General features: G+C 32.7%; 6 protein-coding genes and 1 long non-coding RNA gene across 11 annotated transcripts in view; 1 reads left to right on the forward strand and 6 right to left on the reverse strand.

Annotated features, from left to right (window-relative positions):
* Positions 1 to 1,934: 1,934 nt before the first annotated feature.
* LOC126694672 (uncharacterized) lies at positions 1,935 to 2,542 on the reverse strand. The gene is made up of 2 exons (XM_050391055.1): positions 2,525 to 2,542; positions 1,935 to 2,342 (listed from the first exon to the last, which is right to left on the reverse strand). Exons 1-2 carry the CDS (start codon positions 2,540 to 2,542, stop codon positions 1,935 to 1,937), a joined length of 426 nt encoding a protein of 141 aa, XP_050247012.1.
* A 2,979-nt stretch (positions 2,543 to 5,521) lies between these two features.
* On the reverse strand, positions 5,522 to 18,929 carry LOC126712294 (cyclin-T1-3-like). Of its 5 annotated transcripts, none has more exons than XR_007651095.1 (12): positions 18,759 to 18,929; positions 17,321 to 17,718; positions 16,420 to 16,501; positions 15,484 to 15,621; positions 15,231 to 15,400; positions 14,964 to 15,118; positions 13,903 to 14,575; positions 13,433 to 13,544; positions 11,813 to 11,972; positions 9,465 to 9,856; positions 8,677 to 8,849; positions 5,522 to 5,886 (listed from the first exon to the last, which is right to left on the reverse strand). XR_007651095.1 is itself a non-coding variant. In XM_050411574.1 (7 exons), exons 2-7 carry the CDS (start codon positions 17,482 to 17,484, stop codon positions 14,004 to 14,006), a joined length of 1,281 nt encoding a protein of 426 aa, XP_050267531.1. In that variant the 5' UTR covers positions 17,485 to 17,718; positions 18,759 to 18,929; the 3' UTR covers positions 13,831 to 14,003. The 5 variants fall into 5 exon arrangements, 1 of the variants encoding a protein (XP_050267531.1); XR_007651093.1 differs by lacking the exon at positions 5,522 to 5,886 and adding an exon at positions 8,221 to 8,495; XR_007651096.1 differs by lacking the exons at positions 5,522 to 5,886; positions 13,433 to 13,544 and having other exon boundaries at positions 8,557 to 8,849.
* A 1,414-nt stretch (positions 18,930 to 20,343) lies between these two features.
* LOC126712296 (anamorsin homolog) lies at positions 20,344 to 26,202 on the reverse strand. Its single transcript, XM_050411575.1, has 8 exons — positions 26,018 to 26,202; positions 24,514 to 24,661; positions 23,265 to 23,431; positions 23,096 to 23,191; positions 21,491 to 21,650; positions 21,223 to 21,356; positions 20,759 to 20,833; positions 20,344 to 20,659 (listed from the first exon to the last, which is right to left on the reverse strand). Exons 1-8 carry the CDS (start codon positions 26,018 to 26,020, stop codon positions 20,621 to 20,623), a joined length of 822 nt encoding a protein of 273 aa, XP_050267532.1. The 5' UTR covers positions 26,021 to 26,202; the 3' UTR covers positions 20,344 to 20,620.
* A 4,920-nt stretch (positions 26,203 to 31,122) lies between these two features.
* LOC126700606 (uncharacterized) lies at positions 31,123 to 32,041 on the reverse strand. The gene is made up of 2 exons (XR_007647255.1): positions 31,911 to 32,041; positions 31,123 to 31,576 (listed from the first exon to the last, which is right to left on the reverse strand). It is a non-coding gene; the product is annotated as an uncharacterized LOC126700606 (long non-coding RNA).
* A 7,169-nt stretch (positions 32,042 to 39,210) lies between these two features.
* Positions 39,211 to 42,740, reverse strand: LOC126712297 (alcohol acyltransferase 9). Its single transcript, XM_050411576.1, has 2 exons — positions 42,140 to 42,740; positions 39,211 to 40,291 (listed from the first exon to the last, which is right to left on the reverse strand). Exons 1-2 carry the CDS (start codon positions 42,569 to 42,571, stop codon positions 39,368 to 39,370), a joined length of 1,356 nt encoding a protein of 451 aa, XP_050267533.1. The 5' UTR covers positions 42,572 to 42,740; the 3' UTR covers positions 39,211 to 39,367.
* Positions 42,741 to 53,277: 10,537 nt separating this feature from the next.
* LOC126712298 (AP-4 complex subunit mu-like) lies at positions 53,278 to 61,902 on the reverse strand. Its single transcript, XM_050411578.1, has 13 exons — positions 61,718 to 61,902; positions 60,984 to 61,078; positions 58,325 to 58,528; positions 57,774 to 57,890; positions 57,553 to 57,684; positions 56,685 to 56,811; positions 55,784 to 55,887; positions 55,591 to 55,695; positions 55,424 to 55,518; positions 54,774 to 54,861; positions 54,518 to 54,578; positions 54,282 to 54,355; positions 53,278 to 53,541 (listed from the first exon to the last, which is right to left on the reverse strand). The coding sequence occupies exons 1-13, from the start codon at positions 61,773 to 61,775 to the stop codon at positions 53,443 to 53,445; spliced, it is 1,359 nt and encodes a 452-aa protein (XP_050267535.1). The 5' UTR covers positions 61,776 to 61,902; the 3' UTR covers positions 53,278 to 53,442.
* A 5,791-nt stretch (positions 61,903 to 67,693) lies between these two features.
* The window catches only part of LOC126712299 (mitogen-activated protein kinase homolog NTF3), a 3,482-nt gene continuing 3,250 nt past the window's right edge, over positions 67,694 to 67,925 (forward strand). The window contains exon 1 of the mRNA XM_050411579.1: positions 67,694 to 67,925. This exon is cut by the window's right edge and continues 104 nt beyond it. The gene's annotated coding sequence lies outside the window, so the exon portion shown is untranslated.

Consider the following 67,925-nt stretch of genomic DNA (forward strand, 5'->3'; position numbering starts at 1 on the left):
CTAGGAGTGAAGTGTGACCTTGTCCATTGTGCAGGTGCAATGTTTGCAAGATACTAATATGTCTTTTTATCCAAATCCTTTATGTACTGCATGCCTCTCTCAAACTCCCTTACTGTTGTGGCAGCAGCATACCTCCACAGTGCATCCTTAAGCTCCAATCCCTTGTGATCAACTTTGAAATTGTTGTAAATGTGTTTCACACAGTATCTATGCTCCACAGTAGGGAACAATATCTCTATTACAGGTATAAGCCCCTGCAAATAACCAAACAAACAAACAAAACATGTTAGTTCAACAAACAAAGTAAACCATTCAAGTATAACGAAACAAAACTTTTATACCTTCTGCTTATCAGAAATGAAGACCAACCAAAGCTCATCTAGCCTCCCTATATCATCAACAAATATTTCCAAAAACCATATCCAAGACTCCTTGTTTTCTTGTTCCACAGCAGGGAATAGTATCTCTATTGCAAGTATAAGCCCCTGTAAATAACCAAACAAACAAACAAAATATGTTAGTTCAGCAAACAAAGTAAACCATTCAAGTATAACTAAACAAAACTTTCATACCTTCTGCCTATCAGAAATGAAGACCAACCGAAGCTCCTCTGGCTTCCCTATATCATCAACAAATATTTCCAAAAACCATATCCAAGACTCCTTGTTTTCTTGTTCCACAACAGCTATAGTTACTGGAAAAATGTTGTCATTTGCATCCTTGGTAGTGACAGATAAGATTTACCTACCAAATCTGTTCTTTATGTGACAACCATCTAAACCTATAAATGACTTGTATCCACTTAAAAATCCTACCTTCTGGACATTGAACCTAACATACACCCTCTTAAATTTTGGCTGGGAAGTCTCATCAGTCATTTCTGTTTGCAGTATAACCCTACTCCCCTTATCTACAGTGTTTATCATTTGTGCATAGTCCCTAAGGACATCATATTACAATTGCTCATCTCCATTGATCAAATCCTTCGTCTTTCTCTTTGACCTATACACTTAGGGCATGTTTGGTACACTGTAGTGATTATTACATGGGAATAGGAATAAGTATTACAATGAATATATTAAGTTGGAATGTAATAAGTATTACTATTTATTAGTTTGGTGACCATTTAGGAATAGAATTCTAAATATGCTACAATTTAGTAGAATATAAAAAGAATGTGTAATTAAATCATTTTTAAGTCAAATTTTCTAAAATACACTTATTTTAGGATGTTCAAAATAGAGTTAGTAATTAACAATAAGGAAAATTTCTTTTCTTTCCTTTTGAAGATGTGACAACTAATGGCTTTTTAGGAAATTTTTTTAAAAAGTTATTACATAAGGTGGAGAAATATATATTCAGTACTTTTAATAAGAAATAGTTATTCCTCATTTTGAAGAATAGCTATTCGTAAGGAATAATTATTCATTATAATAAAAACATAACCAAACAACATAATAGTTATGCTATAAGAATAACTATTACATTATAGTATCTATTACAGTCTACCAAACGTGCCCTTAGTTTACACTTAGGTCAACAGATAAATTTTGCATCACATGGTTGTGTATACCACTCACCTCCGAATTTGGATTTTTGTTAAAATCCTCAATGAATCTCTTAGCAACATAAGCTAATTTTGCTTGGCTATTTTTAAAAGACTTGGGGCAAGTACACTTATCAGCCAAGGTCTTAATCTGAAATGTTAGCTCTCCACTTATCTGAGATGCATAACATCTCTACACACACTCATTCTTATAGTAAACTGATATCTTGATCCTCTCATTTGGCTTGAATTTGATGTCAATGGGTTTTTTAATTGCATACTCCCTCAAAACAGCTTTGAACACCTTTGCATTAGGAAACTTTATCTCCTTCTTCAGTACAACATTTCTCATGTCACTCTTAACATTAAACTCTGGCTGCTCAGGTACCTACTCATCATCAGACTCATCCATGCTTACTAGGTCATCCTCAAAAGCTGGCTCAGCCCACTCAGGGGCTGCATGAGGTGCATTGCTTGATTCAAGGGCTGCGTGGGGTGCATTGCTTAATTCTGAGGCTATATCGAGAGCATCACTTGATTCTAGAGCAAAACCTTGTGGAACTGAGTTTGGAGCAGCAAATATGTTATCACCAAAGTCCTCCCCCTCTAGGCCTTCATATAGCCAATCATCATTATCATCTCCTTCAACATTCTGTTCTTCAACCCTTGCACCAACCTCAACATCTTGTTCTTCAACTCTTGCACCAACCTCAACATCCTCAACATTCTCAACATCTTCTTCTTCATCATTCTCAACATCTTCTTCTTCCTCCAATACAACTTCATCATAATCGCTCTCCAAATTTCATCCACCCCTCCATCACCACCTACACCACCTATATCACTACCTATTTCTGCCACTCCCCCTCCATCGCCACCTACACCATCATCTGCCACTCCTCATCTATCAGGATGCTCAATTGCTATTGGCTCCACATCTATGTTAGTATAGATTATGATTTTGTTCGCTGGCCATACCCTATGAAAGGTAGTCATGTTCACTACATCTGGATCTGTTTCTATGACCCTTAAATCATGCTCTAGATCACCTTAAAGAGGTAAATACCTATATCTACTATGTTCTTTAGGTACACCAACTAGATGGCATAAATCTCGAATTTCAAAGAAACTTAACTTATCAGGGTCAATCTCTGTCAATGTATGTACAAACCCACCCACATATCGTAGGGTTAGGTCCTCCACAAAACATCCCCCAACATGAATTTCAATGTTAAATGTGAAGTCAACCATCTGCAATTAAAATAAGTAGTTTGTTTACATACTGACATGCAGAAAACGACAACAAGCCAAAAGAGACAACAAGCCAAACATAGTGATGTTTTGTTTTCATATAAAATTTGTTTTGTTGTTGAGAGAAAACACATGGACAAAGGACTACATATAGCACATGCAAAACTAGATTCCCAACAAATTCATAGGGACCACACTACCCACAGTTCACAAACAAATGTAATTATTGACAAATAAACTTGATTCTTTCAGGTATACACATTATATAAACAACCATAGCAATACATTAGCTACAGCCTAAGCGATTCTACATATAAATAGCAAAATGCACATTTAACATACACCAATTTTGAGAAAATTTTACAAACCTTAACTACATGGGTGGGTCGCAATAAAAAAAATGCCATCAAGAACCCAAATGTAGATCAACAGCAGTCACACATACCTTCCCTAGCTTCGGTGCTGCAAAACTTGTGTTTTCTCCCCCTCCAGACACTCCAAACCACGAAGAACACGTTGATCTCACCACAGGTCTCTCTCTCGAAAAATTTTTGAGTTTTGAGTGTTTTAATTTGCGTTATGTTGTATTTTGGGGTTAAGAGGTGTTTTTGTAACGGTTGGGCTTGAGGTGGGTTACGGAGATTGACAGAAACATACCATAGGTGGATTAAGTGACACTTTTCAAACCACTGGCAGGTAAAGTGATTTTTGCCCAAACCACAAGTGGGTTATATGTAATTACCTCTATAATCTTTTGGTTCTTTGGTAGTAAAATAGTTTCTTTTTGCTAAAATACAATCACTATTGTGAATGTTTTTATTATTTTTGTTAAGTTTTTGAGTTGAATAGTTGCTAGTTGGGTGAGACTAGTTAGACTTTTTGAGGAGAAAGAGCGTCTAAGGTTTTGAAAGGGGGCCCAATTACATAAATGAAATATATTATAACTATATATATATATATATATATATAAATTAAAAAAAAAAAAAAACTTGGACCCGGGGGGCTTGGGCCCCCTTAGGCCCCCACCTGGGTCCGTCCCTGATATAGACAATATAGTTATATTTAGAAAGAAAGAAGAATGCTACCATTATAAACTTATATAATAATTTAAACTTAATGTAACATGTTACTTTTGTTCCAAGGAATGAGGTGTACATTTTTTTAATTATTTAATTTAAATATTTTTATTTAATTACATTTCTCTCTCTCACACACACATATATATACATATATCACTATGTATTGGTATTAAATGTAAAATACATTATATGTTTGATTACATAAAACTTATAAAAATATAAAATACTTTTAAATAACACATGCACTACTAAATTAAACTTACAAATTTTACATTATATTCTTATAAAATAATTATATTACATTTTCTTATACATCATGTGGGTTTGCGGCTATCCAGTTATCAACTCAAGCAACAGGGATTGCCCAGTCCATTTCAACCAGTCCATTGCAACCAGTCTGGATTATGCGCACGCTAAGCATGAGGCCTAAATTAATGGTATGTACATAATATCCAGTTATCTCTCTTTAGCTCATCCAAGAAATTTAAATGGACTGTCAAAGCTAAACTGGAGACTGGTTACAGTTGAAAGCTCTATGTGGGCTTGTGTGATCAAATCTAACCATTTGAGTAACCAGAATAAGAATATCAAGTGTGCTAGAGTAAACCAATTTTCAAAGACTTGGACAGTCAATAAAACTGGGGGTGCAATTTTCTATTAAAGGGTTAAGATGGATTGTCAATAGTGTGAATTCAGTGGACTTCTGGGGAGATAAATAGTCAATGCTTGGGGCTCTCAAATTCCTTATGCATAGTCCTTTGAATAGAAATGAAAACAAGCTTATGGTTAGACTAATTAGCCAAGTTCTCACTTCCGAAAGGAGTTGAAATTTTCGACTGTCTTTCAATGTTCCTGACTTCTCATGTCTATCAAACTCTAAAAGCTATCCATCTAATAAATCTATTCTCTTTGAATGAGGATATAATAGCTTGGGCCTAGATATATAATGGAGAGTTCTCTCTAAAAAAAACTTATATTTCTGCTAAAGGATTAAACCTTTGAACATGGAAACTAACCTATTCAAGTGGATTTGGAAGGCTCATGCCTTCCCTAATTAGTGCAAATTTTTCTGTGACCGCATCTTAATGGAAGCAAATCCATGAAGTAAGTTATAGGTTCAAGTGGTTTCATCACTCCCTCTCTAAGTTGTTCTATTTGCGGAAGCTCCATAGAATCCATCTCTCAAATTGTTCGCAACGTAACTGTAGTTTTGTCAAAAAATTTGCGTCTTAATTGAGCATTCCCAAAGCATTGATTTCTTCTCAATTGTCTGGCAAGATCGGTTAAAGAGAAATGGCACTTCAAATTGTGGTGTTTTTATTAGATATCTGGAAATTGTGGCTTCATAGCGATCAATTCCTATACTAAACACAAGTAACATTGAATAATATTCATGATACTTGTTTCTAAAGAGCAATGGAGTACAGCACCGTAACACTCCCAAATCCAATGAGAGGCAATACCACATATATCCAGATGAAGTGGTATAAATCAAGTGAAGATTGAAATAAGTTAAACACAAATAGTTCATCGCTAAGGTTTACTCTTGCTAGACACGATTGTAGACGGTATTAAATGTTAAACCAAGAGCTCCCAGCAGAGATGGTTTTTTTTTTTTTTTGGTTATCTTTATATGTTTCTAAAGTAATGTTTAATCAGATTATAAGGATTTCCTTCTCAAAAAAAAAAAATAAAAGATTATAAGGATTCTTTTACACGTGCGTAACTTTTTTTATTATACATTGGTACAATATAAAAATTAGTAAAGAGATATTGATAACAATGGCGGCCTTGTAAATGACAAATGTTTACCCTTGACGGCCTTGTAAAAGTTTATAGCCTCAACTCCTCTTATTAAACCCGGTGATAAGACTGGAATTTTGTTTTAGGTGAAAGAATGGGCACTAAAGTGCTGCTCACTATAGTGGGGATCAAGAGGACTCGAACCCAAAATCAAAGTCTTGTTGGCTTAAGACCTAACCACTGAAACATTTGCCGCGTTGGTAATACCTGAAATTTCGAATTATTTCAAATGAACCAAAAACAAGAATAAAAAGTCATTTCCTTTTGTCAAATCATCAATCACTATAGTGAACGGGACTATGATTTCAAGTTAGGGGGCCAAAACATGAAAATTCCAACTAACATCCGCAAAAGAAAATATACAAAATAATTGCTTTTTCTTGCACACTATTATACAATTATATGCCAAAATGGAATACAACATTCTTTTGAATCCCAAAGATCATTTTTTTTTTTCAATGCCTTTTAAGCTATGTTTATTTCTCCTCGCTATGAAGGGCTAATTCTTTTATGAATGATTTTGAGTAAAACTACACATATTGCACTACACATCTTTATCAATCTAGAAACCAATATATAATGGGAACTCCAATGAGTATTTCCATGTCTTTGTAAAGGCCAATATGATTAAATCCCCCTATCAGTCTTGAGATCATCAATGTCAATAATATGTGCAATTTCAGCAGCTTTGAAAACTTTCAATTGATCATTAGGCTTGCATAAAGCATCAAGAATATGACAATTAAAGTCAGTCTAGTAAAAAAAATTGATAATTGGGATAATAATATTATGCTATTTTTCAAAATTAAAGTTTTTAATCCATTCCATTTATGTTGCATATTGCTTGTACCGTTGTATCCTTATACTTTTGAACATATAAACTATGAGACATAATATTAGCAACATGAAAAATCCCAAAAAGCATTGTCACACAAAGCCTTTGTCTACAAATCTTAAAACCATAGTCGCCATTGATCAAGTCATCACAAGTTTCATCAAAAACTATGCAAAACTTTGCATCACTAATTTCTTAATGATGAATCTTGTAATAAGTAAATGAAAGAGAAAATGGCTATAATTTTAAGATTTATTAATAAAAATGGTTGCGTGAAAACGTTTTTTTTTTTTTTTTTGGGGGGGGGGGGGGGGCCTTATTCATTTCATTGGCACAGTGGCACAACCCTAAAAAATGGTGTGTGTATATATATTCTTTAGTATATCTAAACTCTATCATCATAGTTTAGATATTCAAAATATTTGAGAATAAGGATATGATAGTGCAACTAATATGCAAGGTAAAAGAATTAGATTTCAAGCTTTTATTTCAAATGATTTTTCATATGCTTACTACATACATTATTTTGCACATCATTAGTAATTAAAATTAGTAGCAACATCAAAATAAGTTATCTTCATTCATTATTTTGCTTTACTAAATTAATTTCAATTTCATGTAAGCATGACTAGCAATTGAAAGCTTTCAAAACAATAGAAGTTGTACATATAATTTACTTTGATGAGCTCAAGACTAGAATTGAGACTTAATTAAGTTGGCCCTTTACAACAAGCTAGAGATACTCATGAGTTCACATTTTAGATCGGTTTTTACTTTTTAGCCTAATAAAGATGTTTAGTGCAAAATGTGTAATTTTATGCAAAATCATTGATGAAGAAACTACTCCTTGATAACAGCGAGAAGTATACTCAACTTATGAGTCATTGACTTTGTTTGAATTTGTTTCGTTTTGCATTTCTTGAAAGACAATATAGAGATCATTGATTTACTTTATCAATTTGTACAATTTTCAGTCTCAAGAAATTTTTAATGTCATGCATCTTGTTTCATCTACTAAAACGCTTAAACAAAAATTCTAAGATGATGGACAAGATGACTTACAAACATTTTGTGGGGTCACGTAACATAAATATTTCAAATATGAATGCTCATTATGTGAGAGACAAACTCAAGATCATCATTAACAATATGACTTTACAATTGAGCATCATTATCGAGTAAATATTTTTTTTTATGCTACAATAGTCTAGATTCATAATTAAAGGAATTAAATCATCAACTTAGGGAGCATGCAATAGAGTTATCTATTTAGCCCAACTCTAGATTTTTGAGAGGCACAAAAATCTTTTAGAATCAAATTCAATTAGGACTATATGCATAGTTCGAAGCAGGCAAATTAAGGGAAAAAATTTCAATCAAACCACCATTGGCAGTTGGAAAAGTTTCAAATCGTTGTTGACTCACCAACCTCCAAAACCAACAAGTTGGTCGAAAATTTGGTCTTTCTTGACTCGATGGATTGATGGGTTAGGTGAGTTAGTTTTTAGTTATATGTACGTAGTATACTAAACTTTAAATATTTACCATTTACAGATAAATTTTAGAAGTTGTATTTCCTCTCAATCCTATAAACTATTGTAGGAAACATAGGTGACCCATTTTCCCATAAATCAAAGTACACGTCTTAAGTTATAAGTATTATATTCATGTTCCTATGTATGTTTATGAATATGTTGGTATGAATATGTTGGAAAAGAGTAAATAATTCATTATTCATATTAACAGGAGTAAATTATAGAGTTAAAAAAGAAAAAATAATTAGATTTGATACAAAATAAATACTAAAGAGAGATGAATATATAAAAGTGGGTTGCCCATACAAGGTTAGCTCGATTGGTAGGCCTTGGGTGTGCTCCCTCAAAGTCCCGAAATTGAGTCTTGAGATACCTTAGGAACAGTTTTTGCAGGTGGCATTGTGCATTCGAGGTTTACTCGACTAGGGTGAGTCCAAAGGGTTTGCCTTGAAGAGGTTCCCGTCATCAAAACATATATAAATATATATATATATATATATATATATATATATATATATTTATATATATTAACATAAAGAGATAAAGAGATGCAATCTAAGAGAGAGGAGTCAAAGAAAATCAAGTCAGGTCTAAGAAAAGGAGAGATGCTGAGAGTCTAAGACATACCAGAACGATGTTGAAGCATGCTGTCATGGAGTGGAGTGGATTGGACGGTGAGGCAATGTCAACATGGAATGAACCTTAGACCGTCGGGCATCACTAGTGCCTGACATTGGAAAACCATGGCGGCTCATGGTTGAGTTGAGAGCTTGGACCGTTGGAACTCCAATGGTAGACAACTGGATGAAAAAGCGAAGCCGAGGAGATCATCAAGTAATATGCTAGTGGATCAAATCCTCCAACCCTCATCTATTCAACTAGTATAGTCTTTTTTTTTTTAATAAATCAATAGATATTTGATATAGGACACAGTTTTCTTAATTGATTTAAAAAAAATCATCAATGTGTATTATTTAAACAAGTCGCATGACCCAATAAATATGTAATGTGTATTTACACATGAATGGTTTTATCCAAGTGAATTGAAGGTAAACTTTTTCCTTTGATATAAGGGGATTTTGTTTGTTTGTTTCCTTTTTCTTTTTTTTCTTTTTTCTTTTTCCTTTTTTTTTTTTTTTTTTTTTTTCGGGTTAATTTTATTTTATTAAGGTGCCAAGAATTACGTGGAGAGCGGACAAGAAGGGTTTTGTTGGGTCCAATTCTAAAATGCCTCTCTCTCTCACACACACAAACAATTGACGGGGTGTCATAAATTATTCAACAATGGCACAAAAATAAACCTAAGAATGTAAGATGTTAATAATGGTAATATAGAAATTTTGGACTATATATAACGCAGCAATAGGATCATATAAAAAATAACTCGAATAATATTAAGTCTATTTAGTACTCACAAAGTTTGTAGAATTGCTGAGCAACATGCCTGTAGTGCAGTAGTGGTGTAACTCCCGTTCAAGTTATAAAGCTAACAACACATTGGGTTTTGGAGGAGAATATTGAAGCTCAGATCTATTCCATTTCCGTCTCTATCTCTACCTTGGCTTCACTATCTAAGTCAGCATTTATGGCTTCCACAAACTCCTTATTGCAGCCTTATCACATCTCATTGCAATACCTCTCGAATCTGGTTAGTTTCAATCTTGCTAAAGTTGGTATGAATAGAAAAAATCTTATAGCTTGAGTTCCTATCAAATTCCCCTGTTTTTGGTTTGATGTCATCATCACCAATCTCAACAACATGGAAAAGCTTCTTTTCAATAACAGCCTAATATCTGCTGGATGACCTCTGAAAGATTTCATAAAGGAAGCTAGAATAGTTAGTAAGGAATCCAAACAACCCAACTACCAACAAGACAACGAAATGGTAGGTTCCAATTAACTAAACTGATAAAGTTAGTAAGGAATTGAAACAACCCAACTACCAACAAGACAACAAAATTGTAAGTTCCAATTAACTAAACTAATAAAGTCTTGTCATCAAATAAAGAATTTCGGGATATAACTCCACCTAAAAGAGATCCATTGGTATCTTAATCTGATTGTAATGAGAAATCATTATGTGACATATGGGAACAAGGAAGGGTGAACACAAACATTCACTAACACAAGGATCCAACTCAATCAAAGCAACATGTATACAAGATTAAAAAACAAAAACATACAAACCAATCTAAACTAAACCATATCAACCTTCCTTTTGATTTACAACAACAATAAAGTCTTAATCTCAAAACTTATGGGATCGAGTATAAATCCTCAACAAACCAATCGAGATCAACCACATGAATTCTTTTGTATCATTCTACCCTATCCAAAATCATACTCTCTACTAAGGGAAAAACTTCCAAATAGCTTTTGAAGTGATACTCTTTAATACAAACAACATTAGGTACAGTTTCTTAGGAGGTTTTACCTGTTTGCCACCTCCATAATCAACATATCATTTTTTACTAACATGCAGCTAACTTAAATCCACAATTCATAATCACCACCACCAAAAAAAAAAAAAAAAAAAAAAAAAAAAAAGTATGCATATATATATTTTTAGTAAACTTTTAACTATTTCAGTGTAATATCAAACTCCAAACACCAATCCTTTCCTTTCTCAACCAGGCACAACATATTGGGGTCTCAACTGCAAGCACAAGGTTGTACAAATCCCACAAGATCCATCAACAAGGAAAATTAATTATTCAAAAGAAGTTTAAAATGTCCAAAATTACATTAATAATATGCCATTTACCAGAAAATTGAGAACAACTAGTCTCACCAATCCCTAACAAAATCAATGCTACTTCAGCAGACATTGAAATCAAGATGCTTGTGGAGAAGTTGAATATCAAGATCAAAAGCACTTTTTAACAATAAAAGTGTCTCCCCAACCAAGATTTATAGTTAAACTCCTACAAGCATTGAGTGACAGAAGCAATCATGACAAAGCCTGCATACTCTTTCTTATTATTCTCTGTGGATACTGGATCTAAAGGATTCCCATATGCACATCTTCTCACAAGCCACAACAACATCATCCTTCAGCAAGCATGGTGTTAACTCTATTTTGCAAGCAACAAACATGCTCACAATTGCAAATGTATGTGAAATAGCACCATTGCATTGAAATGCACATGCAAATATATATCATGAAGACTTATAGTGAATAAATATTATATATGCTATAAATCATCGACAAGTAATTAACGTGAGATGCAGTAAAGTAAGAGGGAAAGAGAGATATTTTGTACCCAATTGCAACGATCACAGTAAATAGCACCAGATGCAACAATACTAAGATAGTAAGGCCATTCTAGAGGTATATGGAGAAGAATGCTAAATAAATCGCTCATTTTAAAGACCGATAACTGATTCCCCGGAGCAAAAGACTATGATGAAGATGACTTCAGAAGTAGTAGCCTAATAAGAGATACTATCTAATCAATTCAAAGGCTAAGGGACTCGATTGTGATGATGGAACCAAAGAAGATTTTGAACAAGTCAAAAAGGATAACAAAGGTGTAATTATAAGTCACATAATCATGCATAAACAAGCAGCAATAGCCAAACATTGTGAGTTTGTGACATATATACACAAGTAACACTACGTACGTGATCTAGAAAGATACAACATAGGCAGTAACATTCATTAATGTTTTATATCAAACATAGCGTATATACATGGTTACCACCATTACCAAGATTCACAGGAAATAAAAAGTATTATTATATATATATGATAACGTGGTACCTGGAGGCTAATGGAATCCATGAATGTAAAAGGTGGTGATTCATGTGAAACCCTAAGGCCGTACTAGGGTTTGACGATGAGAACATCTTCAATTTGCGTTGACTCTCTTTTCTTGGTCAGCACACTTGTTTTGGTGGATCCAGATTTAACATGACGTAAACTGTGGAACAATGTGATTATAAACTAAATTAGATTGTTGATTTGTAATTGTGTATTAATTAATTAAATACTTTTTAGGGAATTAAATACTATTTTATGATTAAAAAATTAAGAAAAAAAAAAATACAAGAGTTGTAATTTTTTTTTTTTTTTGGTTTAATTAAAAATATTACTAGCTCAATCGAGAAAATCAAATGAGGATCAATTCAGTGTCCAAACGGTTAAACAGACTAATTGGGTTTTTTTTTTTTTGGGGGGGGGGGGGGGGGGGGGGGGGGGGGCTTCAGTTTGATACAATATCTAAAGGTTTTAATCCAAAGGATTGGTGGGCCGAACCCAGAAGTGGGCTTTAGATGAGCTTCGCCTGGGCCTAATCGTAGCACACTAGATTAATTTGATATATCACCAAGAAAATGGGTTATATTCATTAATTTTATGTCTAGAGAATTTTTCTAAAACCCGGAAGGACTATTTATGCATTCGTTGGGACGTTACATTTCAACCATTAATATCAAAGTTGTTTAAGTGGGCTTAAAAATTGGGCTTATGTCCATTTGCTTCCTTCTTTTTCACATGCCCGGTTCTTTCTTTGCTAAAAATACTTGCTTGAAAAAATTAAAAATAAAAAATAAAAAATTTAAGACCCTCATCCTACTTGCTACTCCTTTATGCGCTTGTGGAGTAAACAAATGGTGCTTAATCTGAATTCAGTTCATGAAATCAAAACCTAATTGATGAAAAATCGACATTATTGCAATTGCCATTAGAATTCAAATGAAACTAGGGATCCATAAAATGTTAAAGATGTATATTTTATTTATATATATATATATATATATATATATATATATCAAGTAGCAAGAAGGCCTGATTGGTCCATCGCAAGTGGTTTTAAGTTGTGTACATGTTTAGTCCTTTTTTGGGGCTTGAAGCACATATTTATTTATTGGACAAAACTTAGATACAGTACCTTAGATGCCGTTTCTTAGATTCCTCTCTTAAAATTCAACCATGGGACTACTTAATCAAAAAATATACTTCCATCCCATGAAAAAAAATCCACATAGCAGAATTTTAAGAGAAGACAAGAAACAATTTTTGAACCAAGGCTTGATTTGGCCCTAACTTAAAGAACAACACCTAAAAACTATACATAAACCTTACCCTTATTTATTTATCCAGGGGCCTAATGAAAAATTAATAATAATTTGTGCTAATAGAGTCCAGGACAAGAAAAAATTTTCGAACCAAGGCTTGATTTGGCCCTAACCTAAGCCCCGAAATTGCAACATCTCATCGGCACAGTTTAGGGCCCAAGAGTATACCAACGTATAAGAACTCAAGTATTCAAAATCCTAAACCTTAAACTAGAAGTATCCTGCACTGAATTTTGATAGATGGTGTGATTTTCTAGTATTTAAAAGATTTAGCAATATCATAAACTACTGCGGCACACATTACCTCATGTATATAGAAGTTTGTAAAGAGATATCAGATTTGTCATTTTCCCCAACATCCTTGTATTATACTAGAAATCTAGCCTTGACTCTCCTACTAAAAGAAGCAGCAATACCTGTGACATTCCAAGTTACATTGAGAATGAACCCCCAAAAAAAAAAAAAAAAAAAAAACAGATGATAAAATCATTTCCCCATGACAAAATAAATCAATCGCTACAAATGTCTAACAGCCTTTAATTAAATCTTAACTTTTTTTAGTAAGGAAAAAAGCACTAGTGTACCAAAAAAGTATAGCTGCTACCCTTTATAAATGCCGATTTGTTAGTTATTTAGCAATTACGCAAAAATATATACATATAACCTATGTTAGTAATACTAATAAATATGCAAGTATTGGTGTGTTTAACTAAGAAGCACTATGATCATTTAAAAAATGAACTAAAATGATATAGTCAATTGAATATAACTTACAAATGTGTTGGAAACCCCTTTCTCTGTCAAAGGACACACACACGCAACACACAGAGCAAGATGTCTGTAGTGGCATGAAACTCCAATTTAAGTTCAAAAGCTCACATCTTCCTTTGTTTTTTTATTGAAGAAGAATACTCTAGCTCTATTCCATGTTCCAGCTCTCTCTCTATCCAGGCTTCACTATCTATCTCAGCATTTACCTCTTCTACAAACTTCTTGTTTGCTGCTGTGTCACGTCTCCTTTTAATTGCCTCTCTGATCCTGTTAGTGTCGATCTTCGTATGGTTATTATGAACAGAAACAATCTTATAGCTCGAGTTGCAATCAGACTCCACTCTTTGTGGCTCGATTTGACCATCACCATCCTCAACAACACTACTAGCACTACCACCATCACTCATCTGACATGGTAAAGCTTCTTTCACACTAAGACAGTTGTCAACTTTTTCCTGATTCAGGCTACTATTAGACTTTACACCTCTAGCCTCCACCAGGGTTCCATGGCTAGAATGGCAATCAGAAGTTGATCCACTTGAAATGCATGTTTGTTTGCTACTAACCACTGACTTTTGAGCTAAAGCTTCAGATTGAGTGTTCCTCCCACATGCAGTTCGTGGTGCTTTTTTTCCGTCTTGCTTTAACAACTTGAGCATCATCTGCTGGATGACCTCTGATGAAAGGATTCATAAAGTTAAAAAGACTATCTGAAGAATGTAACAATCCAACCGCCAATAAAACCAGAGAGGAGAAAGTTGAAAACAATGACACAGCAATTCAACCAACCAGTACACTAGAAGAGACTACAATTAAACCACATCATCCATGCTTTAGAGGGAGGGAAAAACAAACAAACAAGGAAATAAAACAGGACAGGAAACTCAAATACATTGTCAGGCATCAACCATAACTCTTACAAACGGTCTTCTGGTTTTCATTAAATATATCTCCTAGGTCCAGATTACATAGTAGAAAAGCTAACATGCAGCTGATTTCAATCCACGCAAGTCATAATTCATGATATTTAAGTACAAAATATTTTGAGATATATCATGACAAACCTTTTAACTGTTTCGGTGCTACTTCAAACTCCAGCCACCAAACCTTTCTCTTCTTTGTAAGCAGCTCCATATTTTGTAAAACAGTGGCAGCAAGGAAGATGGAACCAGCAGCAATATAATGAGGTTTATACTGCAAGCACAATGTCGTCCGAAGCCTACACATTACATTCACAGGAGACTTTAATTATCCAAAAGATCTATAAATACCCTGATTCACATCTATGCTATGCCGTACACCAAGAATATGATGAGAGAACTAATTCTTACGAATCATTCACAAAATTCCATGCTACTTTAGAAAGGTCAGACAGCTCCAATGTCTTTAGTGCTGCAACAAGAGGCTTGTATGGAAGTTGACTATCAAGATCAAATGCAATTGTTGACAACAGAAGTCTCTCCCCAAGTAAGATTAATTCCTTCTGCTTATCAAAAACCTCCTACAAGCACAAAGTGGGAAATAAGAAATCATAATCATGGCAAATATAGAAGGTCAAAATGAAGAATGGGTATTTTTACTTACACTTTGTTTCTTTATTCTTTGCTGGGCTAAATTGTCCCATTCATACATCAACTCATAACCCGCAATAACGACATCCTTCAGGAATCGTGGTGTCTCCTCCATTTTGGAAGCAAGAAACATGCTTGCAGTTGCAATTGTCTGTAACATGGCACTACCAAGTTTGAGCGATAAATATAACTAATAGATAAGCAAATCTTTTCAAACTTCCACATTTTGGCATGCCAAGAAAAGCTAGATTCACTAAGAAGAAAATTATCATAGAATTTTGGAACCATATCAATTTTCAAGAATATTTAAAATTATTCACTCTTTAAGAGTAAATGTATATGACACAATTTAAAATATAACAAACAGCACAGATACGCGTATCCAGGTTTAAGAACTAATCAGATTTTGCTGACATGCCTCATAAACTATGAAACCCATCTCACCATGCAAAACTTTACCATAGGGATAAAACAAGCAAGAATAAACTACAGCACAAGCACACTAACTGTAGTAAGCGAAGGAAATAAAAAAAGATCCATAATCCTCCTTGTGTTTGTCTTCTAACTAATTTCTCCATCTATCCTTCCCTGTGTTGTTTACTGATCCAATTGCAGATAACTGAGCGTCTATAAGTTAAGGGAGTGTGGGTGATTTGGGCAGGAATGAAACAGGGGGAGTTATCTACAAAGCATTTGAATTGCCCCTTTCAGTTGAAAATCTTCTTATTGGATTCTTTTTCTTTTTTCTTTTTTTCATTTATATATGTACATATATATATATATATATATATATATACATACATATATATATATTCTAAGAATGTTCATCGCAAGAACAAAAATTACAACTTCCTGGTCTGACACATTTTAATCATAAAGATAGTAAAGCAATATAAAATGGCTTACCAAAAAAGGAAAAGAAAAAGTAAAGCAATATAAAAATGTCTACCTGCCAATCATTCTTAGCATGAGATTGACGTACATAAAACCGATGGCACAACAGCATTCCACCTGCTATTGTCACCTGAGGCCTGAAAGGCAGACAGCATCAATCACTATCGTGGGTGAATATCATGCCATAAATTGTTGGCACACAATCATCTGAGACACTACTACATATGAAGGGAATAATCAACTATATTGTATCCAGTGTAATCAATACATTATGAGGACAAGAAGTTCACAGTAAATAGCACCGCAAAACATATAAGATAACAAGGCAATTCAGAAGGGTATATAATTGGAGACACTTTAAGGGGCCTTTTGGAGAAGTCACAGTAACAAGTCATTCATTTCAAAACCTTACTGCTCCTATCTTGGAGAACAAAGCATATTGAAGCAAAAAATGACTAAATCTAGTAAAAGAGGTGTTCACTCTTTTCCAAAACCATTATCTTGGAGAACACTAATGGATTTTTGAACGAGTAAAAGGAGCAAAAAGGTGTTATTCAGATAACCATTCATAAACAAGTAGACAGCTGTATCATGGGTCCAATCAACAACCAGATGCATGCTCCAAACATTACAAGTCTAAGAGTATGCAACATTGGCTGTATATATAGCGAGCCTTAAACCAGGTATGTGGAACACCACAAATATAAATCAACATCTAATTCACACAGACATTTTTAAACAAAGGCATAATTTGTATTAAAACTAGAGGGGGACGTAGATGACACGGCCATCACTTATAAGAACAAAACACAATCACTAAGAACGGCATATAAAAATTCAATTGGAAGCCTCATGACTCAGCAAAAGAACATGTTTAAAAATAACAGAAACCTAAATTTTTTGGCAATACTAGTTCTAGGATGCCATTAATAATATAAATCATAACATAAGCTTACACATTAATCTTCTTGCCAAGCTTCTGAAGAAATTGGCAATATGACTCCCGCAAGTGTGACTCATACTTGAAATCAATTCCATCCTTCCTGGAAGGGGATTGATCTTCAATTTCTTTTCTACTGAAATACCACTTTCGTGTATAGCTTGGAGCCTCTTCTGTCATATTGCAAATTCTTGAAATCCCCTGCTGATAAAAAACTTCTCAATGGAAGAATATCCAAAAAATTCCAAAGTGACACCAAGAGCCTTGTAGCTCAATGGTGTTGCCTGGTGTTTCCAATGGAGATGTCCAAGGTCAACTCACCCTCTCCCACTTAAAAATGTATAAAAAAAAAAAAAAATGTGACAACTGAACTACTGGTGCTTGTTTAGAAACTTTCCCTCAGAAATTAATCACCTGCAGAGAAAAAAAAAACAAAGGCAAAAATGATATATCAATTAAATAAAGAAAAATCAACTAGGAAATAAGTTTTTGAGGAGCTCGAAAAAATGTGTAGTTGTACTAATAGAAAAGATCAAACATATTAACATACTCTGCCATCTACATGCACAACATCCAAAAGATAACCAACATATATTCCATAACTATTTACCCGACAAAGTTAAGTGATATCCCAAAAATTTTAACATTTACCATTGAATATTCAAAAGCCCAGATTGTTAATTTCAAATGCCAAATCACATGATTTTAAACAAGAAAAAATGTTCATACTAATAAATATGATCACGGCATACAAATTATGAATTCAATCTTGTAGGAATAATACAAACCCATAAATCACAAATATAATAAAACCCCACCAAAAAAAAAAAAATTTGTTGAAAAAAAACACTGTCAAGTAGCTATAAAACCCTAGAATTTATTGGCATTGGCCTATACCAGATTCAAACATTTGAAAATTCACCCAAAAAAAATGAAAGCAAAATCGAACATGAATTCTTTTCTAGTAACCAAATAAAGTAATCAATTTTGATTCATAAATGTCCACACACAAATAGGGTTAATGGAATTCAAGAATTCTGACCCAGGAAAAATATGAAAAAAGAAAAAAAAAAAAAATCAAAATCACAACGTATGAACCAAGCAGCTCCTCATATTAAATTAAGAATAAGAAAAACAAAACCTATAATACCGACGATTCCAAGGAATTTAAATTCAACAAGTGCGAAAAAGAGAAAATAATATATATATATATATATATATAGTCAAAAGCGCGTAATTCAGAAATTATACGAACGCCGAAATATATAATTGGAATAGAAAATTGTATCAATTTTAATTCAGCTTCAGTCGGATTTAGTGTTCAGAACCAATAAATCACAGGAAATCATTTTAATAAAAAAAAAAATTGCAATTACCCAAATTTCCTTCTATTAATTATTGAAAATTTTCTGAGAAACCAAACGCAAAGAAAGATTGAGAGAAGAAAATAGTACCTGTGAGGCGCTGAGGCTGAGGGAACCGAAATACGAAATATCGGATTTGGAGCACAAAACCCTAATTTTAAAAAAAAAAAATTTAATTTTCTTTTTTGGGCTTTTGGGTGAAGTCCTTGGTTCCTAAGTTACCGTTTGTGAGAGAGAGAGAGTCAACTAATAAGTCAAGTAACTGTAGGTCTTCTATGGTCCTAAGTTCTAACCCTTTTTATCGAAGGAGGGTAGGTCGGTTAGTGACTTAAAAGTGTAATTTTTTCTTGATTAAAGGATTACAACTTAAAGTTTAATTTAAGTAAACTAAGGATTTGTGATGATTTATGCAATTAAAAATTTTTAACTTTATATTTAAGCATTATCTCTTTTTTTTTTGGTTAAAAAATATATATTTTTTATATGAAAAATCCCTTTTCAAGTGGGTCCTTATATGCTATTCAAAAAAAAAAAAAAAAAAGTTAGGTACCTTATAATTTTTTATAAACAAAAAAAAGGGTATATTTTTTTTATGTTTATTCATTGAATAACGGTGAGTTTCAGTTAATTCAACTAGTAAAATTTATTGTCTTGAATTTCAAGTAATAAACTAGTCCAAGTAATAAATAAATAAAAACCTTATAGCCACAAAGAAAGAAGTTTTCTAAATGTTTTATAATCTATGCGAACAACCTTTTTTTTTTTTTTTTTTTTTTTTGAATCTAAGTGAGCAACTTAACACATACTTATTGGGATTAATATGCAGGTTAGTATGACAATACATATAGATTTGATCTATACTTAAATAGCAGTGAATCAGCGCGCACTCTTGACGCAATGGTCACTATATAAGTATAAAATGCTTGTGAAATGTGGAGAGCAAGACTCATACACATATATACTTAGATTAGACTGTAGTAGAATTTCTATCTTATATAAAAATAAATAAAAAATAAAAACAAAAAAGCCGTGAAGACCACTCTTCTAATTTTTTTTTTTCTTTTTCTTTTAATTTCCTTTACTTCATCGTGTAATGCAATGGAAAACAATTGAACTATTATTGTTGATGTCCGATTTCCAAAGGATATGGAATAGTTCCGTAGACCGATTATTAAAAGTTTGCCATATATTTTGAGGAAATAAATAAAAGATTTTAACTACATTGTTGCGTTGTGTAGCATCGTTAGGTAAATGAATCTATAGTCTCAAAAACCAACAAAAAAAAATAGTAGATCTATATTCTCTGTTGAGAAATATCCAAAACAAAACTGAGAGTTGGAACTTTACTTACCAGTTCATGGTGTGGCATTGCTTCCTAACATTACTTCATGAACTTTGCTACATGTTGTCAAGTTCAAAACTGGGCAAGTTACTTCGATTCACTAAAATGGTTTGATTTCTTAAGGCGTGTTTCATTTCCATTCATCTAAAGGCTATCGCATCTAGCTTTTCTAGCCAGGAAAAAAAATAACAGGAGCTAACATCATACACAAAGATCTAATTAGGAAGCAGATTTTTTCTCTACCCTCTTCTTTTTCATTAGTAATTCAGAGGCATATCTCAATACTATAATTGCTAGAGGAACAATTCTTGGAACAAGGGAAAAAAAGAAGAATAGTCATCAGAACAAAAGTCATTATTTTCTCATTAAGACATTGTCGACAATCATAAACCACAACAGGGCATGTCTTTGTCTGCAATAAACTTAAGCTAGCCAGTAATTCAAAACCTAACATCTCAAAACTTCTAATGTTTTGGGGGGCACCAGATAAAGATTGAATTATAGCCAGCAACATGAATACAGACAGAACCTTTTTTTTTTTAATTTTTTTTTTTAATGCAGACAGAACCATTAACAGTGAGCCTGTTTGAATGTATCTGAATCATCATTCCTATATGTCTGCTACAAGGAAGTTCCCAGATAGCGATACCTGCATAAAGACATAAGTCGAATATTTACACTAGTTTCTCACTTAAACGTAATCCTAAAATTGAGAGGATGGGGAGGGAGGGCTTATGATTTTAAATACCTTCTCACCAAGCTTGAATGGTGGAAGACCCTTGTAAGGGCATGTACTGCACCGAAAAGCATCCCCCAGTCCACACTGCAGGTTGTATAAGAATTTTTAGCGCATTGTTGGTAACATTTATGAAAAAGGGTAATTTAGATATTTCCAGCACAGTCAAGCAACAAGCAACTGCATGCATGACATAATGAAGGACAGCTTTGATGTTTTCATTGAGCCCTTGAGGTCTACCGTTACAAATTTTGTCCTTTGATCATCCTGTACTTCTAAAGGTTTTGATAAATAAAAAACCACTATAACCCAGTATCATTAGTTTACTTCTGCACAACCCCATTAAAGCATACAAGCTATATGTACAGGCATGCCACTTCAATCAATCTTAAAGATAAATGCTAATCAACATATGCAGCCAAAAAATGTCACTCCATGCAGCAACTAAAATTCATATCAAGCAATATAAGACATACACTGCCACATGCTGATTGAGGATTATTGATCTGCTCTGCAGTGAATCCCAACTGTACTTTCTGCTCTTCTTCAGCCCTTCCACATGTGCAGTTTTTGCAAGCTTTCCTAGTGCTTCCAACTTCACAATCATCAACTGCACAAGCATAATGTTAAATACATGGAAAGGTTAAAAGGGGGTAGGGGGAAGGCATCAGAACTCCCAAGACTTAACCAAACCCCATTCAAGAAAGATAACGAGAACTGTTTTAGGCTCCTATTATATCTTACCCTGTGGTAGCTGTGGTTTCTTCAAGTCCTCTTCACTTAATAAGCTATCTTCATCAATCAGATCAAAATCATCATCAATCTGGACTTTAGGTAAAGTTTTGGTGGCCTTTTTTATGGCAAATGAAGAGCCAATCTTCCACGAAGGTTTCTTAGCCTTAACCTATGAACAAAGAAGAAGACACTTATCAACTACAAATATAAACCTCCCAATCAAGTTTACTTCTCCACATCCAATACAAACTGAAAATAATAAACCTCTCAATCAACGAGATGGTATGAGAAGTATTCATTCTTTCATATTCATCATCTAGAATGTAGCTGCAACCTGATGGAACCACCTACATACCTTTAAAATAATCAAAACCATCCACCCCAAATTATAACTGAAACTAAACATGGTGTTGAGGTCCAGAAACTTCATAAATTAAACCACCATTCAAGTGGCAAATAGAAAAGGGGTTACACAAACTGTGCGCAAAAATACTAAATGGGCTTCTTCATCTAATTTGTCTTAATTACAAATAGCTGACAAAAATTAATAAATACGGTATTTATTCTTCACTCATCCTATCCATATCCACTTAAAGCTTCTTTGTTCTTCTTCTGGTTTCGGATCTAATTTTAAGACCTTGTGTAATCAACTCACCGAGACTTTACAGCACTTGGCTGGTCAGGCTCAGGATGGCTGGTTTACCTTCAAGCTCTTGGATCTTTTAACATTTTGTTTAATGATTACAGTTGTATAATTGTCTACCTTTGTCAACAGGTGAGAAAGATAAGGAGTTTTTTGAAGATAAACTATAAGGAAGTTTACTCACTCTTAATGGTTTAAATCAATAAATGCAGTGTCTGTCCCTAAAGTTAATAGTCTGCAGAAGAAACTATTAGAATTCGTGAATGTTCTCATCCAAAATATTTTCCTGTAAAATCTGTTCAGTTTCTAAATGAGGATCATTTGGGTTATATTACTAAGATATAACTTAATTATAGATTTATTTGCAGAATTGTGTGTTAGCACCATGTTAATCTAACATTCTCTACTGTGATTGAATCCTGCTTATAGATGGAAAGGAATTGGAGGAACTCAAAATTGGGAGCAAGAAAAAAGATATACTTTATAGAGATGAAATGTGCAGGACTGCCAATCTCATAGAGGAAAAAGGTAAACATTTTGCTTGGCAGATTTTTAGGTGGCATTTATCATTTTTATTGCTAAAGGCTGACAGCTTGCGACTCCTATGGACTGCTGGTTCGTATGGGAAAATGAGAAAATATAACCGAATAAATTTAGATCACAGCAATTATAGAAGAACTCCATTAGGCTTTGATTTCACTATCTATTTATTACTTTGGAAGATATTTGAAGTTCAAGCATCAAAGCACCATAAGATTTGCATATACTAGGTTCACCTTCACGGCTCAAAGAATAATATAAAGTAGATGGCCTTTGGAGCTATGCAGTTATAATCAGTTTTGGAAACAAAGCCAAATTCCTTACCATATGATATATACATCTTAAAATCTCCAATTTTTAGAAAGGGTTGCATTGAGGGGGTAGAGAACAAAATAATACCACTTTAAACAGGCTTAGACACAGAAACTTACCCCAAAAGACTGAACTTCGGATGGAACCGTTGATTTGAGAACTCCCACTTCTAAGAAACCCGCCAACAGTAACTTGCGCTCAAGAGCAGAGGTTATCTGTAAGAAAATCCTATTAAAATCTATCACTTCAAACTAATTTCATATAATCACAAAACTTCAAACTAATTACCTTATCTGTTTCCCCCACAGTAGACTGAGGATTCTTATGAACTAGGATTGTCCCACCAGGCTTCAATACTCTTAAGATTTCGTCAAACAACCGGTCAGTGGGAAATTCAACTGATCTACAGATACAAATTACAGTCTCGAAAGAGGAAGACTCCACAGACAGCTGATCTATTGTAAGTCAAGACCATAATCAGAAGAGAAATGAGAACAGAATATTTGAATTAGAACTAATATGGAAGCATTCTTAAAAAAAAGAGGCTTGAATTTAAAAGACCCTGTAAGAAGGTCAGGTAAAAAAAAGGGTTAATCGAGTTATAAAATTATGTATCTTGTTAGTAAGGGCTTGTAAAACCAAGCTATTTATAATCTGAAAAGACTGAAATTATACAATAAATGGCATGAAGACTTCCCTATAAGAAGAAGCAAAAGAAACGGCTATAAATAATCATCATGATCCAAAGTTTTCTATAATTAAATTAAGAGGAAAAGAAATAAGGAATAAAATAATTACTGGTTAAGTTTGTGAAAATAAAAGTGTTTATATATATATATATATATATATAAGTTGCTCAATCCAAATATGGTCTTGAATTTCAAAATTATTGTAGGAAAAATAATATTCTATGCTCCACAATTCTATATCACTGAGATATCAGGCTGAAGCCACAGAGCTTCTATGCATACACAAAGAATTCACAGAACTAGACTACAAGCTACACAAACTACCTTCATACAATCTATTACTAACTTCAGCAAGAATTATGTATGTTAAATTTAGAATTGAAAAGGACACATATTTTTATTGGATAAATAGAAGGGGGAAGAAAGTCGCAAATCATAATACACTCCCAATATCATAGAGATAAATGAAAAAGAATCATGCCAATCCCACATGAGAGAGAGAGTGAAAGGAAGGCGATAGAAGGTATAATGGACATTGTAGGTATGCAGAAACAGTAAAAAAGAGAAGCAAAAGCTAAGTTAAATAACATAAATGGAGAGAGATGAGTGTGTGTATTTTTTCAAGGATATTACTTCTATAATATTTTGGTCTAGTGAATGGCTAGTACCCAGTAATAATAAGAAATAAGTTACACAGTCCCAGCAGCAACCTCAATTTGGATGAATAGGCACACAATTAATGCAGTCTAACTCAACTCTCAATGGATTACCCTATGTTTACATCTATAGAAATATGAATTGCACATAGATCACTATTACAAAACCCAAAAGAGGCAAGAAAAACATACTCAAAGAAGATGCTTGAGTGATGATTTTAGAATCACATTGTTCAACCCCTTGAAAACCAAGCTCACTCGCTGCAGTAGAAACAGCGTTAATTGAGAGAACTGAATCATCTGTAAATGCCAGCAGACTACCCTTCATTGTGGTGGTATCCTACAAAAGACCATATATCAAAATGTAAAATGTCCAGCTGCCCAATCAAATATCAATCTTTCTTTAACAGTTAAATAATGCTGGCTAAACTTCGCAAATAAGAATTTGAGAGACACTTTTTACACCCAATAATAATGATTAAAACACAAAAAAAGAAGGATAATAAACAAAGAAGAAGAAAGAAAACTAAATACATATAGAACTCACGATCAACACGAAAACAAAAACCTAAAATAGTCTCATCATTCATATTACAGATATGATTTCATCTCCCTCTTCAATATATAAATAATATTTTTTCTTAGTTTACAATAGAATATAGAAAAAGTAAAGGGAGAAAATAAATTTAAAAAATGAAAATAATATGTTGCATCCTGGGACTCATACATAAGTGGCGGGTATTGCCCCACTCAGTTCACACCACCTCAATCTCTTCTTTAGCAAAAACAGTGTTGCAAATTACAGTTATAGTACCTTAAAAAGCAGAGCAAGCCTTCAAGGTGGCCGCCAAGTTTCAATTGGAGAAAATGAGGGGGGAGGGATGGTTGCGTTAGGGTTTGGAAAATCTCTTATTATGTTGGTAAAACTCGTCGTTTTGAATAACCCTCTCTCTCTCTCTCAACTTTTTTCATTTTTTTCCTTTCCTTTCTAATTTTAGCTTCCCACTCTTAGCATCATTATAGTTGGGGAGGTGGGTTTTGAACTAGAGACCTGGGCCACCACCAAAAATGCCATTACCATTGGACTATCACTTGAACCCCAATCTCGGGTTTTAGATATCCAACCAATTACAGATACCAAAGAGAAAAAATTCAATGACCAGAGTTCAAGGTTCCTCAAATTTATTAGGCTTTACTTCAAAATTACACAAAGAGACAGATTACAGGCACACCCAAGTTAAGGAATTAACATGTAATCATCTATTCTTCAACAACAAAAAAAGTAAGTCATCTATGATTGCTTCAATTTTGCAATTTCATATATCCCACAATCATAGACATATACAATAAAAACAAATGAATAAACAAAATAAGCAAAGCTAACAACAACAAAAACTCTGCCAATCAGTACAAAAATTAGCAGAAACCAAGACTAATATAACAATTTTGAATTATATGAGAAATTATTCTTAAAGAAAACGTAAGATGCTCAAAAAAAAAAAAAAAAACAAACAAAATAAGCATTCCAGTAAATAGAGAGATAGATCAATAGAAAAATAATAGTAAAATTAAAAAAAATCAAAAAGAAAAACAAAAAAGGAGACCAGAGAAAATGCGGTTCAATCTGCGAAAATTAAATAAAATAAATAAATAAAAACTAAGACGTAAAGAAAAAATAAAATAAAATAAGACTCACCATATGGATCAGATCTTGAAACAGAAGACAAAGAAGAATAAGAAGAATCGAGAAAGCCTTGATTTGGGGAAAGAAAATTAAAGAACAGTTTACTGTTTGCCGACTTTCTTCTTTTTTTTTTTTTTTTTTCTCTCTAGAAAAATTGCGAGTGCTATTTGATTTTGAAGCAGTTGTGTTTGTAAAGAGAGACGGCGTGATGTTTGTAACGAGTATTTATTTATTTAAATTTGGGACACGAGGGATTTGCGTGGATGTTTGGGTGTGACGCACGCCACCACTTTGAGACTATTCTATTCGCGTTCTCAACGCGTGGAGGCGTGCTGCCAACTCAGCTGCACTTTTTTATTTTACAAAAATATTATTATATTTTGGGGTGACATACTCACGAAAAGGACCTGAATAGAATACAACACCATCTCTGGGCCGTAGTTGGGCTTGATCTACTATTGAGTTTCCAGCCCAATAATGAAGTGGGTTTGCTTGGGCTTTTTTTTTTTGGAAAAGTGTGATACTGTTACGTGCCTATGATATGATGCACATTACCCTAATGTCACATTAATATGTTTGCTATAGGTAATGTAAAATCACCTTCATTTAAGAAGGTGATGTAATAAATTTTGTAATCTTAGATTACCATAATTTTAGAAAAATTTAAATTAACTAAACACATTAATGTGACATTAAGGTAATATACATTACATCAATGACACATCATTACAAACCAAATGACTCAAAGAAGAAGAAGGTTTTCAATTTTACAAGTGAGAGAGACCAAATTTGGACACTGGTCCTTTAAATTCATGGATACCTAAGAATGGGCAAAATGGGCTTTGTATGCCCGCTAGTTTTTTAAGTAAAATATACTGGCAATTGTTTTTGGTTTTGGGTCGGGGATGGCGGCCTTTTCTTGCTCAAATTTATCGGCTACTTTAGTTCAATGTTTTAAGAATTGAATTTGGTCCTATTTAGCCCAATTCTCATGCACCAATCGGTCCTTAAGATTGTGAATTAATTATATCCCACTGGCCTATTAGAAAAAATTTAATGACCCATCTTAACTCTTTTTGTTGGTTTAGATATATGCTCATAATGAGTCCCCCAAAGAAGTAAAAGAAAAGAAAAGACCCATTATAAGTTGGACTTTTACAAATACTACCCTTAAAAGAGTTTTTTTTTTTTTTTTTAGGAAATACTATCCTTAAAAGAGTTAATTTAGTAGATTTGTGACACATCTAAAACATCTGTTAATATTTTTCGCTAAAACCTAACAGGTTTAATGAAGTAATATACATTGGGTAGTAATGACATTTCAAAATTATATGTGATGTGTTAGAACCATGTGCACTTCACATTATTAATTTCAGTAATATGTAATGAAAAACTCTAACAAAATGTCTAATTTGTCACAAATCAAAAGCGAAAAGTTGGTAAAGTTTATGTTTCATTTAGTACAAGAATTAAGAAAGATTTAATTTAGAATCTTAGATAGATAATTCGTTGAGGGGGGGGGGGGGGGATTTTCTCATGTCATTGTATCATAAACTTTGTCCTATATTCAATAACATATAGCATTTTTTTTTTAATGAATATTGAGTAACAACCCACAGGCCACAAGAGATAGAAATATATCAAAATTTGTATGATTTTTAATACTTTACCATATAATTTGTATTTTCACTATGTAATTTTTTTTTTTGGGGTGGGGGGAGAGCATAAGATCTAATTGATACACTCATTTGTTAATGGCTGAACTATTATTAATAGTTTCCAAATGCTTTGCTATTTTTTTTTTGTATGAATTTTTTTTTTACACTCTAAAAGTAATGTTCTGTCATCTATACTAAGATTCACATACATAGTAAGCCTCATCATAAATTTAAGTGATGAGACCCGCTATGATGTGGAACGATGCCAAGTTACTGTACCTTTTTTGTTGCAATGGCCATGGATGATCCACGAGGAGGCGCTTCAATAAACTATGACAAAGGTTGAGTATTTCATCTATTGTCACTTGTCAGCACCAGTCCATGACCAAAAAAAAAAATGGAATAATTAGGTGAATTCAATATAAAAATATTTTTTATATATTTATTTTTTGTGCTTATTTTCTTTGTCTTTCTGTTCTGTGGCTATGTTTATTGTCTTCATTTGGAAAAATGACGCGCACACAATGCCCGTTTGGTTTAGTGTTTTGGGTCCAAAATACGCAATTTCAAAAAGTTGAACTAAACTCACTCAGAGAGAGAGATCTGTATCTTGTCAATTTGTAATGGAGACAATAGTAGATGCATCAATAGTATGTGAGTTTCTAAAATGTTCACAGACATTGTTTCAAGCTGCAGTTGCACGCATAATTCATACACAAATTGCGGGCGACAAATTAAAGCACCCTGACGCGATGGATGAGCTAAATGAGAAGGAAGAAATTGACATTATCACCATTGCGGGGACATGTTGAAGTCACCCGGCAAGGCAAGATTTTCAGTTTTGTCTCTTAGATTGCCTAAAGTCCCATGCCGATGATGCAATGATCCAATGACTAATTCATCCATGAAATCAGAAAGAGATTGATATTGTTGCTCAGCTTATGAAACAATATGACAAAGTCATCGAATAATGAAACCTTTAGTTTAATTTTTATTGCCAAACATTTGTTACTATCATTCTTTATGTTTTGTTGTCTTCTTTTTCTTTCTTCTCGTGCTTGGAGTTTGGACTTTGGCCTCTTCCATATTATTAGCCCTTAAATTTTGGGATTCTATGCAAAGCATTAAACAATAAGGTATGCATGCCATTATTTCAGGCTTTCAGCCACAATTTCTGACCATTAGTTGTGTAGACTAGGCTAAGCTTGTTTTGTGTGAGCTGCCCAAGTTTCTATAAATAATCATTGCACAATCCCAAGCGATTTGATTTAGAAATTTTCAAGGTCTCGAGAGAATGAGAGATTCATAGGGTCCTATGAGACTAGGTTAGAAGATTACACATATCCAATAAATAATTACATGCTCGAAGAAGTTTAGATACTCACGTTAACTAAAGAAAATAAAAAGTATGTGTAATACACTCTACATTCAAATTCAATTATGAAGAGAGAATCAAATATTGAACTAGGATATTGATAACTCAGTGTATGTTTGAAACTAGATTAAAAGTTAGTCTTTTTTATTTTTTAACTTTTATGTGCTGTTTTTTAAAACCATATATTTTTTTTTTTTTTCTTACATTTCAAAGTACAAATATCGATTTCAGAAAAAAATAATAATAAAAAAAAAAATCGTACATTCAATATTTAGCTTCAAAGATCACATCTGAATCTGATGGTTATTTTTTGCTTTTTCTGGCTGTGAAAGTCACATGGGCACGGGCCAACTAACATGTGGACCCTACATGGAAGGTATTTCTTTATTAAGTCCAATAAAAACTTACCATGTCAATCTCCAAATTCCGATTTGACTTCATATCAGTTTTTTTTTGGTCAAGAGTCAATAAAGATGTCCTAACGATTTAATTAGTTTAATTAATGCTAGATTTAGCGTAAATTCTTAATAATAATAAATTAATAAATCCTTTAAGGGACAAAGGAGAGGACATGGTATAAAGTAAATGATAAATATTAGAAGATATGCTTTGAAGTGACCACCCACAGAGTGTCACGTTCGATCCCTAGATTTTTTTAGATGACACTATCTTCATGTGGATCTATAAAGTAGCCTAGTAGTGGCCATTAGTGCCCTTCTTCTTCTTCGCATTGGCTGGAGACCCTAGTGGGTTTATTTATATTTAACTCTACTGGAATAGATCCATTAATAGAAAATAGTACAAGACCATCGCTCTTGTTTCTTAAATATGGTAATGGCGAATTCGTAGATAGACAGAAAAATTAAAGTTATATAGTACTCTTACATATTGTTGCATTATCCCACATATATATTTATATTAATTAATTCATTTTACTTTTTTAAGGGTCTAATGAATACAAATAATCTATATATATATATATATATATTTATAATCGAAACTTCTAAAACTCTCACAATTTTTCACATCAGCATAATATTTAAATAAAATTATTTTTATTTAATCTAAACTTAACAGAGAGTGAAACTCTATCTTTTTAATTGAAACCTTTGAAACTCTCATAATTTTCCACGTCAGCACAATATTTAAATAAAATTATTTTTGTTTAATCCAAACTTAAGAGGGAGTGAAACTCTATCTTTCTAACAAGTCCAACTTAAACTCAAACTCTCTTAAGCCTTTGACTTTTAGTTGACCTCTCCACAATCACATATCAACATTTTTTATTTATAATTTTTAAATCTAATTTATTTTTTCAATTAAAAAAAGATGCGGTACTAAAACCACAGGCTATTATACTACTACAAAACATAAAAACCCTAAAACTCCTCCCTTCCCTTAAGAATCTACGCAAGGCTTCTTTGATTTCGTATGCCCATCTGCAAATTTGTCCAACATTTGTACTATATCCAGAAAGAAGAAGACAATTGCTTAAACTGACTCTTGCATGATACTTGTGTATGCTATTAATGCCTTAATGGACATTCACGTATGTTTGAATAACTCACCAACCATTCTAGCCGTTAAACTTCGTATGATCTAATCTAGAGAATAAAAAATCGATTGTTTGATGGTTCTTCATGTTTTTGTTTTTGTTTTTTGTTTTCCTTTTGATTTTGCAGGTTTCCTAAGAACACAACCTAGCAAGTAAGAGAATTAGTAGTTGTTTTACAACTACAAACCTTTTTTTTAATGACATACAACTACAAACCTTTATCTTGGAACATGATTTTATTTTTCATATGAGTTTTTCTAATTCTTTGTAGTAATTTTTTTATCTCATTGTTTTTTGTAAGTATTGAATTTAAAATATATAAAAAAAATATTTTAAACTAAAATTTTTACCAATTTATGTTAGAATATATTCATGAACTTTGAGGTTTGTAAGATTTATTGTTGAATAAGTTGGTGAAAGTATTTGGTTATGATTTTTTTATTATGCATCTCTGTAGATTTGAATTTTGATTTAAATTATGAAATATGTTATTAGTAACTCCTCTTTTCGTTTGTTTGATGGTTCTTCATTTTATTTTATTTTTTCCTTTTGATTTTGCAAGTTTCCTAGGAACACAACCTAGCAGGTAAGAGAATTAGTAATTGTTTTTATCTAATTTTTCTTTTAGGTGCAATGATGTTTTACAGTATTCCTCACTTACACTGTGTTTGGTTGGGGTGAAAATAGGGAGGATGGAAAACATAGGGAGGAAAATAGGGTAGAAAATAGTGTTTTCCATTGTTTGGCAAAAGAAGGAAAACGGGGAGAAAGGAAAACCCGGGAGAAAATTTTCTCTCCCGGGCCCACAATTTTCATCCTCCCAAATCGAGAGGAAAATCTGGAGAGAAAAGTGCTGTGAACGCACTTTTACACAAATACCCTCTCCCAACATCTACAACAACCTAGCGCGGCAGAATAAAAAGAAGGAAGCAGAAAATAACCACCCAACCGCCAAACCCAACACCACCACCAAACACCGCAACCTAGCACAGAAAATTAACCCAAAATCAACAGAAAATTAACTCAAAATCAACGGAAAAGCAATTAAAAAACCCAACTCAAAATCAAGAAAAACCCAACTCAAAATTAATCAAAACTCACCGGGAAACCCATCCCAAAATCATCACGGACACACTACAAAACCATCAAAATTGTTCTAAATCTAGATCCAAATTCATCAAACCCATATACAAATTCATATAAATAATCAAACCCATATACAAAATTGATGGAGCTCTCAATCAAAATACAAACTCAAATCACAATTTTAAAACTAATCAAATTAGAACAAAAAAAGAAAGAAAGAGCAAAGCTGACCCATCTGAGCCTCGGTGGCAGGAGGACAGGCAATGGTGCTTCTTGAATGCTCTGGAGTAGACGTAGTGCTAGAAAAGAAAAGAAAAAAGAAAAGTGAAGATTGAAGATAGAGCTCCAGACGAAGTGCTATAGATAAATGAAAAAAAAAGAAAAGTGAAGATAGAGATAAGGGAAAGGTGTGGAGGAGAAAAAAAGAAAAGAAACGTGTGGATGAAAAAAAAAATAAAGAATAAAAAATAAAATTGAGAAATGCTACTACAATATTTTTATAATAATTCTTAAGTGGTGGGTGTTACTAACTAATACGGATAAAAAAAAAATATTTAAGTGATGTGTTCAAATTAAAATCAATAATAACTTACCACATATAATTTATTGTGAAAATATTGTAAAATGTTAAGAATGTAGCACTTTTCATTAAAATTAGATAAATGAAAGAAGATTGAAAAAGAAATAGTAAAGAAAGAATGAAGATATAATATTTAAATGGGATAGAGAAAATGATAGAGAGCCTGTTAGAAAGTGTATTTGAAAAAGTAAGTAGGCAAAATGTAAAATAAATTGTTCACTTTCCAAACAGTACAAAAATTTGAAGAGCCTACTGGAGATGCTTTGAAAGAGTGTATTATGACTCAAAAAAAGAAGGAGGGGTTAGGTGGGAAATAATAGAAAAAGGGAAGAGAAATATTATTTTAATAAAAAAAAGTGTGTATAATAAATAAATTGATGTAAGTGTTTTGTAAAAATGATGGTGTAAAATAAAAAAAATAAATTTTTTTTTTTTTTTGTGTGTGTGTGTGTGTGTGTGAAATAGACGAAATTTTTTAGACAGACTAATGTGGTTACTCTTATCACTTTTGCCTCTTCTCATCTTACCTTCACAACACACCAACGTCCAGCGGTCTAGGTTCTCTTCTCTCTCTCTCTCTTTTTTTTTTTTTTTTTTTAAGTGACGTGATCAAGTTGTACATTATTGTAATTTTTACATTATAATAATAAAAATAATAACATAAATTTATACATATAATATGGTAAATTTTATATTATTTAATGAGTACAAATAAATCTATTTTTTACTTATTATGTAACAAGAGTATAATAGTCAATTTATATAAATTATAATTTCCATCCTTCCCTTTTTCTCTCCAACCAAACAAAAGAGTTTTCCACCCTCTCACTTTTCCACCCCCTCCAACCAAACACACAAGAGGGAAAACTAAATATTTTTTATCCTCCCACCTTTCCATCCTCCCACAATTTTTCATCCTCTCACTTTTCCACTCCTCCAACCAAACGGACCCTTAATGTCACATATAATCTGGTATATAGAGAGTAGATAATTGAAGGTGTTCTAAAACTATCAAAATCTAAACCTTCCAAAGGTAGTGTTTTACAACTATCAGAATCTAAATCTACAACTACAAAGATCTTGGTATATATGTGCTTTTTTTTTTTTTTTTTTCATATGGGTTTGTCTAATTCTATGTTTTCTAATTCTTTAGTTTGATTTCAAAAACATGTGCATGTGTATGATTCCTTTTTGTGGTAATAAGTTTCTATAGTTTAAAGGGTAGGTTTTTGTTCGCTTTTTATATCAAAACATCCTCCTTCCTCCATTGTAAGTATTGAATTTAAAACAAAAAATCTTTTGAACTAAAATTTTTACTTATCAATTTTTATGTTAGAATATATTCATGAACTTTGAGGTTTGTAAGATTTATTATTGGAGTTTGTGCAAGTATTTGGTCAGGAATATAATTATGTGCTCTCTACTGTGTGGGCTAATGATAAGTTTGTTAGAGAAACTTCAAATGTAATATCAACTTTCTCAAATTTTTTTTTTTATGAGAGTAGACCACAAACAGAGAAGTTCTATTCTATTCAAAATTTACTATCAACTTTCTTCTTCTTTTCTTTCAATCTATAAATATCTCACACGACTTTTATCAATCAACTTCGTATTAGCTAGAATCATACTACTTGTTTAATGTCTATTTTAGTGCAGAGATTTGTATGTAATGTTTCTTATTGGCAGATTTATGGACACTGAGAATGTGCTCTATTAGCTTGAACTCACATGTCTATAACAAAAACTACTCAAAGAAGAGATAAACTCGTGCATCGCACAGGTTAGCGACTAGTTATATATATACACACACCTAGTCAGAGCTTTGACTTTTTACTAATATTTATTATTGACATAAGACAATTTTTTGTCACAAATAACTAATTTGTGTCTTTAGCCTGATAATAAAAGCTATTATCATAGAATGAATGTCATTAATTTAATTTTGTGTATTCCAGTTAGCTCAACTGATAAATCTCCAATGATCGAATAAGAGATTTAAGGTTCAATTTTTGCCTACACCAAAAACTGATTGGTGTATTGGTTTGATGATAAAAAACTATTATCAGGAACGAACGTCATAGATTGAAATTATCTCCAAAAAAAAAAAAAAAAACCATTACTTTAAATTCTACTGTATCTATTAAAAAAAAAATGGTTTGGTTAACTACTTCGAGTCTATCCACTTCCTATTAAAATAAGTAATGGAAATTAATCACATAAAATATATCACTCATCTATACCTCTCTCTCCTTAATTAGACTCTTTGTGATTTTCAATTACTTCAATGTGATTAATTTTTTATTAATGATTTAAACGTGAATTTGATGGAAGAAACTTATTAGAATCATGAGATATTACAAGAGGTGTGATCAGAAAAATTGAAATCTTAAAGGGTACCTATAAAACTGCATTGAACTATATATTAACATGTATGTGTATTTTATTCTTTCTCTCTTTTTCACTACTAAATTATGTGTGGTGTTTGTATTTCTCTTATGAAAAATATTAAAGTTATTATCAATTTTACTACCAAAAAAATTTATAATATGATAACAAATATAAATGCTAAATCAACAACATAATTGATAAAGTTCTTAATTACTTTTTTATCATATTTAAAAGTTGACACATTAATTTGTAAAACTTATGTAATAAAGTTTATAGTATCTCTAATATCACTCTCTTACAAATTAAATTTTCAGTTTTTGATTTGAAGTCACAAATCGAAAATCCAAATTATAAGTTTTCATATAAAGATATCATATAAAGATATCCAAATTATAAGTTTTATATAACTCCTATTTCTGTCACGTTGAGTAGTAGCTTCATTGATGGAAGTATAGTTCTTAAGATTTGTAATGTTCTTAAAAATAATCTTACTAAGCTCCACAATCTCATAATACAGGGGATCCATAGATGTGTGAGTAAGATGGTCTCGTGGAACTGTTCTATAAGATACCTTTTATCTTTGTTCGAGAGTATACACATTTAAGTACTTTTCTATATTAAAAAAATAATTAAAATATATGTATCTCTATCTCATAAAACAATTCTATAAGACCTTATAGAACTGTTTTTATGAGATACCTTTAATCTTCATTTGAGAGAGTATACACATCTAATTACTTCTCTTTGTTAAAATAAAAATCTCTCTGTCTCTTTCTCTAGAAAAAGTAAAACCCTAGAGCAAATATGGAAAATCAAATGTTAATGTTATTAATTTGGGTGAGCAAGCAAAACCAATAGTAAGATTCTTTGTAAAGGCTCCAATCATCACTGACCTGCTGCAACTTCACCAATCTATAAATCCAACTTCAAGCATCAAATAATTTAAAAACGAAAGTGCTTCTGCGAACGTGCAATTATTTAATTTGATACAGTATTTTTTTTGTTAAAAATGAAAATGCCCCCTATCTAGCTACTCCCCTACCAGCAAGTCAGCTGTATGTATCATATTTTAAAGATAAACTTCAATCTGTACATAATTACACATGGGGTAGAGCTAGCAGCCTGGCACTCCCTCAATCCTCAAAAAAGAGAGATCACGATCACAACACAATCATTTTCCTGACCAACTATATAAAGATTAGGTAAAGGACTAGTACTTCAATCCTTTTCCATATTTCATTGCCAGCACAACAACATTCTATCATCACTATGTTACATTTACAGATGGTTTTTCTTTTGAGGAAATTAAAGATATGCACTTCAATATTAAATCAAGTAACACAACTTCTTCTCTAACATTTATTTTTTATGTATAAACTATGGACTAAGGATCTCTTTGGTTAAATGTTTTGAAAGGCTAAAAGCGCTTTTTAAAACTCAAATTGATCTCTGTTTCACAACAATAACCCTTTATAACTTTTTACAAACACTTATTTTAAACTCAAAACATTGTTTTGTAATAGCTTATACAACACGTTCTAAGTTTAAGTCCCTTGTTAATAAGTGTTTGTTTATTTGTTTATTTTTGTTTTAAGTGTGTGCTTAATATAGTTTATTTTTCAGTATATTTGGTTATAATTTTATATAATTTCTCTCTTTTTTTCCGAAGGTATATATGTCTTATTTTCATGCAACTTATTTTCTAAGTTAAATAAAAATTAATAAGTTTAAGCTATCCCCAAATAGATACTTAAAAAATAATAATATATATGTGCGTATTAGTGTCTAAATTATATTAGAGATTAAAAGACACTTATTAAGGTGACTTGGACTTACACCTATAAACCTATCAAGTTCATCCACTTTTTCACTTACTTAACAAAAACAAAATAGATTAAAAGAGTATTTTAAAATTATGAATTTAAAAAGGCTCGACCTATTTCATGTTTAACTTGATGATGTGACAAATGCCAACATCACCTAGCGAGATTGAAAACCCTTGTCCGTAGATGCTGAAGGGCATTTTGTAATGGACCATCCAAGATCCGCGCCGTAAATAGACAAATCTTCCCGAAATATATATAGCGTCGGCATTCGGCACCACCCTTCGGAATTTTATTTATGAGGAAAGCTTTATTTGTCTTTGAATAAAGGATGATTCTGATACTCTTATTCAAGCCAATAAATTTGACGATGGCCCTAATTATCATCTTTCAAAAGATATGCTATTTGTTATATTTATATCTAAATAGAACATGCATTTGAAATAGAATCGTCAAAATTGTTCTGATACGATATTTTAGCACTTTCCCACCAAAACAAAACCCTAGCGCTAGAAAATGGTTAGGCAGGCACTGGGGGAGGATGATGATGATAATTGACCCTTTGAAACTTTGAAGAATTCTTTTTCACTATATCTTTCAATTTTGTACGTGAAAGTGACAATATGGATCTCTTTTCAGATATGTATACATTGTTCCTTTGTTTTACACTTTTACTACAATCGATCTCGTAGGTTTACCTCGAATCAATTGTTGTTTGTCTATTTGCATAAAACGACAACCATAAAGTTTCCCTAGAAGAGATGAGAGAAAATGACATTGGGTTTGTTTACCAAAAAAAAAAAAAAAATGACATTGGGTTTCAAAGTGGGGTTGCTACTTAACACGCCAAACCACAAAAGGCATTTGAGATGAATCTGGCAGCCGAATGCAGTGAAACAATATTACAGTTAGTTACGGCAAAATTTGCGGAATAGTAGCTTTTTAGAAAAAAAATTTGGTGCATAATACGCGTTTGAAACTATTTTGTAAGTTAGATTATTTTTTGAACTCGATTTGAAGCAGTGTGTAGTAAGGACCAAATTTAGATATAGTACCTTAGGTACTGTTCTTTAGATTCCTTTCTTAAGATTCAGTCATGTGTCTACTTAACTAAAAAATACACTTTTTTCTGATGAAAAAAAATCCACATGGTAAAATCTTAAAAGAGAAACTTAAGGAACAGCACCTAAGTACTGTACCTAAGTCTTGCTCATCCAACAATATTGAATGAAACTCGTGATTGTCAAACTCGAATTTCTGCCCAAACTCGAGTTCCAAAAATAGCCTAACTTACAAAATATTCATCAATGTGTTGATTTCCTAAAATTTTTCTAAAATCATGCTATCTGGCAAATTTTTTCCTTAAAGTTACTATTTTGTAACCAGCCATTCACCACTCAAATCCCATAGAGAATTTATGGGCAAACGTGAAAACGATTGCCTAATTTATTTAATGGTGGGAATATTGTGTTTGACATTTGTCATTACGTGTAAAAAATTGCATTGCACGTGCTATTGTGCTATGTACGGCCCTGATGTTTAATTATTTTTATAAAGAAAAATTTTAAAAGCATAACAAAATTTCACTGTATTTTTATAATACTTTTATTTTGAGTTGTGTTGAGTCTTAATATATATTTCTTTTCTTTTATTATATTTTGATCTCCAACGAATTGACAATTTAGTTTTTTGTGAAAATATTGAGATATTTTATTGTACTTGTAAAAGAACTTTTTGGATAAATTAACATTGGTCTTTTTAAGAAATGAAAATTTTAACATTAGTCTAATTTTTTTTATAATGATATTCGGTAGTCTAGTGATAAGAGATTTGAATCCTAAGTGTTTTTCTTATGAAGACCAAGATGTGCTAATTAGTTGATAAATTAACATTAGTTTTTTTAAGAAATGACAAATTTAACAGTAGTCTAAAAATATTTTATTTTTTTAATGATAATTTGATAGTTGAGGGATAAGAAATTTGAATCCTAAATGTTTCTATTATGAATACCAAGATGTGATAATTAGTTGAGCTATAATGATCTTGGTTATTTAGCAATTATTCTAATAATCCATTGAACATGTGAGTTCATATTCTTCTTTAATAATTATAGCCCAACCGTTATGTTTTAAACTTTTTAAATGAGAGGGAATGAAACTAAGGTTTGAACTCAAAATCATTTGCTATGATACAACAATAAACCATGAGTAGTTTTATTTTTTAATATATTTATGTCATATAACAAATCGATTCAACTTAACCACACTATGTTTTTAACTTTTTAAATAAAACTTTTTTATATGAGACAATGAAATTAAGGTATGAAGTTTGAACTCAAAATCACCTGCTATGATACACAATAGATTGCCCATCAATTTCAAAAGCTTAGAAAATAATAAATTTAATCATTGTTCTAATAGTTTCTATCTCTTAATATCTTTTTATTAAAATTTTAAAAATAAATTTCATTAATTGTGAGGATCGGCTCCTCAATATCGTATATATAAAATTATATATTGAGATCATAGCTAATCATCACACATAGATGGAGCCTTTAAAAGAGATATTATTCTTTTAATGAGTTAGGAGAAGAACCATCCCATTTCATAGCTCAATCATCGGGAGAAAAAAGAAAAGGAAAGAGCCATGAGTCATGTTGTATTTTTTTTTTCTGAATTTTTAATATTATAATGTCATATTACAAATCGATTCTTGATGGTACAAACTTTATACTATGAGATTGCAAATATGGAAGCAATAGCATTAACATTCTAAAACTAGGCAGTCAGATTATACTTTTTGATGCTCCAATTACAATGAGTCAATGAGTTGCTCCAATAATTATTTGGGAGGCGAAAAAGAGAAAAAAACACATAGGCTCCTTTAGATCAAATCCATTATATATCTTCTCCATGATACCCATTGCCATTGGCATCTGCATAATCTTCTTTATCCCAAAACTCTTTCATGAAATACTCAAATTTCTCCACAATGCCCTCTGGCATAGACACAAGCACTCTCACTGCATCAAAGTCACCAATAACCGGTAAAAATAAGCAGTAAATATCACTTGTTAGAGACCCCATATGTAGTGGCTTCCCTTCTCCAAAATCCAAATCCTCTAATCCTAACTTCGACCATTGTGATATAACCAAACTTGTAGTTAGGTCCGTTTTCATCGATTTATCTTCCAGTAAATCAATCATGGACCTTATGTACTCATCATTGAGAGTAGATTTAGCTTGTTGCACTAGCTTCACACCATGGTACAAGTTAGAGGTGACCAAGTCCTTCACATTGGTTTGGGCACATCCTAGCACAAACCCATTTCCATAGTACCCTAATGGTAATTCTGGGTTCATTTTTTTTCGAACACTAACTGAGAAAAGGAGCTTGGCATTGAGTGAGGGTGACATGTCCAGTGATTTAACCCAGCAACGCCACGTGTGAGATGCGAGTACTTCAAAGGTTGTGCACTTGAGCGAAGGTACACATTGCCTCTTGAGGTGAAGGATATGAGAGGTGGTGAAGGTTAAGGATGTGGGAACTAGCGGCTGAGACTGAAGGAACTTGACCATGTCAATAGTATTGTTATCGTTGGGATTAGTTCTGGTGTATTCCGGATGAGTGAAACTTGACTTTGGGGGATTTCGAGGTTTTAACACGTGGCGGCTGTGCAACGGTGTGATTGGTAGACCAAGATTCGGCATGGCCGTGATGTGGGCCCATGCTTGTAAAAACTGTGATGTGCCAATTCCGTCGCATAGACAGTGGTTGATCGCGGTGCACAGGATCATACCTCCACAGCGTAGATTCGTCACCTAAAAAAACAAATTAAGATAATAAATCTCATAAAGAAAGAGTTTCTGGTTCTTTGATTAGAAGAAAAAAGCAACATACGGTAAAAACATTGCGGTAAGGTGAGGAAAACATTGATGACTGATATAATTTGTTGGGCTGTTATTGTGTACTCCAGAATTATACTTCATTTCCCACAGAAATGTGAGATCTACTCTTCTATGAGAGAGAATATAATTCCAAAGAAAAAACTCTTAGGTTCTTTTGCAGTACGGAAAAATGATGCTTCATTCTCTTATATTTATAGTGAATCTCATTATGAATTTAATGAGTAAATTTTACCGTGAATGTGAGAGGAGAGAACATCATTCTATATTTTGAGAGTACCTAAGAATTATTCTAGAGTACACAATAATTTTTCAATTCATTATGATTGATGTATAATAAAATAAATTAGTTAGGTGAAAGTCTTAATCACAAGTCATATCCTTAGTAAGAAAAATATTATGTCATGTCAGCATGTTCTCTTTAGATACCATTAGTGTTAATTAGACAACATACACAACCCAAAGTTCACCAACTGAGCTCGTGAAAGGCACAGAAGAACCAGGAGCAATTTCAGCGTTTTTAGGCAGGGTCACCTACTTTTGGGTCATTATCTTGAAAGGAACATACATATGGGGAACATATGACTTGTGTCACTCAAACCGAAGCCATTTAGTAACTTGCCATTACTAGTATTTTTAACTATGGTACACTTTTTAGTTTTTACTCTTTTGTCTGTGAATTTTTTATTTTTTGGGTGCATGTGTTTGTTTTCTTATGTTCGGTAGAAATTAAGGTAATTAGGTATAGCCAGATTGCTATCTTTATTCTTGAAAGAAAAAGAAAAAAAAAGGTATGGCTAAAGCGATTTTAAACAATTGATTATATGATAATATAGTGGTGTTTCTAATGGTCTATTTGGATTGAGGAAAAATTGGAGAGAGTAAAGTAAAATTAGTTGAAAATTAGTTTCACTCTTAATCTGCAAAAATAACAAAGACTTGTGAAATTTCCTTAAAATTCTAAAAATGATTAGGCACGTGCGTGTGTTTGTTTTCTTATGTCTGGTAGAAATTAAGGTAATTAAGTATAGCCAGATTGTTATCTTTATTCTTGAAAGAAGAAAAAAAAAAAGGGTATGGCTAGAGTGATTTCAAACAATTGATTATATGATAATATAGTGGTGTTTCTAATGGCCTACTTGGATTGAAGAAAAAGATGGGAGAGTAAAGTAGAATTAGCCTTCCTTAAAATTCTAAAATGATTGGGCGTGTCTGACAAACTGACAGTGTGAGTCAATTGAAAAGACAAAACTAGTCCTGTCTTGGCCAGCAGGCATGTTGCAAATTAAGCAAGGCACCATTCAAAGCGACGTGGTTTTATGTATGCACCTTAGTGTGTTGTTAGGTCGGCACTTGACTTGGCAGCATCATTTGCTGCAGGGATATATGATTGAAAGAGATTGTTCAAAGTGAAGAGCTAGAACTATAATTACAGCACTAGGGTAAAAACTGGTTGTTTGCTAAGTTTCTTTGGATAAAATGGATTAACAAAGGACCAAAACATGTGGAAAATAATAGTAAAGTCATAATTCAAAGACAGTAAGTTTTTTAATCAACAAAGAAACAAGAGCTCTAGCCTCTAGGTTAATATAAAGAAATTTAAAGTGAAAATCTTTTTTATATTAAAAGATTTATGAGGGGGGCTTCTTTTTGGGCTTGAATTTTTAAAACACCACAAACCAGGAAAAAATGAAGAGAGATGCTATAAGGAAAAGCAAAGAAAACAAAAGAGACATTGGCATAACATAAGAAAAGAAATAAGACCTGAACTACAAGAGGAGGAACATCCAAGAAAGTGAGAGCTTCCACCCTATACAAGAGCTTTCTCCAAAACCTGTTTGGTTTGTTGGAAAGTTGAAGAAAATCTTCAGCAGTGATGTCCATGAAAGCCTCAGCAAAAACAGCACCTTCTCCATTACAATCAACTTCAAACTTCTGTTCATCCTCAGCAGTGGCTCTCAACCTCCCAGCTAATGGGTAGTAATCCACAAGAACTCTGGAAAGAGAATATTTCAAGTTGTCTGAACTCACAGATTTCTTGAAAAGGTAGAGATATTTAATGGAGAACCTAAGGAACTTTTGGTCATCAAGATTAGAGAGATACAATGAATGCTTTGGAGTTGGGGTACTTGGGCAAATTAAGATGGGTTGGTTTGCATAGCAACAATCTGGGAGTTCCGCAGGAGATTTTAACATATTTTCTGTTATGTTCTGCTGTTTTTTTTTTTTTTTTTTTGGGTGAGAAAGAGAGATAGAGAGTAAGTGCGCGATAGAAAGACAAGGTGAGAGAAATGGAGAGCTTTGTAGACAAGAGAACAATGGGGTCTGTCGAAGATCTACGGTTGGATATGGTGATAGCCTGATGGTACGATCAGATTCCTTTAAAGAGTAAGAATAAGGAGGGGGCCGGAGCATTACGCTAAAAATGTGCCCACCCTTTTGGGCACTTTTTTGTGTCATCAAAAAATATAAATATAAATATATATATATATATTTTTTTTTCGTTTGGGTATTATCAAAAGTTAGTAGGTTGATAAATTAGATTGTCCAAAAAGTTTAAATTATTGGAATATAGTAAATTTAATCATTTAACAACATATTTCTAACACTCTTCCTTCACGTATGGGTCAAAACTACCTTTTAATAAGTGAGATCTAACATATGAGAATTTAAATGGGAGGTAGACTGAAGGAGATAAAAATCTCATGCTCTGATGTCAAGTTAAATTACCGATTGTCCCAAAAGTTTAAGTTATTGAGATATGGTAAATTTATTCATTTAACCATATATTTCTAACACATAATTTGCAAAGATCTAGTTTTAGTCTATCTATCTACGCATTGGTTAGCCTTCCTATAAATATATATGTTCAACGATAACATTAAGGAACATCCTTAATAGGATCTTGCAATCAATTAACAAATATTCTAGCATAAGGTTTTTAGAGGAGGGATTATTTATCAAAAAAAAAAACTATAACTTCAACATCCATTTGAACAGCAAGAAAGGAGAAATCTAACCAATAAATTTTGTTTCTATTTAATTATCTTTGAAAATAATGATATTGTTTGATTGTGTTTTATTAGCCCATGCAATTAGGTGTTTGAATTTTAACTGAAAAATCTAATATATTGCACCTAAGTTATGCACTTATCTAAATAAGGGATGACAATTTTGCCCCGTCCCTCCCCGCTTCTCCCCGCGCAGATTTTTCTTGCCCCGCAAAGGTACGTAGTAAGGCAGGGATGGGGCAAGATTTTAACCCCGCACCATGGGGCAAGGCAGGGATGGATAAGACATTTAGACCCATCCCGTCCCATCTCGCCCCACCTTGATAAGGGTTAAATTATAAATTTTTTATATCCTAAAACCCTATTATTTAAACAAACATATCATTAGCTTATTTTATTCTACGCAACATGGCCCCTTGCCTCTTTTTTCTCTCTAACAAGGTTGGAAATAAGATATCAATTTTAACGTTTTCTTTTGTCTTAATTAAAAACAAATTTATTTACTATTGAATTTTTTATTTTGTATTATGAGATTTTTTGTTGTTGTGATATTGTCTTATTAAACACTTAGATAATATTATTCATTTTTTGCTAAAAATTAGTTTGATTTGATGGGATAAATTTACTTATAATTTCAAATATATTTTTATTAATGAAAAAAGTTTTACTAAATTTTTTTTACTAGCTGTGGGCAAATTAATAAGAAGTAGAGTTTTACGGGATGAGGCGGGGCTTCGCAGGGCCCCAAAGGCTGGGGATGGGTTAAGAAAATTTTCCCCATCATGCAAAGCGGGGCGGGTATGGAGCAAGACAAAACTATGCAGAGTAGGGGCAACGACCCATCCTTTGGCCCCACCCCATTACCATCCCTTATCTTTATCAAATTCATATCAATAACAAGTAATGTAACTTCCAAGATCATAGGTATTTAAAAAAAATAATGTTACTCCCAAAATCACACATTGGAAAAAATGATATATGACCAAAAACAATAGGGGAAAAAAGAAGAAGAAAGAGGATGTATTTGTACTTATTACTTTAATAATTATAGTGTCTTTGTTCCAACATGATCTTCTTTATTTCGCTTCCTTCTCACAATCAATATTTCAATACCTGAATCTGATAATATATAAAGTATCACATTAGGTAAAATTTTAAATGACGTGGCATTACCACACCTTTAGATTTATAAGTTGTAATAATTAATTTAAATTATAAAATGGATCAATTTCGAATGGAGATTATCATAACATGAGTTAGTGATTGAAAAGTGTTTTAACATAAGTTTTATATTTATAAAGATGTACAAGTAGCTAGGAAAGTTACCTATCTATCTTGTATTAGGATCCTCTTTATTCAAAATTGATCAATTTCATGGTTTATTACAAATTTAAAAGCGGATCCTCTGTATTTGAAATAGATTTATTTCAAAAGACACTTGGTGTACTTTCAAATCTAATAAATAAAATCTCTAACAGTGAAATATATTTGGCATGGACCACTAGTGAGAATATGGTATCACCATACACTTCATTCTTCAACCAAAGTCTATCATTTAGTAGTAGCAAATTTTCAATAGATCCATGTACAAGATTCACTTAGCTTTTCTATCTTTTCAACTTTTTCATTTCCATATTCATATTTTTCTACTAAAGATTTAAAATAAATACTTGCTTCAATATAGATTATAATATAACTAAAATAAAATAAAATTTAAAGCTTGGAACAATATAATCTAATTTATCAAATAACTTCACTTAACATTATAATTAACTATAATCTCAACCTTCACAAGTGAAGATAGATTAACTTGAAATCAAACTATAGGTTCCAGTTAATTCAACTAGTAAAGGCTCTAATGGTTGTATAAGAGATTTAGGATTCAATCCCCGCCTACACCAAAAACTAATTGATGTCTTGATCTAATGATAAAGAGCTATTATCAAGAGCGGACGCTATAAGTTGAAACTCTCTCTCTCTCTCAAAAAAAAAAAAAAAAAAAAAAAAAAAAAAAAAAAAACTTGAAATCAGACGTATACTACAATGTTCACATCAATTGTATATAAACACAAGATATAAATAATGAAATAAAATTGATTCTTAAAAAAAAAAAAATTTATCTGCCTTAAATATGATTTTTGTTAATCAGTTCATTGGTAAGGGAAAAAGAGTGGTTTAATATTGACTGGTTATCTAGAGATACTTAAAAAGAAAAAGAGCCAAAAATAAAATAAAAATGTAGTATATAGTTAGACATTGACCACTTTATTTTAAGCCAAAATAATTAATAGACAAGAGACAAATTTTATTTTAAGTGTGAGTATATATATATAAGTATGCTATTATGATCAAAATTATGGGACCTTTTTTCACTTGAGGGCCTAATGTGTTAACATAAATGGCCTAGTATCTAGGGCTATATCAAACCTTCGTAGATATTTGATTATTTGGCAAGGAAATACTATTTTTTATTTTAATTGTTGTGCATATGCGTCACCCTTTAATTAAAAAAGGAAAATAGATTACATGTTTTTTTTTTTTTTTTTTTTTTTTTTTTACTATTGTTGTTGATGATGGTTTATTTAACACTCGCGATGTGATCCATTTAACATGGATTAACTTTAAAATATCCATTCTCTCCTTTGTAGAGATCTAGAGAGAGTTGCAAGTACCACTTAACCCCAAAAAAAAAAAATCGAATCATTATTATCTCACTTTTCTTTTTCTTTTTTTAAGAAAAAAGTTAGAAACAACAATATCTTACTTGCAAATTGCAATATTACTTATTAGTTAATTGGATAGAGGGCTGCAATCTTGTTTTAAAATGCAACAAGAATATAAGTCAGTAACTTGTCTCTTCAAATTTGGTGGAAAAGACTAAAGAGTGCTTTTGAGTCTTGTCAAGAAATAGAATAATGATAGTCACACACTCCTTATTATATTCTTAAACTAAAATACAATAACAAGTAAAATCGTGTTTAAAGGAATGTACATATGAAGTATACAATAACGAGTAAGTAATAAAATTTCCCACGAAAAGTATACTTATAGCAGAACTTGACTATCCTCCCTTAAATGTACCTAAGAGTGTAATAACATAAAGGCGAAAATACTATTTTGGTCATTACATTTTGGGGTCATAGTCAATTTGGTCCCTACATTTTGATAACAGTCAATTTGATCCCTATTATTTTCAGCTTGCAATCATTTTGGTCTCTATCGTTAAATCACTAATAAAAAATGCTTACGTGACAAACAGTTTATATTGTTTGCATGCTTAATATTAAAAAAATTATATAAGATGCTAACTTGTTTAAATTTCATGGCCACATCAGCACTGAGATGGTAAAAAAGCCACGTCATCTTTTAAAAATAATTTTCTCTTATTTACCAATTTTTTCTTTTAGCTTTCTGACAATTTCTTTAAAATTTCATTTTATTTTCTAACATTCTTCACTATTCTTCTAGCCTACTTAGGTTTTGTGCTTTGAGAGGAGTGGGATAGGATCTACTATGCACTAGGGTATTAGAACCCAGATCTGTAAATTTTTTGGGCAAGTGGGGGATGTGACAATGGCAAGAACAGGGTAACCAACAAAAGAGTGAAGTGGGGGTTGAGAGCAATTTATGGTAATGGGGTTGGCCTTGTTGGCAAAGGAGCTACAAAGCTTGGACTCCATGAAAGATAGCTTCTTGTGCTCATGGGTTCTTTCTCTTTTGGACTATTGGCTAAAGCATTGAAATTTTTTAGCTCAAAAAGTCCAAGCTTTCTCATGGATTCTCAAGCGATAAGGCACCAAACTCACATTTTTATAAGATAAAGAAGAGAAACTTGGAGTTGGGTTCACTGAGTAATTTGACTTGGTACGCTGGAGAAACTTTTGTAGATGTTTGATTGCTTTCTCAACCAAATCATCTTTGTACGAAGAAGAGTATGAGTGCAAGCAATTAATGAGAGAGACGGTAGCCTTATCTAGGTTTGGAGAACAACAATGAAGAATGCGAGAAAATAAAATAAAATTTTAAAGAAATTGTGAGAAAACTAAAAGAAAAAATAAAGAAAAGAAAAAAAATTGGTAAAAAAAATTATTTTTAAAAGATGATGCGGCTTTTTTTGCCATCTCAGTGCTGATATGGCCATAAAATTTAAACAAGTCAGCATTTTATTTAATTTTTTAATATTAAGCATGCTAACAATGTAAATTGTTTGTCATGTAGACATTTTTCGTTAGTGACTTAACGATAGGGACTAATTGATTGAAAATAACAGGGACCAAATTGACTGCTATCAAAATGTGGGGACCAAATTAACTATGACTTCAAAATGTAAGGACCAAAATAGTATTTTTGCCTAACATAAATAAGCTTTTTGGCTGGCAATTGGCATTCTTTTTCTTCGTAGGGGAAGGGGTTCGTTGAATTGGGAGGCCATTTGACTCATTATATCCTATGGTTTGCGTAATTTGACCACAACTTATGAAGATTCGATTCTTGCAATTTTCTTTTAATCTTTTTTTTTTTCTCTCTTTTTTGTCTCTGTAGATAAACAATATTGTACTTTGTCCTCTTTCTTCAATGTCTCCTAGAATTCAAAAGGTACATCAATAATTCACTTTTTGATTGGTTAGTGAATGCTGATTTATCTTTTAACGAAAAGAAAGGGAGTGTACCCTGGAATTTAAAGGATACACTCTCCCTTGTGTTTTTGTGTTGTGACGAATCTAATCGAGTACTTTTTCAAATTCCATTGAGATTTGAAAATGTCTGAAAAATTTTGGGGTCCCTAGCAAACTATTCTTTTTAAAGTGATTCAATGAACTATGAAGATCAAAATCATCCTTCTGTAGATGCCTAGATATACAAGAAATCTAGTACAAGACAATTGATAGAGACTTCATATCTGAAATATTTTCTAGCTCATTTTCTATGGCTATTGTTCTTGCTTGCTCGTGGCAAGCATGCAGAACAAAATTTCAAAAAAGAAGCATTTGGATATATGTTTTCTTCTGTAAACCACGCTTTCATATGTTGGATTGTGTGGCCAAATAGTGCACAATATTGATGTTGAATTGTGTGGTTAAATAACCCACAATATGTGCGTGTGTAATTCTCAAAAGAAATTACCTTACACAATATTGTATATAAGATGATTATTATTAATAAAATTGTTTGAATAATGGAATTGCATGTTTTGGCTATGATTGGTTGTGTGTGGTTTGACATGGTCAAATATGCAGTTGAGATTTCTCAGGAATAATGAGTTGTAAATGGGGGCAGTGAGGTGGATAAGAGATCTGATTTTAACGTTTATACAAACGTTAGACTTTAACGTTCATGTCTTAATTTGTAGGAACTGAAATGAACGTTGGCAACTTTTATGGGTCATTAAATATCCCACTTGAGATCTCTAAATAAGATAACCACACAAAAATCTTGCAGAGTTCACTCTGCAATCCAAACACTATTTCACTCTTATCTCTCTATTTGAATATACGTTTCAGATATTTACTCTCTAATTGTTTTAGTTGAATAAGAGTTCTATTTCAAGTTTGCTTCATCATATATTTTTAGAGATGATGAATCATATTTTTTGTTTCAAAAAGTAACAATGGACTTTAGTTAGGAGCCTCATGGAAGAAGCGAATTGGAGTCATGAAGCAGAACGAATCAATTTCATTATCTGATAATATTTATGTAATTAATAATGATACACTCATACAGATACACCAAAAAGCTTCGTAGCCCAACTAACACTTCATTTTATTTTCAATAGAGATATATAGGGATCAAATTCCCCTTCACCAACCATAAAATTATAAATAAATAAATAATTATGTATACAACAGTTTTTTCAACTTTTCTCACTTTTTTTTGGGGGGAAGGGGGGTGAATAATTTTTTCACTTGTTGAAGTGGCAAATAGTAGTTAGCATAATACCACTTTTGATGTAAACAGATCATGACTTGCTACCTCGTCAGTTGTGAAAAATATTGTGAAATTTTAAGATGTAATTAATAATTATACTTATGTTTATGTGAGATCAATACACATGAAACTCACGTATATTTTGAGAATTTATTGGAAAAAACAATACTTAGAGGTTGTTCGCATATTTTACACATATTTCAAATTTTTAATTTTACCACCACATTCTTAGTGCGATGGTCACTCCACAAGTTTATGGGGTGTAGGAGTAAGGTTCGGAGTTCAAGTTTCAAGAATGAGTTTTATACACATATACACTTAGATTAGGTTAGAGTAGAATTTTTATCTTGTATAAATAAAAAAATAAAAGATTTTTAATTTTGTACATATTTTTAGCATTATTAGCCAATCCCTTGATTGTGGCTTGAATTAAGGCATATCAATTGTCCTTGGTTCGAGTCTCATCAAGACCTCCTATCAAAAAAAAAGTCTCATCAAGGCCTGAATCAAGACATTTCATCAAGAAGTTTTTTGTTCTATTATTTATTTTTCTTTTTCTTTTTTTAGAAAAAATATATATATTTGTATATTATAACACTATGTTTAGGACTTTCATTCAGATATTTGCAACAATTGAAAATTGAAAGTTAGGGACTTGGTGGGTTCTAGTTAGCTCAACTGGTAAAGTCTCTGATGGTTGAATAAGAGATCGGGGTTCAATCTCTGCTTACACCAAAAACCAATTAGTGTCTTGATCTGATGATAAAGAGTATCATCAGGAGTGGACGTCATAGGTTGAAACTCTCTAAAAAAAAAGTTAGGGACTTTGGAGTAGAAAAATGAAAGATTAAAAATTGTACAAAATTTTAAAATAAGTCAAAGTTCATATAAAAGTTCTTAAAAGTTTTATAGTTATATTGTTAAATTTTTAAAAGTATATTGGTTTATTTTTAAATTTACTCTTAAATAGTCAAATTATTTATTTAAATTTCTTATACATGAATTACACTTTTAAGTTAATATATACTTGCATCATATTTATTTGGAAATAAAATTTCTGTTAAGATTTTTATTTGTTTTATTTTTTGTATTAATTAATAATTTTTATTCAATTTTATTTTCAACTCTTATTTTGCTTTGCACACACCTTATTTCACAAGAGGTGTTTACGACTTAGGCACCAACGAGCTTTGGGTGAAATGACGTCCACGTAGGTCTTCAAATGCCTTTAACAATAGGGTAGAGTTTTTCTTCTTAAAAAAAAAAAAAAAAAAAAAAAAGGAAAAAAAAAAAAAGTAAAGTACTACATCCACAATATTTTCATAACAGATCATAAATGGTAAATTATTATTAGTTATAATTTTAATTTATCACTGAAATTACTTTTTAGCCCATCATAAATGGTAAATTATTATTAGTTATAATTTTAATTTATCATTGAAATTACTTTTTAGCCTATCAATAACTGCCAAAAACAACTTACTACTTAAAACTTGTTGCAAAAGTGTTGTGGAAATTTTGTCGATATAATAGCATTTCTAAAAAAAAAAAAAGGCAGAGTTAACACGTTATCTCCATGACAAATTCAGCTTAGGTCCAGTATCGTGTGCACTAAACCTTGTAGGATGCTACCACGTGTAAACATCTTATCACATTTAGTGCAAAGGTCACACTGGATCCAAGTCTCTCTCCTTTGGGAGGATGAACGTTGCCACGTGCCAACATCTTATTAGGTTAAGTGCAAAATACACACTAGATCAAAGCCTCTCCCCTATGTGACAATGTTCATCAAAAAAAAAAAAAAAGATATATGATTAGGATTGGGATTAGGATAGCCAATTTGGTACAAAACATACTAACTAGTAATTAGTAATTACTATGCGTTGTTGCTTGATAGGTGGTTGGGGAAATTTTTATCATGGCACAGTGTCACTGTCAATCAAGATACTCAAGAAGGGCTTTTCTATTTTAGCCAAAAAGAAGAAAAACAAGAGGAAGCAAACACAGAAAAAGAGAAGAAAAAGGAGACCAAACCTGCCTTATTCTTTTTCCCCCTCCCCCAGCTTTTGGCTCTTTAAATGGCAAGAAAGCAAGGAGATTAAATGCCCAAAAGCAAAACTAATTGATCACACCGAAGTCTAAAGTCTAATTCTAAAGAAAGTGTTTTTCATTTCAATGTAAAATTATTTTAATTTGAGCAAAATTTTCGGAAGTTCCAAACAATTGAAAAGAAAAAAAGAAAAATACGTTTCCCAATAAATATTTTACGCCAAAACCAAAAATACAAACCTAAAATACCACAAAAGGAGAAAATTTATCATGTTTTCGCTATATGTATCCACCCTCTCACATGGGGTGGGTCTCACAAGTGTGGGGTCTATTCTCATGTGAGAAGTTAGATACATGTAACGAAAACATGTTATACACTTGTACTACATCACAAGAGAGAAAGACAGTGAGAGTATTTGTTTAAGGAACATAGTAGTGATTAAGGAACACAAAAGGTAATAATTTTGCAATCACTTACTCCATTTTTTTCCCAGGCAATAAATTTGAACTACTTCGACACCAATGATTCCTGACTTGACTGAATGCTTTTGAGCTTTAGTCACTTCATAAGACGGAGATATTATGGTAGTTGGTTCTTTTATAAAGATTAGAGCACATGAAATGAAACAACTTGAGCAACTTTTAATTGTGCTTACCCGATGGCTCCATTAACTTTGTCCCTCATAGAGTCCTTCTGTGTCGAAATAAAGTTTTTTATTTTTTATTTTTATTTATTTTTATATCTTTCTATAGAAGATTATGCCTTTGTAGGAGATATATCAAGTATCTAGACGGTTTATGCTGCTCAAAAGACTTAAAAATCTTTGGGGGATCTGTAATAGATCTAATGCCTTTTAAGCAAAGATTCCTGCTGCCACCATTACTTGGTCAATATAAACTTGTATGAATATATTCATCGTTCAGACTTCAGAGAATAGGCCAAAAAACATTGCCAGAAAAAGTAACTAGCACCATATTCCCAACACAATATTAGTTGCAAAATTTTCATGACAAGGAAAATCCAGAGTTTGAAAACCATGGAGCTTTTCCTGATTATCTTTTCACTTAAAAGAGTAGTGAATATTCCTATATCTAGTTAAATTCATAAGCCTTTTGGAATCAAATTTCTTAAGAGCATTTTCGTTTTCTCCTATTCCAAGGATAACCAAAATATTAGTACGCCACGATAAAATGGAATCCAGTTCCTGTCAAATATACTTAAATTTAGAGGGATATATGCCTAATCCACGGCAGATAAGCATATCAGAGATTTATTTGGGGATCAAAACCTCATCACCAATATGTTTCAAAATTGCATGTGTCTTCATCATTTATGCAGTAACAGCATGCCTGCTCAATTATGCAGAATTCTGATCCCATTTTACCCTAACTCAAATTGGTCATGACCTATCAATTTTGACATATAAGTTCCTAGCATATATTTACTAACCTCAAGGAGTGGGTCTTCTGATTCCTCAAACCCTTGTTTCTTCATTATAGAGTGCCACAGTTTGACTCCCCTAATAGAGTCCAGCCAAACTTCATTGTCCGAGGGGAACTACCGTGTATAACCATTTGCCACACAAAATAGCAACAAGCCACTTACCATACCCCATTTCCCTACTTCCCTCGACAATAGATGCCCTCGCTACTGTGACTACTGACTAGGACTAGGATCTGCTCATAATATTAATTGTTTACTATGAATAATGGAAATGAAAACATGAGATGTCTAGCTGTTGTACTCAACCCGACTTCAGGTTTAGATGGTTTTTTTTTTTTTTTTTTTTTTTTGGTTTTTGTCTCTCTTTTTTCTCCTCTGTTTTTTTGTTTGGCCTGAGTAAAGATGTGAAATAAATCTGCTTCATCTAGATAGCTTCGTTCTATTTTACCAAATTGCAGTAACAGAGATCCATATAAGTAAATGCTTAATAAAAATAGCATAGAAAGGATCAAACTTCACGGACCACGAAAACAAAAAAAATTCTTTCAACTGCAGTTCTTATTGGAATAAACTAGTGAGAGGAAAATGGAGCAAGTAAACAGAGGAACAAGAAGAATTATGGGGAGAATAGACTATGATCATAACCGAGCAACATAGGAATTCGCCTGTGTGACATATCTCACCCATCTATATGGATTATCCGTCTTGGACTTCTTAGCTATCTGCAAGTATTTTACCTGCATAAAAAAGAACAGAGAAACAAACACCTTAAACCATTAAAAAGGAGATAAAAATGAACACATGGGGAAAAAAGGTTTAAGTATTAAAGGGTAAACATCTTGTTATATGGCAGCATGCCAGTTCTATGATAACTAATGTTAGTTTTTTTTTTTTTTTTTTTTTTAATGTTGTGTTTTTTTTAAAAAAATGTTAGGAGATTCAATTAATTACCAAACTGAGGTCAACTAACATGATGTCTGAAATCTTTAGAATACAGTTTAGATTCTATTTCTAGCCTAAGAGGTAATGAAAAAGATAAGTTTGGTTTTCCACCTTAAGAGGTAATGAAAACGATTCACAAACTCCCACCTAATCACTGCCATGAAAGAGCATCACTAGCACAGTTGTGAAAAAAGCATCAAAGCTAAGGGACCCATAATCTCTATAAGGGCAGGGTATAGACACCACTACATTTTTTGATTGGTAAGTTACAAACACACAGTGGGTCTTGAAACCACAACCTTGCCCTCCATCCCATTATTATGGGAGAGGGAAGTGCCGGTTGAGGCTCATTGGCAGTATAGACACCACTGCATTCTTGTACAATATTTACCATCACGTGGTATACTTCCCATCCATCATGTCAACCACAAAATCTTCTACATAATTGCAACAAATTTAGAGGTACACTTAAAATTCTGATGATTTTGTTACCATAACAGTACACAGGACCTAACCAATTAAGCTAATTTTTTACCTGAAGTCTTGAACAATTGTACATTGGTATTGTAAAGGTCATGCTAACAGGTCCAGATTCCTTCACAATATTTCCTGCATGACAAAATACACACACAATAATAAACCTTATGACATTGAAAGTAAATTTGTCTAACAAAATACACAGATGAAACCTTTTTTTTAATTATAAAAAAAAAAATTTAAATAATTATAAATAAATAAATAAACTACAAAGATAAACTAGACATTCTTTACCATGTGATTCCTGTGAAAATGTCAGCTTTGCACGTAGAGTATGTTCAGATCCACCAACAATCTACAATTTAATGTATTAATAAATAATTTCTACTGGAAAGAAAATTCATAATAAATATGAAAATGCAACAGAGGACAGAAAAATTGCTACAAATTAGACGGATCAATAGAGTAGATATTTAAGGTAAGAGATGAGTGTGTGTGTGTGTGTGTGAGAGAGAGAGAGAGAGAGAGAGAGAGAGAGAAGCTTTCTTGCCTTCTTCAAACCCCATTCAAGTCTTTTATTTGCTTCCTTAAAATCAGTTGTGTTTCCCACTGCACCAGGCTCCAACTCAAAAGTAACTCTGCAAATTTTCCAACGAAAACACCATAATATGTAATTTTGACAGTAAGTGCAATTCTGGAGAAGAAAAAGGTTTTGTTTTGTGTGTCTGTGTGTCTGTGTTTCTGTGTTTTTGTGTTTAAAGTCATTTCTCATCCAAGTCATCCAAGTCCCCTATAATGAAAATCATATGCTATCTTGAGAATTCCTGCTGAAATTTATAAGTATACTGCAATGCATTGTGCCTTGCCCATTAAGAAACATAGACAACTTCCTCTCAATCTTTAAAAGAAAATACACCTGGGCTTGACCTCCTAGATAAAACTTGTAATAGCTTTTTTGGAATACGAAGTAAACCACTTTACGATGCTTCATAATTTCAATAACCAAACATTTGATTATGACTTGTTTTATAATAACAGAATACATGGGCAGAGATAAACTGCTACCTATTCCTCAATTGTATATAACTAACAGTAAAGAGCACATTCAAACTAGATGAACCTAACTTGTAATATGGACATTTAACATGCCCCAAATCTTGCCCATTTATAATTGGTGTAACAAAGTGAAAACTGAAGTACCTAGTTGTATATGTTGGCAGTGGCATCTGTACTAGAATTGTGTTTGCAGTGATGCTAGAGGCGAACTCAGCACGCACTTTCAGAATTACTTCAGCCTAAGAAAAAAATTGTAAGCTTTTAATATGGACTATATAACTTACTAAACCACTAAAGGAAATTCATACTACCTTAAGAGGGCCCGCTTCTTCTATCAATGCATTAATACGAAAAGGAGTCCTGAATTCCTGAGTCATGCGGTAGTTCATGACTGGAAATTCACCATCTGGTGGTACCTATTTTTATAATGGTGTAATACATTACTCTTAGCACAAACACAAAAATAAGTCTTTGCAAATACATCATTATCTCAGTTACACTCACCAGGGCCAGAGTCCTGTCAATGTCGAAACTGTCAAGATGTACAGATTCATGGAAATTACAATCATCTAGAATCACGGACCCGGAACCGGATGAATTACCATAATCTGTACCACACAAGGCAGCACAATGATATCATGCAAGGAAGACTTCATAGATGGAAAAAAATCACTAAAAAACATTCTTCTTGAAGAAATAGCCAGGATCAACCCCATAGATCATGCTAAAAAATAATATTAGCACAGATTACCACAACAGATATCATTTATAAAAATTTCAAGAAAAAAGGTGAGAGAGAGAATTAAACAGCTTGTGTACTGAGTACTGACAGGGTCAGCCCATATATAGATGAACTGGAAGTTCTAACTTAGCTTGGAATCTACTTGAAGTAATCAATTTGAATTCCTTCTCGGGAAACAATATATAAAGAAGTCTTAACAATACAGGTAAATACAGTTTACCATTATTCATCAATTAAAGTAACACCTCATGGAAAGGCATCAGTGAAAGAGATAATTTTAACTCTTTAGGCAAACTAAAAGACCCAGTTCTTGCATCCACAACACACACACACACACACGTTAACATATCATAAACTCCAAACTAGATAAGAGGTTCAGTTAATGTAGCTTGTAACCCCTCTTGGACAGCCCTCCATCAGTGAAAGAGAGAAATCTAGCACTTTAGGCAAACTAAAAGATCTAGTTCTCGCATTCACAACACACACACGTGTAAACATATCATAAACTCCAAACTAGATAAGAGGTTCAGTTATTGTAGCTTAAAACTATCATACAGAATCCAAGATACATTTAATCCACTTGTAAGACAAACAACCTGAAAGAATAACAAGAGCTAATGCCAAAGAGTATTTGAAAAAGATTTCTATGTTGTCCAGCAATACCATAGATTGAACTTCTGCCTCTTCCTATACTCAGGTCATCATTAAGAGCAAGCCGAATTTCTGGATTTCCTGACAGATAACTCTTCATTTGAATGGTGCCATCAATCTCAGAAGTTAGTATATATCCCTGTATAATCCACAGTAAGTAAACAAGTTTTGAACTTCCAATTCATACAAGTACAAAATGATAAAATATGGCGATACAACATAGAATCATAAACAAATTGGAATAAATATAAGCAGAAAGTTCCATCTCTAGATTGAATAAGAAAACAATTTATCCCTGGATCACAATTACTTGCAGATAGTTTCCCAATGCAGTGTCATAAGTTGTGCCACTCAATGCTAACAAGGAAAATGTGACCACAACTTAACTAGTTCATTAAATTAAGAAGAAATTGTTGTCAAGCAAAAACTTGGAACCTACAAAATTAGTAGAATGTCTCAAACCCCCCCCCCCCCCCCCCCTCCTTCTTTTTCTGTGGGTCTGCTTCCTTTTGATTCTAGGTAAAGCAGAAAATGCAGTTATATATCACGACGAGGAATTTAAACTACCAGTCCTTGCAGGCCCCAAAACCCCATCCACCCCACCTAAGGAAAAATCTTTGTATCATCATAACAAAAATGACAAGAGGCAAGATAATAAATAACTACTTGCATGCAAGTTAAAGTACCAGTTGTGTATAAACTAGGATTGTTTATTATTATTCCTCGTTTGGACACTATTATTCCTCATCTGGACACCACCAAACAATGAAACAATACTCTGGCCATGAATGAAAAATAAGCTTAATGCTGTTTGCAAGGGTTTTTGGTTAATCTTGATAACTGATAGTAACAGAAGTACAGAGCAAGTCAAAATACTCACACTAGAGCTGAATGTAACACTTATTTTCTCAATTATATCCACAAAAATTTCTTCCCTCTTTCTACCCCCAGGCTCATTCGCTACAACAGATTTTGTAACAGCTGTCCCTGGCATTCTTCTTTTTGACCCTTGCTGCAAACATGTGAGTTTTACCAGTCCATAAAAGCATATATTTAAGTTGACAGTGAGGATCATATATGCCACTAGTGAGTGATTGATACCATAAATATGCCTGCAGCTCCAAGGGATGGCACACGAGCTGCATCGATCACAATTGGTTCATTGAAAATGTAAGACTTCAAAACCTCGGTTGATGTCGTTTTCACATAACCAAAATCCTGGCACAAAGAGAGAACAGTAAGACGCATTAACAACAATGACGACAACAACAATAACAAATAAATAGAAGAGAAAACAGTGAAGAAAAGATACGTGCAGGTCAAAATAATAGTTCTAAAATTCAGCTGGGATGATATCAATGCCTTATTTTAATAAACGATGATGTCTACCAACATTTGTAATATATTATAAATGGAAAAGGAATTTGATAAAAATCTTTAACAAAAATAGGTAAGAAGGGGAGAGAGAGAGAGATTATCACCCAATGAAACAGAATGTTTGCGTCAATACAATTTCTTTTCATAGGTCCAATATGCTTTAAATTAAAAAACTAGCAAAATTATTTTTAGACAACAAGGCCCAACAGCATCTAACTTTTAAAGAGTCATTCTAATGAAGGAATGACAGGAAAAAGATATGAAAGCATACTTACAATGACTTCATCAAGCAACTCATACACAAGCACAAAGTTTTTCCGCAATGAATCTTCATTGAGTATTCCAAGGTAATCTTTGATGACACGTGCAATCCTTTGCAAAAGTTCCAAAACAAGAGAAGGTGACACATTAACTCTTGTTGTAGCAACAAACAACAATCCAGCAACCTTGACATGAAAATAGTTAACACCATCCACATTCTGTTGGCAAGAAAGATGAATAGGAAAAATATCAGGACACATTAAAGGAAGACAGTGTGGAATATGACACAATCAAACAATTCAATTACATTTCTCTGCATTTATTACTACACAACATGCCCCAGAATAAATTAACAAAATAGATCTTATGAAAGAATATTATACTATTTAACTATTTAAGTTGGAAGGTCCCTCTCCTCACAAAACCTTCAACATATTTCTGGGCATACTGGGAAAAACTTTTGCCATGGATATGTATTGGTAGGGGAAGCAGACTATTTTCTATAAAAGCACTCAAATATGAATATAAGAGAAAAGAAACTAATCACAAAAAACTTGAAAGAACAAAGATAAAACCAAGTTGGGGGGGGTTGACTCTGGTTTAAAGATGTAAAGGCATATATGTGCAGAAACTGCATTTATTATTCATCCATATGCAGAAGGAAAATGAAAGAATACAGCATGTGAGGTACAACAACGACAACACAGCCTTAGTCCCAAAATTTTTTAGGTTTACTATGAATCTTCAACAGACTAATCAAGGTCAATCACATGTAATTTTATCCACCAATCCACCCTATGTAACATCATACTCTCTTATCTAAAAGTCTAAAACCATACTCTTTACTAGCTTTTTATTAGCTCGTTAATTAACATGTTCTTTTTTACTTCTTAACTATTTTTATTTTAGGTCTTCACTTACCTATTTTCATTCTCTTAACTTGAATCAAATCACTCTTCCTCATTGGTGCATTAATCGTTCGCCTTTGTACATGACTAAATCAACCATTTCAAGCAACTTTCCCCCATCTTTTCATGGCAGAAGAAATTATCTTTAAACAAACTTTTTCTTTTCGTTTCTCATCTTTCCTTGTATTTTTCATCTTAACATTCATGTTTAAACAACACACATTTTATGAACATGTTGTTTTTTGATAGCCTAACATTTTTTGTTTCTTTTGACCATCAAGTTTTACACCTCTTTCATCTACCAAACTTATCCTCCATGTCCTCAGTTTTAGACCTACTTAACTTAAAGCCTTTAGATATGAAAGTTTTAACTTAAAGCCTTTAGATATGAAAGTATAACTCCACAGTAAGAAATTGCTTCCATGGGATCGCCTAGGATAAAACCAAATTGATTATCTAATATTGTTGTTTCATGTCTAACCTATGTTCAATAATTCTCTCTCAAAATTTCATAGTTTGTACAGATTTAAATACCTCCTTTGTTCTTTTATATAGGTATTGAAGTACTTTTCCTCCACAAATGCTTAGGATCTTATTGAAAAGGTTTGTCAACCATCCTACACCCACGTCACCCAAGCACCTCAAAAATTCAATGGGAATTTCATTAGGTCCCACAGCTTTTTCCGCTTTCATCCCCCTTAATGTGTCATTTACCTTGATCATCCTCATTCTTCAAACAAACCTACGATTTTATCCTCAACTGATACCTAATTCACTCCAATTCCTTCTATGGCTTAAAAACTTCATCAAAATAACTCTTCCATCTTTCTTTACTAACACTCTTTGACCCTGATCCTTAGTGCACTTAAGGATTCAAGTCTTTTGCTTTCATTTCCCTTGTCTTAGCAAGATTATAAACATTATTTTCTACATCATCCCTAAATTGCTATACACCTCATCATAAGCCTAAAACATAGTGCCTATCAAACAGCCTTTCTTCTTACCTCTTCTCCACTTTATAATTTGCATAAGCAGTATTGTCTCTACATCTAGTAGGCTTCTATATCACTCTCTTTTTAATATAACTATTGCTTGAACGTCTTCATTCCACAACCAAGTATCCTTAGTTGGTACCCTAATCCTTAATCTTTTAACACAACTAGCCATTTCATTCCACGTCTTATCAACAACTTCATCTAGGCCCTACTTACCTACTTTGATCATCCCATTTATAAACAACTTGTTTCTCTCCCTTCAAACACCACCATTTAATTCTCAGTTTCTGTCTAATACATCTTTTTCCATTTTCTAAAACAAATATCTAGTACCACACAACCTACGCTCTGTCATGGTATCACCTTGTAAACTTTACGACATCTAATACAAATTTTCGAGTAAGGATGAAATTTATCTGGCTTTTGTCCCATGTTTGAAGGTAATTAAGTGTGACTTCCTTACTCGGTTACTCCATACCCCAAGCCTTCATGAAGTTTTTAAAATCCCCACTATCTTTTCCAACACAGCCATTTAGGTCTAATCCAGTTACCCCATTTAGTAACCCATGAATCAAGTCATCCATAACCTCCCAAAAAAAATTTCTTAATGAATCCTTCCCAATGCAATTTGAGTAGAAAACATGCTAAATATGTCAATTGTATCTTCTCCTAGAACAAGTTTTATTAAGAGTTTTATCTATGAAATCCTATATCTCACATAGGTTTCATGAATTAATCCTATGCGAGATATTATTATAGAAAATACCTACAAAGACAGGTGGTGCATCCCCTTCTCCATCCTCCTTCCAAAACTTCACTTTTCGGAAAAATATCTCGGCACTCCCCTTTGGTACTTCACCCCGATCTGCATTTTAATTAACAAAAGAAAATGTTATGCGTGTATGCATCATAAAACTCTGTGACCTATATATATCAGATTCCAAAATACCAATTGCCCATCATCCCTCATGTAATACTTTTATAAAAATAAAAATAAAAAAACCAACATAGCACCAAAAAATTTGCGGCCTCATTTTCTAGGCTACAACATAATTCCCAGCCATGCTACCTAGAAGAAACTATGAAATGCAAGGATTAACAACCTTATTCAGGAAAATCATCATAAGTAACAACCTTAAATAAGTTCACCACAGTTTTGCAATTAAACGAAATTAACTCTCAACAAACTTTCTTTAGTTCAGACATCATATTATTACCATGCGTAACATAACATTAAATAAGTGCCCTCTTGTTGTATAAACTCTAATTTTGGTTGCAATTTATTGGAGCGAATTAAAAGCAAACAACAGTCAAATTTAATCTAGAAGATGGTTTTAAATTTGTGTGTTAACGCAGATCACAGAGTTGAAACATGAATCTAACAAGAATAATCAACTTAAACGCGTCAAAAAGAGACATGCACGATGTAAACAATGAAATTATGAAATTGAAACTGGAGAAGTGAAATGAAGGAAATTAAGGAAAGAGAGTGAGAGAGGCTCACAGTCACGGAAGACGATGTTGTCGCCTCTCTGCGACAGAACGAAGAACTGAGAAATCATGGCTCCTGAGAGAGAGAGAGAGAGAGAGAGTTTTCAGTTTACACAATGGGGCTTTGGCTTTTTCTATTCCTTTTCTTTCGGTTCAATTTCAGGTTCTGAGTTTCCCTTGCAGTGGAAGACTTGGGAAGTTTTAACTTTTAAGCTCATAGTTCTCTACCGAACCAACAAACCATCAACTAGCTCATTGCCACGTTAGGCAGAGGTCACGAGACAAGCACGTGGTTCTTGAGCAACGGCATTATGACTTTTGTTTCTTTGTTTTTTTTGTTTTTTTTTTTTTTTTGGGTAAACGGGTAATTTCCATTAACATGTTATGTCCACCAAGTGCAAGATTTTCAGAACTGGTTAGTATATTTGGTAGCTGTTTTTTCCCTATTTTCTGTTTTCAAAAATAATTTTCTATTTTTGAGACTTAAAAATTTGTTTGGCAATCCAAAATAAATAGAAAACAAAAATTGTTCTCAAAACTCAATTTGTAAAGGAAACTGAAAACATTCAAAATGCTATTTTCAGTTTCTAATTTTCAAAAGTCAATAAAAACACGCATTTAATTTTATGAATCTATCTCATTTAATGAGTTAGCATTAGAGTTTAAATCCTAATAACAACATATTATAGTTTTTTTTTTAACTATTTTTTTTAATTGCAACTAACCAAACATGTTTTTTATTTCAAAAATACAAGAAAATTGTTTTTTCTTTATATTCCCAAAAACAAGTTTTTGAAAATAGAAAACAAAAACTGTTACCAAACATAACCTTAATTTTCGTCTCTAAAGTCAACTAGTTCCTAAGATTGTTGAGAAAAATGACTAATAGACTTAACAGTATTTAGGGATTAAGTTAGTTTTAAGGATTAAATTGATCAATTTTGAAAACTCTTGGACATGGTAGGCATTAACCCAAATCTCAAAACATATTAATGGAATTTATCCTTTGTAAAATTATTTTTATATATTATTTTTTTAATAAATTAAAAAGAGGCAAAAGAGGGACCAAGGTGAACTTGCCTATAAGCATCAACAATGACCTAACAAGGGATCGAGTTAATGGGTTGGATGCCCCAAGTAAATAAAAATTTAAAAAAAAAAAAAAAGAAACAAAAAGAGGTCCTTGGAGTTAAATGGTGAGTAAGTTCATTAAGGGATTTGGGGCAAAAGGAGAAAGAAACATCAATGAAATCACAAAGGAGAGGTCTAATGTCTTTTATGACATATTGGAAATCCCATCTAAGTTGTAAGGTTGGATTGTTGATAGAGTTGGTCACAATTTTAGAACCTCATTAAAAAAAAAAAAAAAAAAAGGCAAACTTGCTACCTTGATTAATGATAATTATGACAAGTAGGAGGGTAACTCTTGTTTCAACATGTGTTGGTGAGCACGAGGGGATTCTTTTTTGTACTGACAGGTAAGATGTAGCCTTAGAGCATTAACATTGGTGATAGCAAAAATTTAGCAATTTGGCACTACAAAAAATTACTTTATCTATTTTAATACCTCACTTTATAAAACACCCAACATCAGGGTTTTTATTTTAGCATTTAACGCAATAAAATAATATAAATAACACAATAATATAAACAACCTAATAAAATATTGTTTTTTTGTTAAATATCTGAGCTACAGTGCACAGCCAAAGATTTTGGTTTTTCCTCCACTGATGCAAGCATGCAGCCCACTTTTGTTATATTTGGCTGGTAAATTTAGCATTTTAGCAATTTACCTCCACCAATACTAATGCTTTTATAAGTCTGAATTGACAAAGGAAATGTAGGATCCCTTGCTAGTAAATGAGGCATCAAAATTAAATTTGGTCCAACTTGTGGGTGTGGAGCATAGGTTTAGGGGAGGTGTGTGTTTAGGGATAATGGAGGCCCAAACATTTAAGTGGGATTGAAAATTTAAGTTTGTTGCATTTGCTAGGTTGATGGGAGTATGGAAATTTTGTAAAAAAATGAGCTTGTTTCAATGCCACCAAAGATGGTCACAATTTATAGGGGTTCTCCTGGCCATGAACTTTAATGATAGATGGGTGAATTGGATCATGGAGTGTGTTACCACTGTCTAGTATACCCTTCTCATCAATGGCAACATCTCTTAATCTTTTACCCCTAGGAAAGGACTCAGACAAGGAGACCCTCTCTCCTCATACTTAAACATTCTCTCTCTAGCACTCATGAAGGCTGAAAATCAAAAGAGAATAAAAGGAGTTAAGATAGACAGAAATGGCATCTCCTTTACACATCTATTCTTTGTTGATGATGCATTGCTCTTCTTCCAACAAGATTACCAGTCCTTAATCCATATTCAAGAAATTCTCAACTGGTATTGTTCCTTATCTGGTCAAAGCATCAACCTCTCTAAATCTGACCTGTACTGCTCACCTAACATAGAGGAGGAAGTGAAAGGAACCTTAGCTCAAGGTCTTGGTATCAATCTGGTTCAAAGTCCTAGTAAATACCTTGGTTTAAACTTCATGTTAAGAGGCAAGAGGATTGCTGGTTTCCAATTCTTGGTAGACAAAATGCACTCTAAATTACAGGGATGAAAGGCAAAACTCCTATCTCAGGCTGGTAGGACTACCCTAATCAAATCCACCCTTCAGTCCATGCCTATATATACCTTCAACTATTTTAAGGTGCCTGAAGCTATTTGTAACAAGATGGATGCAATCTCTAGAGCTTTCTAGTGGGGACATGATCTAAGGGAAAAAAAGATGCACTTGGTGAATTGGGATACGGTTTGCAAACCTAAGAGAGAGGGCGGTTTAGGTTTGAGGAAATTTGGACTCATGTATCAAGCCATGTTGGCTAAACAATTCTGGAGAATCAGTTAGAACCCACACTCCCTCATTTCCAAAACCTTCAAAGCCAAATACTTTCCCAATGCCTCAATCCATGAATGCTCCCCTAAACCCCATCATTCCTGGTTTTGGAGAGGTATTATTAATTAGAAAAATAGCCTTCTAAAGGAAGGAATGTGGATTATAGGTTTAGGTACAAATATCCCTCTTGATCACTTAGCCTGGTTCCCTTGTCAACCTCATCTGCTAAACCAGCATAACTTAAGTACTGGTACTGTGGCAGACCTGATTGATCACACAAACCACTCATGGAATCCTGGTCTTGTAAAAACCCTGTACCCCTATCCCATTAGTGAAGAAATTTTGAACCTTCCTATCTCTAAAATAGGAATTGGGATAGACAAATTAGTTTGGAAACATTCTTCTTCAGGTGATTACCAAGTTAAAAAAGCTTATAAATTTCTCTCAAAAGGGACTACACCCCTTGATTCCAACTTATGGCAGTTGATATGGAAAGTTAAAGTTCCTCTCAAAATTTGCAACTTTATGTGGAGGCTTCTCCATGATAGTCTACCCACTCTTCTCACCTTGAAGAATAGGGGTGTTTCTGTTCAAAGCTCATGCCCCCTTTGCCATGAGGAAGATGAATCCCCATCTCACCTGTTTCTGCATTGCACTTTCTCTAGAGCTATTTGGCATGGTCTCCTCTAAGTATACATACTTCAGATCTCAACCACATGACTATTGTGCAATGGGTTAGGCAAATTCTACAACTTCACAAAGACATGGACCAAAATGATATGCTTTATCTCCAAGGAGTCTTTGTCACCTTATGGACTATTTGGTCTCACAGGAATCTAGTAACCCATGAAGGTAAACCTCCAAACCCAATGGAAGTCACTCTAACTGCTTAATCTCTTACTTGCAGGTACATTGAAGCTTATTCAAACTGCTCTACACCCTCCCATAGAAGTTTTGATAATCTTAGCTTGACCAATATACCTGGAAGACCTTGGCATCTTATTATAAAGGTGGCTAAAGCAGGACTGAAGAGATTGAACAGAGCTGGTTTTGCCTATGAAGCCAAGAACTTGCAAGGGGAACTCATTTTGCAGGGGGTATCAAGCTGTTCAGGGAAGATAATTCCAATCACCATCCAGGAAGCAATGTTGGTAGCAGCTATGAGGGCTAGGGAATTGGGCTGCAACAATCTTTTGTTCCTTAGTGATAGTAAGAGAGTTGTTCAAGTTACCAACAGGAAATGGACTCCAAACTGGCAGGAGAGGAGTTTGTTGGCTAATTGGTCTCATTTAGAACACAATGACACGAGCTATCACTCCTTGTATGTCCCAACACCTGTAATTAGTCATGTTAGCAACCTAGCCAAGTTGGCAACTAGAATGCCTATCCATTGCTGTATGATCAATTAAGCTCTTTTGTAATCAAACTCTTTTGTAATCTTTGCGTGTTTTCTGGAATGGTATAAAAAATAAAAAAAAAATAAAAAAAATAAAAAAAAAAAGATGGCCACAACTCACAAGACTAGGGAAGCTACAAGTGTAAAAGTATTTTGGTTTTATTCTTTCTAGACCAAGAAATTTTGTTGGATCCAAAATACAGCGAACCTAATCAAGTGTGGATTTATTGGGTAGGGAGGTAAGGTTGATTTGGTATGTCTCCATACAATTGCAATGAATAGGCATTTGAAGAGGATATATGCCAACAACTTAGGTTGTTGTTTGTAGAGAAAGCAATTCGTGTCTTCAATTTGAATTCGATGTTTAACGTATAATGTAAATTGCAAATTTGCAACTTAGGTTGCTAAATGAAGTTCACATATTAGGGATGGAATATGAACTATGTAGTAATTCATGATTTCATTAATTACTTTATAGGGAGATGAGTTCAACGTCTTGTTGAACAATTGGCAAACGGATGGCAATTTACTTTGAGGAGCAAGATGGACTGTAAATAAGTGTCGCAAATTGTAGTTTGTTCAGCGTTGCCGTTAAGTGAAATCAATTCAACTTTTAGGTCAAAATGTCGTTTCATTTGAAATACTTGTTAGTTAATTAGACCGAGTAAATGACGTATTTGGTCTTTAACCTTTTAAATTGTATTAATTCGGTCTCTAATATTTTAATGTATGTCAATTTCGTATTTGCTTTTATCTTTTAGATAAAAATTGCTAATGTGACAAACACCCAAAAAAAAAATGACACAGTACTAAATTTAAAGACTAAATTAATACAATTGAAATATTAATAACCAAAATAAAATATAATGTAAAGGATGAAATTGTAGTTTAGCCTATTATATAACATTGAGAAATAATAAAATGTTTGAAGATCTTTGGATAATCTCAATTTTTTTTTTTTTTGTTTTTAATTTCTTAAAAAAGTGACTCGATTAAAAGTGATGTAAGGGCATCTCCAGCAGACTCAGCAAATTTTTATTCTGTTTGGAGAATGAACAGTGACTTTTACCTTTATCTACCCACTTTTTCAAATACACTTTCCAACAGACTATCTATCTCATTTAAATATTATTTATTCATTCATTATTTATTATTTTTTTAACAACTACACATCTTCCAACATTTTTTTATTCAACACCCAATTATTATAATAGAAAAAAAAAAAGATTTGAAGAATGAACAGTAGCTCATCAGGTCTGATTCATTAGCAAAAAAAAATTAGATATATAGAGAGGCTATTAGAGCCCATTTTTTTACTCTCAATCTCTATTACAGAGAGTATTTTGCACCATTGGAGATGCTCTAATCGGCTAGACATGATTTTTTTTTTTTTTTTTTGGCTGAATAATTGGCTGTACATGATTGGACAGCACCATCTAATTCCGGTAGATCAATGATCAATCTAACTTAGGAGTTGTGTAATGCGATTGTGCGAAGAATATGCTTGATTCGTTATCCATCACAAAAAAGAAATGAAAAAAATTAAAAAATAAAAAAAAAATCTACCCGTTGCTTCCAACAAACTCATCTTAAACGCCGTCGCTTCTTCCCACTTGTATCACAGCCATAGATTACCGTGCCAAAATTGGACCCCATCGTAAGATACAGATAAAAAAAATTAATTAAAAAAAAAAAAAAACCAAATCCACATGTTTGTCACTAAAATTCTGGTCTGATCGCGACAAGATAACGAACCTCATGGCCGAGAAAGCTATTCTCAGACCTCAATTCCTCGTTGACGCGCACAAATTCAAACACACAAGAAATTGAATTCCTTAAGAAAAAATCCAATTCCTTAAAGAAATCGAATTCCAGAGCTTCCTCCGAAGCAAACATGTCGCAATTCTGGCGCGAAATCAATCGTGTCGGCG

This window comes from Quercus robur, chromosome 2 (assembly GCF_932294415.1).
Source record: "Quercus robur chromosome 2, dhQueRobu3.1, whole genome shotgun sequence".
Classification (NCBI taxonomy): domain Eukaryota; kingdom Viridiplantae; phylum Streptophyta; class Magnoliopsida; order Fagales; family Fagaceae; genus Quercus; species Quercus robur.

What these genes read in the sequence shown, in the direction of transcription:
- LOC126712296 (XM_050411575.1), bottom strand. An exon ending in CCGAAGTTCAGTCTTTTGGG is followed by an intron (nt 21,651 to 23,095) that starts GTAAGTTTCTGT and finishes CTTTGTTCATAG; the next exon opens with GTTAAGGCTAAGAAACCTTC. An exon ending in GAAACCACAGCTACCACAGG is followed by an intron (nt 21,357 to 21,490) that starts GTAAGATATAAT and finishes ATGCTTGTGCAG; the next exon opens with TTGATGATTGTGAAGTTGGA.
- LOC126712298 (XM_050411578.1), bottom strand. Translation starts at nt 61,775, where the DNA reads ATGATTTCTCAGTTCTTCGTTCTGTCGCAGAGAGGCGACAACATCGTC. An exon ending in GGGATGCACCACCTGTCTTT is followed by an intron (nt 58,529 to 60,983) that starts GTAGGTATTTTC and finishes TCTTGCCAACAG; the next exon opens with AATGTGGATGGTGTTAACTA. An exon ending in TTGAATGGGGTTTGAAGAAG is followed by an intron (nt 54,579 to 54,773) that starts GCAAGAAAGCTT and finishes ATTAAATTGTAG; the next exon opens with ATTGTTGGTGGATCTGAACA.
- LOC126712294 (XM_050411574.1), bottom strand. Translation starts at nt 17,484, where the DNA reads ATGACAGAAGAGGCTCCAAGCTATACACGAAAGTGGTATTTCAGTAGA. An exon ending in ATGCTAAGAATGATTGGCAG is followed by an intron (nt 15,622 to 16,419) that starts GTAGACATTTTT and finishes GCCATGTTACAG; the next exon opens with ACAATTGCAACTGCAAGCAT. An exon ending in AGCACCGAAACAGTTAAAAG is followed by an intron (nt 14,576 to 14,963) that starts GTTTGTCATGAT and finishes TCCTTTCATCAG; the next exon opens with AGGTCATCCAGCAGATGATG.
- LOC126712297 (XM_050411576.1), bottom strand. Translation starts at nt 42,571, where the DNA reads ATGTTAAAATCTCCTGCGGAACTCCCAGATTGTTGCTATGCAAACCAA. An exon ending in TTCCTCCTCTTGTAGTTCAG is followed by an intron (nt 40,292 to 42,139) that starts GTCTTATTTCTT and finishes TTGTTTTTTTAG; the next exon opens with GTGACGAATCTACGCTGTGG.